Source organism: Capsicum annuum, chromosome 4 (assembly GCF_002878395.1).
Source record: "Capsicum annuum cultivar UCD-10X-F1 chromosome 4, UCD10Xv1.1, whole genome shotgun sequence".
Taxonomy (NCBI): Eukaryota; Viridiplantae; Streptophyta; class Magnoliopsida; order Solanales; family Solanaceae; genus Capsicum; species Capsicum annuum.
Window position 1 is genome coordinate 101,855,011 of NC_061114.1, and position 72,089 is coordinate 101,927,099.

Below are 72,089 nucleotides of genomic sequence, written 5' to 3' on the forward strand. Positions count from 1 at the left end.
TTTGAAGACGCTGCCATCTTCATTTTCAAGCTCGACTACCGTAGTTGAGTAGACTTGACTAACTTTAAACAGTCCTGAACACTTAGACTTGAGTTTACCTAGAAACAATTTAAGCCTGGAATTGAACAGAAGTACTAGATCACCTTTTCAGAAGTCTCTACTTTCAAATCTTCGGTCGTGATACTTTTTCATCTTCTTTTTGTAAAGGTTCGCTCTTTCATAAGCCCCGAGATAGAATTCATCCATCTCATTCAGTTGCCCTAATCTTAGCTCTGTTGCCTCTTTCCAATCCAGGTTTAACCTTTTTAGAGCCAAAAAGCCTTGTGTTCCAGCTCAACTGGTAAATGGCATGCTTTTCCATAGACTAGCTGATACAGTGACATGCAAATTAGAGTTTTAAAAGCAGTTCGATACGCCCACAGAGCGTCATCTAGCTTTCAAGCCCAATCTTGCCTGTTACCATTCACTATTTTGGCTAGGATGGTTTTGATCACCCGATTCGACACCTCCACTTGCCCACTAGTTTGTGGGTGATATGGAGTTGCTACTCTATGCTGTTTCACCCCATATTTCACTAAAGCTACCCGGAACACTTTGTTGCAAAAATGGGATCCTTCATTGCTTATAATATTTCGTGGAACTCCAAAGCAAGAGAAGATGTTCTTCTTAAGAAATGCAACAACTCTCTTTCCTTCATTATCAGACAAGGCAACAGCTTCAACCCATTTGGATACGTAATCCACAGCAACTAAAATGTACTTCATTCCATACGAGCTTACAAAATGGCCCATGAAATTGATGCCCCAGACGTCAAAAAATTCCACTTCAAGTATCCTGGTTAAAGGCATTTCATGCCTCTTGGAGATAGACCCCTGCTTCTGACATTGGTCATATTTCAGCACAAACTCGTGAGCGTCCTTGAATAATTATGGCCAATAGTAGCCACTCTACAATACCTTTCTCGCAGTTTGATCACCTTCATGGTGGCCCCCGACTGAGGAAGCATGACATGCTTCCAATATGCTTAATACATCCACCTCTGGAACACATCTCCTTATTATATTATCAGCACATTGCCAAAAAAGATATGGCTCATCCCAGAAGTAGTGTGTCACATCATGAAGAAATTTCTTTCTTTGATGAAAAGAAAGATTTTCTGGAATCATCTCGCTCACCACATTATTCACAAAATCAGAGTACCAAGGTAGTTTCTCCAGAGCAGCAGTTAATATTTCCTCATCCAGAAATGCATCATTGATCTCTATCTTATCTCTAACTCTCGCTCACCTTCCATCCTAGACAGATGATCTACCACTTGGTTTTCACAACCTTTTCTATCTTTGACTTCAAAGTCAAATTCTTGGAGTAGTAACACTCATCGAATCAACCTTGGTTTCGCATCTTTTTAGCCATCAAATATCTCAAGGCTTCATGGTCAGTGTGGACCACCACCTTGGTTCCAAGAAGATAAGCTCTAAATTTTTCAAAATCATACACTACAACAAGGAGTTCCTATTCGGTGACAGTGTAGTTCTTTTGAGCTCCATTCAGAACCTTGCTGGCATGATAGATTGGATGAAATAATTTGTTCCTTTTTTCCCCAAATCAACTCCAAGGGCAACACCTTTTGCATCATACATGATCTCAAACGGCTTGAACCAATCTGGTGCTACAATGATAGGAGCTTTCACCAGTTTCCATTTAAGGCATTTAAATGCTTTCAAGCAATCTTCATCAAAGGAAAACTTTGCTTCCTTCTCCAAAAGTTTGCAGAGTGGGTTTTCAATCTCTGAGAAGTCTTTAATAAACCTCCGATAAAAACTAGCATGGTCGAGAAAACTGCAAACCCCCTTCACAGAAACTGGAGGTGGCAATCTCTCAGAAACTTCAACCTTTGCTCGATCAACTTCAAATCCTTTTGCTGAAATTTTATGTCCAAGAACAATTCCCTCATTAACCATAAAGTGGCACTTCTCCCAATTAAGTACAAGATTTAACTCCACACATCATTGCAAGGCCATACTCAGGTTTGCCAAACACAACTCAAATGAATCTCCTACAACCGAAAATCATCCATAAATACCTCCAAGGTGTCTTCAACCATATTTGAGAAAATAGACATCATGCACCATTAGAAGGTGGCAGGTGCATTACATAACCCAAACGACATCCTCTTAAATGCAAAAGTGCCATACGGGCATGTAAAAGTGGTCTTCTCCTGATCTTTGGGAGCAATACAAATCTGGTTATATCCATAATAACCATCCAAAAAATAATACCATCCCTTTCCTGCCAATCGATCAAGCATTTGATCTATGAAGGGCATTGGAAAGTGATCCTTTAATGTCCACGAGTTGAGCTTTCGATAATCCATACACACCCTCTACCCAGTAATAGGCCTGAGTGGGATCAATTCGTTCTTCTCATTGGCTACCACTGTCATGCCCCCTTTCTTAGGCTCATATTGCATAGGACTCACCCACTTACTATCTGATATAGGATATACCACCCCTGCATCTAACTACTTGATGATTTCTTTCTTTACCACCTCTTGCATAGGTAGGTTTAAGCGACGCTGATGCTCAATAGTCGACACACAATCCTCTTCTAGCTGAATTTTGTGCATACATATTCCAAGAGGAATACCAATGATATCCGCAATAGTCAAACCAATAGCTCTCTTATATCTCTTAAGAACAGGGATGAGAGTTTTCACTTGGTGCTCACCCAAATCAGCAGCAATAATGCTGGGTAGTGAATTACCACTACCCAGGAACACGTACCTCAAATGATCTGGTAACTCTTTCAATTCCAACATTGGTGGCTCTTCGATAGATGGCTTTGTCGGTGGTATTGGTCAATTCTTAAGATCAAGATCGAGATTTTTTGGAGTATAAAAATATGATCTCATTCCTGTCAAAGCACAAATGGTCTCTTCATAATTCACAATATCTTCACGATCAAAATTCATAAGTACTGCAGCTAACGGCTCAACAGCAAGCTGCTTCTCTATTGGTACTTCCTGCTCATTCTCATAATATACATTAACAATTGAGAACACGCTCATCTTTTTATGTTGTTTCATTGATTTGCACATATCAAAATGCACCGCTTTATCATTCATCCTAAATAAGATTTCCTTAGCTCGCAAATCAATCAACATAATTTCAGTTGCGAGGAAAGGTCGACCCAAGATTATAGGCACCTCGAAGTCCACCTCGCAATCCAAAATTACGAAATCCGTAGGAAATATGAAGTTAGCCACCTTCACCAGCACATCATACAAAATACCAACACGTTATTTTACCAACCTATCCACCATCACAAGTCACATGTTGATGGGCGTGGGGTTTCCCAAACCCAACTTTTTATAAACAGCTAACGGCATCAGGGCAATGTTAGCTTCCAGATCACATAAGGCCTTAGCAAATTCCAAAGACCCTACCGTGTAAGGAATAGTGAATGCTTCTGGGTCTGCCTTCTTCTACACCAAGGACCTTGTAGAAAAAGCGCTACAATGATGGAGATTATCCACTGGTTCGTAGCTCTCCGCTCTTTTCTTTTTCAACAGGTTCTTCATAAATTTGGCATACCCTGGCATTTACTCAAGTGCCTCAACCAAAGGCATGTTTACCGTCAACTGCTTCAACATGGCCATGAATTTACTAAACTTCATATCCTCAGCCTTCTTCTTCAATCTTTGAGGAAAAGGAGGTGGTGGTTTTGGGAGAGTGTTCACCACTACTTTCTTTTCCTTGTCTTCCTCTCTTTTTAACTCATCAATCTGCTGACTGTTGGATGCAACATTATGAATAATCTCATCCGGTTTTTTAGACTCTACCGGATGATCAATATCCATTTCATCAACATTCTCTGCCATAATATCAACTACAAGTTTACCTACAGATGGGCTTGCTAGTACTTTACAACTCTTAGAGGTAATTTCTATGCACGAACCATCTTTTCTTGGATTTTGAACTGTGTCACTTGGTAGAGGGCTAGCCTTCCTCTATTAAATGTAGTAGAAAGTTGGTTCATTTGCTGCTCTAACTATTTTATTGAAGTAGAGTGCGATTCAACCAATTGATTCATCGAGGATTAATAATTTTTCATCTCTGCTACTCCAGTATTGCTTCTTCCACCCTCTTCAGTAATTTAGCCATCATATATTCTATGGACATCTTCCCAGAGCTAGTTGTAGTAGCCTCACAATTTCCAGGAGGCACATACAACCCACTCCTGTCATTCTTGTTTTTCCAATTTCCTTGGTCTCGGTCCTTGTATCCAAATTTATCATAGTAGTCTCGACCTTGATTTCCTTGGCCACTGCCTCAAAAACCCCCTGATTGTTCAAATAATTGGCTTCCTCCTCAGAATTAGAGTCAGCTCTTTCTTCTGATGCAACAACTTTAACCTTCTCTGTTTTTCCTGATAATAAATGCTTAGTAAGAAGGTCTATCTGTTTCTTCATATGAGCCATGTCTTGGTCACATTTCTCTTCCCTTTATCTCTGTTTTACAGTTATGCTAATAGATACAGTAGAGCTTGCTACCTCAGAATCCCTGGTATGCCAAGCTCTACTCTGCTTTGTCATACGATCCATCATCTTAGACGCCTTAGGAAAAGTGAGGTCCATGAATGACCCACTAGCAGCATTATCTACCACTGGCTTAGTCACCGAATTCAAGGCCCTATACAATATCTCCTTTAGGTGGATGTTGGTCATCTGATGATTTGGGCACTGTGTAAGCTTCTTTTTTAACCTATCCCAAGTTTCATGGAGAGCTTCAGTAGGAAGCTACGTAAAATTACTGATTTCATCTCTTAACTGTGCCATCTTGGACAGCAAAAAGAACCTTTTCTAAGAAAGCATCTTTCAATTGCCTCTAATTTGTAATAGAATCGGGGGCTAGCCCATTCAACCATAAAGTTACTTCTCCAGACAGAGACAACGAGAATAATCGCAGTCGAATAGCATTTTGTCCTACTCCTGGATTGTCAAATGATTTGCATGTTGAGATAAAGTTAATCAAATGCATATTCGAATCATCACCCGCAAGTCCATCGAATAGTCCCTTAAGATGTAATAACTGGATCATGGTACTCGTGATATTAAACTTAGCTCTGGGTGCTAAGGGCGGAGGAATAATAGCCCCTGTAGCACCAGCCCCATCCAGGTCATCATCATCATGGTCTAGAGCAAACTGGACAGCTCGACGTTTGGGTCTCATCCTAGCCTGGCAATTTCTGTTGATATTCCTGTTCACTGGTGCGGCTACATCATCTACACGCCTTGGGTTTAATAACTCATCATCGCCCAGGACCTCATCATCCAAGTTTACTTCCCGACCATTATTATTTGTATTATACTGGTTTACTTGCGTGGCTGGCAAGGCTGCTAATCTAGCCTGCTCCTGCTGAGTAGCTATTCTTTCTGGGTCCTATTGATCGTCCATCCTGCCAATGAGCTACGGTTCTAGATGAACAGGTAATAATGGTTGACCTAATCTCCACGTACTTGGCATACAAGACACTCAACCTGCATAAAACAAAAACAATAAATAAAAAATAAAATTTGAAAATCTTTGACCAAAGGGTCGATTAACAATCACAAACTTAGTTGATAACCGTATTCCCCGGCAATGGCGTCAAAATTTGATACGCCCAAATTACAACTCTCGTAAGAAGTGTAAGCGGTCGCTGTCAAATATAGAACCCAAGTAGGTCGGGTGTCGAATCCCATAGGGAATACTGTGCTTACTAAGTATTGTAATCGTTACAGGACTGTTGATCAGAGGTTCCTGAATATGGAGGGGTTTTGATTGGTAACTTATATAATAATTAATTATAACAAGAGTACTCCAATGAATGATTCTCTTTGCAATTAGTACTTTAATGAGATTAAACAAACCAGGGCTATGGTTACCAAAATGCTACCACAACTAGGGTTGTGAATCACTTAAGAGTTCCAATTAACAAATTCAATTGCAAGAAGGGTTGAAACCTATTCTTTATCCCTTAGTTTCTCAACCTAAAAGGATAGATTATCCTCTAATTCTCTCAAACTCAAAGGATACATTGTTCTTTCAACCATTTTCTCATGTAAGCTAATCCTGTTAAAGCATTTGCCATTAATCCAAAGGTTAAAGCCCTTAGAATTCATATAAACACTTTCTTTTCCCCAACAAACACTTTTCTTTCAGACAAGTGATGTTCTTGGGCTCACTTTTCAAGTTTGCAACCAAGAAAACTCATTAACTTGAACAAAGGTTTATATAATATCAGTTACTCAGGATGGATGCTTTTCACATTAAGGATCCCATAACCCTAGTTATGGGAACTTAGCCATAAAATTCCATAAATGAGGAAGAAATAATTCTTGTATTATTCATAAATAGATTTAGAATTCAATTACAAAAATCTCAAGAATCAGTTCTTGAATCTTCAATAAAATATTGAACAATTAACTTCCCCAAAGATCTGCTTCAATCCCCAAAGTACTAGGTTATAGAGATTTTCTCTAGATGTAAAACTTGTAAAAGATAAAAAAAACTCTTGTGCTAACCCTAAAATTTAGTATTTATATATTCCCAGGTAAAAAGGAATTTAAAATTTAAAATTAGAAAAACCGTGTCCAAGTCGATGGCCAAAGTGGTGGTCCGTTAAAAGTTTGACGGTCCACCATTTGGTTCGTCACTGATTCTTTCAGAAGAGTGGTTTCTGGATAAGGCCTGACGGTCCAACTGGTGGTCCGTCACAAGACTGACGGTCCACCATTTGATCCATCATTGAGTCCTTCAAAGTGTGGTATCTAGATAAGGCCTGACGGTCCAACTGGTGGTCCGTTGCAAGACTGACGTTCCACCATTTGGTCTATCACTGAGTCCTTCAGAAGAGTGCTTTTTGGATAAGGCCTGACGGTCCACCTAGTGGTCCGTCGCAAGACTGGCGGTCCACCATTTGGTCCGTCACTGAGTCCTTCAGAAGAGTGCTTTCTGGATAAAGCCTGACGGTCCACCTGGTGTTCCGTCACAAGACTAACGGTCTACCATTTTGACCATCAAATTCCCTTTCTTTTTACTTATTCCAAGTTTCTTCTGTGGTTCACTCCTTTCCCTGAAACACTAAAAAGACTCATTAAAAACCACTTTGGTTGCTTGTAAACATATAATTTTTCCAAGAAGATGATGCTAAATGTTCCATCAAAAGCTGAAACATCAACGTGATATCTAATCAAGGCTTGAGCATCAATCCAAGTAAAATTAGGGCCATCCAGCAGCGGCCTCCACCTAAAAATATCAAGGAACTACGTAGTTTCCTTGGCCTTGCAGGTTATTATCGCCACTTCATCCACCATTATACGTCAATAGCAGGTCCTCTAACTGATTTTCTATGAAAAGATTCATTTGTGTGGAATTCTATAACCCTCACTGCATTTGAGACATTGAAAGAAAAGCTTAGTTCTACCCCAGTACTTGCACTGCTAGATTTTTCTCTAGAATTTCAACTTGAAACTGATGCTTCTGGTCGAGGCATGGGAGCTGTTTTGTCTCAAAGAGGGCACCCAATAGCCTATTTTAGCCAAAAACTAAACAACCGGGTGCAAGGGGCCTCCACCTATTATAGAGAGATATTCGCCATCACTGAAGCAGTGAGTAAGTGGCATTAATATCTATTGGGATGCAGGTTTACTATTTATACGGATCATAATATCTGAAGAACTTACCCAATCAGACAATTCAAACTCCGGAGCAACAAAAATGGCTTAGTAAGTTGGTTGGCTATGATTTCCAGATCATATATCACGCAGGTAAAATGAACCAGGATACCGATACTTTTTCTCGCACTACTGAGGCGGTCTTACTGGCCTTTTCCACTAGGAGTTACGATTTGGAACATGAACTTAGAATACTCAATAAAACACAATTGGAGTTAGTTAACATTCAGCAGAAGTTGGAAGAACCGGTTGGTGTTAGCATTGGTTATGTTTTTCGTAACGGTTTACTGTTTTTAAAGGGAGATTGGTTGTCCCATCTAATTCTCCGCTTCGTCAACCTTGCTCCATGAATTTCATGACACTACCATTGGGGGACATGCAGGTGTGGTCAGAACTTATCATAGGTTGGCTTCTAATTTTTTTGGAAGCACGTGTGAAAATATGTCTAGATTTTTGTTGCATCCTGCCAAATCTGCCAGCAAATAAAAGATATGCACCACCACCCGATAGGCCTATTGCAACCGTTACCCATTCCAGATTTGGTGTTTGAGTATATAGCTATGGATTTCATCACTTGTTTACCTAGTTCAAAAGGCAAGTCTACCATAACTGTGGTAGATCGTTTGACGAAGTATAGCCATTTCATTCCCTTGTCTGCCTCTTTTTCCACTCGGATGGTTGCTGAAGCTTCTGTGATTGGAATTATTCGACTTCATGGTCCACCGAGAACTATTGTCACTGATCGTGACCCCAGGTTTCTGCATTCCTTTTGGCAGGAGGTCAACCATTTGCAAAAAACGTCTTTGGCTATGAGTACATCATATCACCCCTAGTTCGATGGCCAATCAGAAGCTCCTAATAAGTGTGTTGAACAGTAGCTTCGTTGTTATGTCGCTGATGCATCACATAAGTGGGTTATAATGTTGCCATGGGCTAAATATTGGTACAACACGGCGTACTAGACCTCTGCGGGCATGTCTCCATTTAAGGCCTTATATGGAAGAGAACCCCCCACCATAGCACGTTATGTGTTAGGCAGCAGCCCCAGTGAGCTAGTGGAGGAATATTTTGTAGATCGTTCTAAGGTTTTGGACCTTTTAAAGCTCAATATGCTTAAGGCACAAGCAAGGATAAAAAAGTTTGCTGACAATTATCGAAGTGAGCTAGAATTTAGTAAGGGGGATTGGGTGTTTGTCAAGCTTAAACCATATCGTCAGAACTCTGTTTGCTTGCAGCAGCTCTCCAAACTTGATCGGCGATACTTTGGCCCTTTCAAAATCCTTAAGTGTATTGGACAAGTGGATTACAGATTAGATTTACCTGAGGATGCCCGCATTAACTACATCTTCCATATTTCGATGCTCAAGCATTGTTTTGGGGATCCGATACTTCCAATTATTCTCTTACCATTGACTGATTATGCTGAGGCTTCCCAAAACCTTGTGGACAAAGTTCTTTCTCAGAAGGAAAGTATTGTTATGAGCACAACTACTGATATGGAGGACAACGTGGCAGCCACGGTGGACAAGAATATTTCTCAACCTAGAAGAAGCAAGCGCGTGACCATTTCCTCTAATAGATTTACTGATTTCATTGTGGGGCCCAGTAACAAAAACGTGAAGAGCAAGTTGGTGCAAGACAGTATGTAATGAGTGTAATTTTATCTTAAATAGCAATGAGTAGGCATAGCAAAAGCAGGCTATTTTGTGTGGAGTTTTCTATCTTCTCATTCCCTATCTTCCTCTGTATCTCATCCTCTTTTCTTCTCTGTTATCAATTCAGTTCAGTGACTATTTCCTTGTAATTCCAACTAGTGAGTTCAATATTACAACAACTTCCTTGGTTATTATTGAGATGTGTTTCAGACTTCACTTTAATATTTAATAAATTGATTAATTAGCAGAAAAGATCTTCAATGTAATAATCATTTACGTATTTTCCATATACCAATTAAAAAGTCAATATAACTGTGGCCAAGTTAATATGCTTGGAATGTAGCATTTAGGCCGTCGTCTCCAAAAACTAATGAGTTTTGGAGCAACTTTGTCCTAAGATAAAAATATTCTATTTAATTTTTAAAATAAAATTATAATTATACTCATTAGTAAATGTTCAAAAAAAAATTACACCTTCCGTTTCATATTAGTTGGCCCTAATGAACTTGGCATACCTATTAAGAAAATATTAATTAGGGGATTTATTTTACCAAATTAGCCTTATTAATTATGCTTTGAAAATATAAATTTAAGTAAATACACTTTATTTAGTCATTTAATATTAAGGGTAGTATTGAAAGAACATAATAGAATTCTCTTGATTTCATCAAAGGGACAACTAAATTAAAATAAATATTTTTAGTAAGAGGTCCAACTAAAACAAAACGGAGGGAGTATAATTTAAAAAGACAATTAATTTTTAATAAATATTTTGATCACTCAACATTGTTATTCATGTTTTTATAATATGAATTCCTTAATTAAAATTAACAAAAACCTGATTCACAATCATTAAAACCATAATCCTCATAGCTCCTAGACTCCACAATCTCAAATCCACACCCTCTATTCAGCGACATGTGCTTTAATAAGAATCTTTAACATTAAACCTCCATATAGGTCTCAAGCCTAAGCTTGTTTCAGCTTTAATGACATCAAGTACAGAAGAAAATTCCACTCTAGACTCTTGAAACCTTTAGTTATAACTGATCCCACTCATCTTCAAATCCCTAAATGGGCCTGGGCTAAAATATCGAAGAAACGAGAAATCTGATTGAACCGAGCTAATTCAATTTGGGTTTTACTTTTTCTAAAGCTTTGATACTTGATTCGGTTCTCGGTCAAAGAACCAAGTTCTTTGGTTTAACTAAACTTAGGGGTCGTTTGACTAAAAAGAGTTATTTTAGATAATTAATTTCGAAATTAGTTATTCAATCATGTATATAGAATAATTTATTTCATCATTATATTATAAATGGTGGGATAAATAATTTTCGTACTAGCTAATACCTCACACCAAATATGAAATAAAATAATCCTTCATTTTATCTCAAGACTATTTATCTTTATATCTCACACCAAATGATCAAAGGATCATTTGATTTGAAGGCAAGTTCTATTAGGATTAGTTATGCTGAGTTGAGTCGTGTTGGAATTAGTTTTGCAGGGATAATTTCTCATTGAGTGTTTGATTTGTCATATTCAAAATATTATGCATTGGATAATTTTTAAGAATAAGTTACTTGTTTATAAAAATATCCTCCACCATATTTTATTTTTCTTATATTTTCCTGCAACTTTATTTGTTCATTCTTAAAAATAAAATTTTCATCTTATTTATCTTAAATATTTTTGTGTGTATATTTTCATCATTGTATTATGTATTTTTAAAACTAAAACTTTCATCTTAAATTTGTTAAAGTAAAAATGATTTTATTATTTTTGTCACTTCATTTAAGCACATGTCACTCTTATATTGTAAAATATTAAAGTTATATTTATTTAATTGATATATAAAATTTAAATTTTTAAGTGGCAAAATACTATTTAATTAAAAATCTATAATTAACTAGTGGAGTCAACATTTTTATAAGAGAAATCAAATTATAAATAAACATAAGCATTAGGCAAACAAATTATTCATAAACAAAAATTATATTTATAGTGTAATTTTTTAATAAAAAAATATATTATCAAAATAATAATAAATAGTGAAGGAAATGGTATTAAAAATTATGAAAATATATATAGATGTGAAACAGTGATGTATAAAAGAGGATTTAAGGAGGGTATTTTTATTATTATACACATTTTATTCTAGTATAAGTTATCCTGGTATTATTATACCACCCAAGATATAGATAACTTATTCTAATACTAACTATTAATTCTAGGATAAATTAAACCACTCTTTTGTAACCAAACAAGGGATTAAGGAGTACGTACTAAAAAGTTATTCCAAAATTATATTATCTTATCCTTCACACCACCCTTTAGGGGTCGTTTGGTGTAAGGTACTAAAACAAATAATTTCGAGATAAAATAATAGTTCAGGGATAAAACTTTTAATGCATCGTTTGATTGGCAATACTCGAGATAACTTATTTAGGGACTAATAAGTAGTACCAAGATAAGTTATCTCACACCTTTGATGATATAATAATTTTACCCTAATTTATTCTTCGGATAAAATTAAAAAATGATAAAGCTAACCCTAAATTCTTTGATTTTTACTTTCATGCACACGCACACGCACACATACACGCACACGTGTACACACACGCACATATATATATATTCACAGTCAGATATTTATCTCGCTTCTGCAGGTCGCTGCATTTGATGGTATAATAATTTCACCCTAATTTATTCCACACATTTGATGGTATAACAATTTCACCCTAATTTATTCTTGGGATAAAATTACAAAATGACAAAGCTACCCCCAAATTCTTTGATTTTGACTTTCACATATATATATTTGCAGTCAGATATTTATCCCGCTTCTGCAGGTTGCTAATGCTGAGGCTTCCCTTCATTTATGAAATTTACATGGAAAAAAATATACAAGAATAATTGAAGATAATCTTTGTCATTAACCTTTTAGTCACTCATAAGGTTAAAATTTTTTTCAAAATGCATTTCTTTCTTTTCTGAAGGGGAGCCTTGGAGTAACTGGTAAAGTTGTTGTCATATGACCAGGAGGTCACGGGTTCAAGCCTTGGAAATAGCCTCCAGCAGAAATGCAAGGTAAGGCTGCATACGATACACCTTATGGTGGGGCCCTTCCCCGGACACCGCGCATAGCGGTAGCTTTAGTGCATCGGGCTGCCCATTTCTTTCTTTTCTTTTTCATCATTTATAAGTTCTCTAATATGTAAATAATTTGAATACACTCATCCTTTCTATAAAATAGCAAAAGTCAGAGTCAGAACTCTTTTGTAAATGTTATATTTTAGATTTTTAATAAATTTTACATAACATAGTAGAATGTTCTTCTTGACAATAGAGTGGGATTTTTTTGGTGCAGCACGAAAAGAAAAGAGAATTAGTTTTTTAACTTCTTTCCCGATCATTTAATGTCATCTCTCTTCTTTTTTTTCCTCTGTTGTAATGTCTCACTTTTGACTATCCAAAGTTTCATCTTTCTTAGTTTAGATTGTGCTTGTTTTGGGGCCATCAATCCGGACACGGCATTATGCCTGTTAGATGAAGCTTAACTAATAACTAGTTTGGAAAAATGACAGTCGTTTAAGAATTAATATGTATTGCTTAAAATATGTGCGATTGAGATGAAATTTGTGAAATATTATTAGCTATTTATGAAAGAGTAGTATGTGAAAATTATAATTGAGGATTTAATTTGTTATTTATTAGCCGTTCTCTCTTATTTTGATGATGAAAAAAAATTAGTTTTAGCCTCTTCCCAATACGTTTTAGAAAAGCTTATTCTCTTTATCTTCTTGATATTATAAAATTGTCCTCGTTGATTCTTTCTAACTGATAAACTAATTTTATTTTTGTATTAACTCTTTTCTTTTTTATTCTGAAAAATTTAAATTTTCTTATGGATCGTCAACTATAATCCGCTATTGAATGCTTTGTTGAGGAGATATTGTGACAAAAAAATTTTGTAATGTATTTTTTTCTTTTCATGGTTATTTATGGTCATTATATAAGAAGAAATAAGCGTATGATTAGGTACCATATGAGTAACCGAGTTTTTAAAATATCTCATTAAAATTGTATCATAGAAAATAATGATACTACATGTATTGATAAGTTAAGAATGGATAGAAATTCCTTTCACACTTTAGTTCTCTTAACTAGGGAAGTTGGAGGTTTGACTGATAGCAAATATATGTCAAGTAGTGAAAAGCTAGTAATGTTTCTAAATATTTTGGCTCATCATGAGAAGAATAGATCCATTAAGATTGATTATGTTAGATCGGATTGAAGCGTAAGCCAAGCTTTCAACGAATGCTTGAGAACTATTCTCAAGCTAGCTTTATTATTACTTGTTAATTTCAAATCGGTGCTTAAAGATGAGAGTGACGATCGATGGAGATGTTTTAAGAGGTATATGCACTTTCGATTGAATATCTATTAATTCAAGAAAAGTAAAAAAAAAACTATAATTTATAAAGAAATTTTAATAGTTTGAGATAATACTATAATTGATCTTATAGGGACGTTTAGGTGCATTGGATGGTACTTATATTCAAATTAGAGCTCCATATAAGGACAAGTCAAGATACAGGACAAAAAGGGAAGAAATAGCAACTAATGTACTGGAAGTTTGTGATACAAATCTCAATTTTACTTATGTATTACCTGATTGGGAAAGATCAGCTACCGATGATCGTGTATTATGAAATGCTATAACTCGAATGAATGGTTTGAAAATTCCTGAGGGTAATATCATTCACACGCTCACATTAAAATTATATTACAACAATAATGTCGGGAATGCTGACCTTGATGGTATGTTGCAACAATATATTTTATGTTGGGGAGTTTCATTGTTTAGGTGCTTTCTAATATGAGAGATTCTTCTTGCAGGCTGTCGAACCATTGGAGTCATCATAAAGGTCAGTGTGAAAGGAAATGATTTCATCCTTGTGTTGATTACATCTTTTCTCTGATAATTATTGTAAATTGATTGTTTCCAATGTTTTCATAATTGGAGATCATGGATAGGGGTATTGATGCTCGTAATGTTTTACTTGAAAAAGTGATTCCCCTTTGACTTGGTTATGTCAGTGTAGTGAATCGCAATTAGGAGGTAATAGATGCAGCTACCCCTCTAGTAGAGAATGTAGTTTCTCTTAAGTTTTTTGTTTTTGCTTGATTTTCACTCATTTGATTCATATGCATGTTTTGGAGTTGCATATGAGGTTACCATATTTCTTTTGAAACTTTTTATTCTTATTAGGCATGTTATGATGGATGTAGACCCAAACTAAAAAATTGTCCCCGTTCTTCATGAATATCTACAGTCTTTAGGTCTACGAGAGGCACTTGCACCAAGTTTTATTTTTCTGGGAGTGGTTTAATTTATCTAATTGCATATTTTTGACATTCTTACTAAATATATGATTTATGACCATTTTTCGTGGTCATCTTTTCACGAAAACAGCTTTACGCTGGTAATACTTATTTTTCAAATATTGTGTGTTAGATTGCATATTCACCTTCATGTATGAAGCATGGGATACATTTTAATCTTGTTTTTTTCTAATCACTTGGTTGCTAAATTGGTATTAGGTTGCTAGCTTTGTATTTTGTTGTGTGATTTTTTTTTTGGACACAAAGTAATCTTTATCGAATACTACAAGCCAACAACAACATACAGTATACCCATTGTATTCCCATAAAGTGAGGTCTATGAGGATAAAGTGTATGCAGTCCAAATCACTTCCTCAGATGAAGTAGAATTATTGAATACTACAAGCCAATGTCTTTTTTTGAATCGTTATATAATGCACTTTTAATAAAAGCCCTACTTTCTCAAATCTAAACTATACCTTGAACAATGTCTAGATCAGACTACTATAAAAAAACACACTAGGACCTTCTTCTCTTAGGGTGTAGCCTAACAGAACGAATCATCTAGTTTGAGATGCTAATACAAGTAAACCTGGATGTCATGTTTCCACTACTGGATTTGAAAATTCAGTTCTCACATATTGCATTTTCTCTCCATCTTTCAGTAGTTTCTGAGAATGAATATTTTTAGTTTTTTTACATATCATACTGTCTTAGACTTATAATGAAACTTTGAAATCATGGCTTCAATTTTGGATGGTCCAGCTTCTGTGAATCTAGATTATGTTTTGAGAGATTTTCTGAAAAATATCATGTTTCAATTGCTAAGATATTTAACAAGTTGTCTGCTATCTTAAAATGAGAACTTCTTCTTAGTCTCTGTATTGGTGTAAACGGCTCTTCATGTTTAGGCACAGTAATAGCGCTGAATCTATAAATAAAAGTCTGAACTTTATAAGTGTGAGACTTGAATTATTTAGAATTTGCATTCCTAACAGCATTTCATTCCAATGATGATCGTTAATTCGATAGACGGTGATGCCACTGACCTTATTGGTAAGAGTGATGCCAACTCAGTAGATAATGAAAATAGAGTAGATAATGAAGATGGTGGGAGTGAATATGATTCCTCTTCCTAGTCCTTCCGTCTCCTTAACGCACTGAGTAATCTTATATTGCTTCTGAAGGATATGTTGTTAAGTAGGACAATAAGGAAAGAGGTTTGCTGCATAACCTTAAAACTGTTATGTTAATATTTTTCGCTTCAGATTTTTCATAATCCTTTCTCATTGTTGATGATGTTGCTTAAACATTACTCTTCAGGTTTGTACCATATTTGGTCCGATCATAATAAGAAAGGTTCTTTATGTTTTTGTTCCAAATGAGTTTTTCCCTGATCCAATACATGAAGTTGTACTTGAAGCTCTTAACTCTGAGGTAATCTCATCTCATTTCTGAATTTGTTCATTGTGTGATGCTAGAGTTTCGACTAAAATTGATAAATTAAGCATTTTATTATTATTTGCTTTTGTAATTTTCTCTGGTTAGGATTATTTTGATGCTGAGGAAGATTCTGTCATGAGCTACCCATGCACAGCTGCTTCTATAGCTTATAAGCCACCTTCTGCTGCTTTAGTTGATGGTTTATTAGGCGATGTTATTCGCAATTCTCAGCGGAGATAAAGTGGATCTTCAGTGCTCAAGAAGTCATACACAAGCAATGATGAACTTGACCAACTAGATTTGAACTTTATCATTTCCGAGGGCATTGCAACTTTACCACGTGTAAAATCCAGTTGGAATCAGAAGCTAGCGGAAATGAAAATGAAAAAGAAAATGAAAATGATGTTAGGTATCAACTCCTTCCAGAGGTTTAGATAAACAGTGAATAATATGATTTTAATATGTAGATGTGTAAGCAAGAAGAATTCTGAATGAATGAGCTTAATAGTGTCAAAAAATATGTATAAAAGATCTGTTGTTTTTTCAAGTATTTTACAAATGCAGGTACTTGTATATATATTTTTTCTTCTTAATTTAATTTTCGAATACATGAGCTCAAGTTTTAGAAATAATAATCATCTTTTGGTTCAAAATTGAGATTTGCTTTTGACAAGAGAAATATCTGTCAGATGACATAAAATCATATTTTATTTTAAATATGGGTAAAATCATCTCCATCTCCAACATTAATACATACTATTTTCATATTCTATTCTTGCTTGATGAAATTATGTTCTGTGACAAGTAATAGATACTGCAATAAGTTCATGGAACCATTAAATATCAACATCAGGACAATATACTAAGTATTATTGAAGGGCAATGTACAGCTTTAACAACTAGTATTAGTTAGACAAATACGTATGAATCTTATATATTGGCACATAACTGAACACATAGAAAAATCATAAGAATAAAAATACAAAAACAATTAACTAATGTGAGGGGTATTTTTGTGAACAAACAATATATTTTTACAAACAATGCACTACATATTATTTTAGTAAACACAAATCAAATAACCACTAAAAAATAATACCAGGATAACTTATCCCAGGACAACTAATCCCAGCAGAACTAATCTAGGTATAACTTATGTTCAAACAAACGACACCTTACAGTATTACATAATCTAAAATAAATTGTATAGAGTTATTGATTTCTTGGTGGTTGTTGCTAGTGGTTCTCTTGTGCATTTAATTTCTACTTTTTACTTCTGTTCTTTGGGCTTCTTGTCTAAATCTTACTGACAAAGAAAATATGTTAGTCCTGGTGAAGTAGCTATTTAGCTAAAATTTACCGATACAACTATAATTCTGATAGAAACAAAATTTAAGCAGGTTGCTAGTGCACGAGTGGTGTTTGTTATATGGTAAATACTTCTTTGAAGAGAATTAGACAGATTTATAAGATCGTTTGGTAGAGTGTATTGAAAAAAATAATGCATGCATTAGTTAATGTGTATTACAAGTATCTTGTTTGGTACATTTTTTAGCTTGTGTTTAACTAATGCAAGCATTAGTTATACACTCTATTGTGTATTGAGGTGTGTATTAATAATACACACCATTTTTCATATATTGGTAATAAAAAGCATTTAACACATACATTAATTTATTAAATGATAAATTTACCCCTCAAAATACCTTCCGATTCTTTTTCCCACCATAATTACATTCCAATTTCTTTTTCCACCATTTTTTGTTGTAAAAAAGCTTCCTCTTTCTCTTCTCCTTGTACTACTTTCCATGAAAAAGAGAGACTTATTTGGAATGCTATCAAAGTCTTTTGCTAAGTTTAATTATTTAGCAACTAACTGCAAAAAACCAAAATCTTTCAAGTCAACAAATTGATGATGAAATTTAGGTGAGAACATCTATTTTTTAAGAACCTCTTGGTAATTCATTGTTTTCTAAGTACAACATCTTTATATCTTCAATATTCATGCATATATAAATCTGTAGATGCATTACAACCATCTATCTTATCATGAGCTTCATAAAGCTTGAGACCGTTCTCCGTCTTTATTTCGATCAAAATATTGTTGAATTTATTGCAAGGCTTTGGGGGGTTTTGAGAAAAGTAAAAAATCAAATTTCTGTTTCTACAGACAGTAGCTGTTGCTACTTGCTTCTGCCTTGAAAAGATTGGAATATATCATTTTTAATACATTAAATCAAACACTATATAAGAAATAATGTCTGCATAACTAATATCATCATTATTAATACTTAGTAATGACACTCTACCAAACGACCGCTTAGTCAAATGAGCTAGCGGTTGTAAATGTCTCACTTGGTTAAATGGTTTCTTTTTATTGTTTGACCCAAAAAAAAATTCTTATTTACTTTTAAATTTTAATTAATTGCCCAAAGGAAAAAAAATCATTAGTCCCAACATCAACATGATGTCCCTGAACCAAATGCAATAAAGAATTTTAAAGACATCTCAATCTCATCTTTGTATGTCCTCCAGATCCCCTCATTACAATCCCAATTAGTATACTGCTATAATTCTATTCCCGATTCCAACAAGGATAAAAGTTATGCTTCAATGATCTTTACCACTCTTTTCTATGTAATATCACCTGCAAGTGTATTCTGTCATATCATAAATACATGAGTTCTAGAAAGTGCATCCTTCAGAACTATTCCAACTAACAATCCCCTCAATAGTCACTTTTAACCTGTTCATGAATCAAACCTCTAGAAGCTGTGCAGCAACATGCTACAGCACAATAAGACATTAAAGGAAACAGACTATCATCCTCTATAGTTTTTCCAAGTCTGCCAAGTAAAGCTAACTCCTGCTTTTCAGTTATCCTCATAAGCAGAGCAAGAATTTGAACCTTCATGGATTCTAGATTCAAATATTTTCAAGTTATTGGGTTCTAAATTAATTATATATACATATTCAATGAACTTTTAAGACAAATACAAGGTTTTAACTAAAGCTACTGGCTCGGCCGAACACGCAACCAACACCCTAGCTCCCCCCCTGCTAGACCTTGGAGGCGGATGGAAATTTTGGGCAATAATTTAACTGAACCCAGTACCCTCAACACAACACATAAATATATACGAAGAAAGAACCACAAAAGTTCAACAAATATTAAATTCCAATCCCAATTTTAAAAGTACGAGTTTAATGCTAAATCACTAAAGATTGAAATCAAGTCTAAATCTTGGATCCACCACTGCTAGACATTCTACCTTGAGTGGGTTGGAGCTTGCTCAGAACAAGACTAACCGGTCAATTGTGTTTAAAAGACAATTGATTTCCAAGATGAAAAGGTAGAGCGCTGCACATGCATGAGCTGATGAACGTATCAGATCTTTTACCTAACCAGCCATTTAAGTTCCACTTCCGGAAAACTCGAGATCTTAAATCTTCTAAAAACTATGCTCCATGTTTTTCCATTCTTTTCTCCTCAATTGACTATGAACCAATACCCAGAACCTCGGTTCTAATCCGCAAACCATTTCTAGCTGGAGATTCTCTTCTCAAGGACCTCGGCGTTTCCTGAACCAGAAGCAGCCCTTCCGTTGATCAACAGGGATCATCCCACCTCCCTTTGACGTGTCAATCGTTTCCAACAAGGATACCACTTCGTCCATTTCTGGCCGTTTATCAGGGCTAGCATCCCAACACCGCCTCATTACATTTGCCAAAGAACTAGGGCAACAACGAGGTACTTCTGGCCTCAAATTCTGCATGTTCATAGCAGAGTTGTGAGTTTCAAAGATTTCTTGCTCTTGAACGAACAAAGATGTATATTCACTTTATTTCAATATATTTCTACCTGTCGGACAACAGCTGTTGTCACTTCTGAGAAGCTCAGATCTGGATATGGCATGTCACAGCAATATATCTCCCAGAGGCAAATGCCAAAGCTATATACATCACACTTTCGGTTATAGGGGTTGCCATTAAGAACCTGTCTTGTAGACCATGATCAAAATAGGCAAGTAGGGAAGTTAATGAGAGTAGGCAACATATATTTTAAGTATGAAGAATGTGAGTTTCATAAGTCAAGCACATACCTCAGGTGCCATGTAACCTAGGGTTCCAGTCTCACCAGTCATATCATTAGGATTTGAAGCTTCAACACGAGCAACCCCAAAATCAGCTATTTTTAGAGTACGATTCCGGTCAAGAAGCATATTCTCCGTCTTGACATCCCTATGGACAATCTTCTCAGAATGAAGATAACATAACCTAAGAATGGATTTTAACATGTTAAGTGTCAAACACATGCTGTTAACAAATTTGCAAAAAGAGGAGTAAGCATTATGAAATTTCACCCCCGTGCTAGATCCAGCGCCAGTTGGACCACAACTTTGAAGGCCAATTTCCTCCTATGGTTCTTGATGAGAAATGATTTGAGCGTACCCCCAGGAAGGTATTCAACCACCACACAACAAAGGTTCCGTGGAATGCCAATGAAACCATTCTCAGTCTGTATGTTAAGATCTGGTGTGCCCATTGCAGCTCCTATAAACTGCAGACGGATTAGCCATTAGAAATGTCTACTCATCCCAGATTTTTAATATTCCTGTAAGTTGAACACTTTATGCCCCAGAAAAAAGTTCTCAAAGCATCAAATTAAAGATCCCATTCCACTTCTACACATCCATGTCGAAATTAAACAGCTGGGTAGAGCATGACAAAAAATTATTCAGGTCAGAAAAAAAAAAAAAAAAAAGGCACTGAAGGCGCATTTGGACAAAATGAAGGTTTTTCAGGGAAATCCGAGTACGTTGAAGTACAGTAAGTTGAATTAAGTAGAGACTTCCAGTATTTCTCAAAATGCAGAAACAACACTCCAGAAATAAAACTGCTGATAAAATGGAACTTATGCAAATGCTAAGGAGAAAAATCGAAAATATTCATGGGTCAGCACCAAGGCTGGCAACGAAACCGGAAAATTCGGTGACATTCTGATACCGGTACCCAATGGTCCGGAATACGGTGTCGGTGTGAACCATCCAAAAATTCCGGTTCCGATCCGGCGACGTGAAGACCGTTAGATTTTCTGGCTATTTTTTTTATTTATTTTTTAATTGGGTTGGCAGCAATGGCTCTTTTGGCCGTTGCAATTAGCCATTGCATCCCCCCCCCCCCCCCCCTCCTAATTACCCCACACCACCCCCTTAAAATTTTCACTATAAATATCCTTCCTTTCAATTCTTTTTCCACACAACTATTCTCAATTCTCATACTCTCTCTTAACATTCTCTCTAAATATTTATAATTATTGTATTAGTTGGAGTTGAAGATTTTTTGAAGATATTACAAGCTTCAATTATCATCTTTTAATTCCGACATTTGGTATACGTCTACTTTTACGCAAACGTTCGGTATATTCGTTCCAACTTTAATCTCTCTTTATTTACTTTAATATCTATATTTTTGTTTTTTAGTAGCTACATTTGTTTACTTACATTAATTTTTTAATTTATAATATTTGTATTGCTTGTTTTAATTCTTGAGCCGGGGGGTCTATCGGAAACAGTCTTGCTACTTCTTCGAAAGTAGTGGTATGGACTGCGTACATCTTACCCTCCAGACCCCACTATGTGGGAATACACTGGGTTTGTTGTTGTTGTATTGCTTGTTTTAATATTTTAATTTTATTTAATTTTAATTCAGGATTCCGAAAATAATAGTAGTGGTAAAAAACCAATCTTTGGTAAGGTTTTTCGTAGAAATAAAAAAAGTAAGGTTACTACTAGTTCATTACCGCCTAGACTTAATGAAACTTCTTTATCACAGTCTAATGGTTTCGATGTTGGTATCGGTATGGAATTAGATCATGAGACCCAAAGTAGGCTTTATGATAATTTTGAGGAAGACTTACCTTTAGAAGATGATATAAAAGAACAAGAGTTAGGTGATACCCCTACCCCTACTAGTCCGGTTACGGAATTACTAGAACACGGTGAAGAACTTCCCCCTTTACCGGAATTTACTAGGGCCAAAGGTACCGAATGTACTAAAAGGTCTATAGTTTGGAAATTTATGGAGCATGATAGGGTAAAACGTACTGCTACTTGTAATAAATGCAAGAATGTTTTTAAACATTTGACCGGGGGAAAAAATGGCGGGACAGGGTTGCTAACTTCGCATTTGATGAAATGTAATAAAGAATTTATTCGTCTAAAAAATGAGGCTAAGGCAAAAAAAGATGGTATACCATTTGTGCATGAATCTGTAGGAGGTAATATGGTTCAAACGCGTTTAGATATGTTTAACCCGGCTGGCCCAAGTTCATCATTGATATATAGTGAAGATGTAGATAGAGAAAAACTAGCGAAAATGGTTGTTGTTATGGGTTTGCCTTTTAGTTTTCCTTCGCATCCCGATTTTATTCATTATACTCAACGAGTATATAATCCCTCTTTTAAAGTTTTTTCACGAAATACAATTAAAAATAACATTTTTAAATTTCAAGCTGAACATTGCCATATTCTTCGTTGCTTATTTGATAAATTTGATGGTAGAATATCTGTTAATTTTGATATGGGTTGTGGTGTTGTCGATAATGATTATTTTACTCTCACGGCTCATTGGATTGATCACGATTGGAACATGCAAAAAAGAATTATTGTTTATAAATATGTTGACAAATTAAAACCAATATGTATATAGCTAATACAATAACGGAGAGCATGAAATATTTTAGATTTATTGGTAAACCTATGGCATGCACATTAGATAATGTTTCTAATAATTTGAAAGCTATTGAAGAGTTAAAAATTAGATTATGTCCTATGGATGAAGATCATTTTCATGTTAGATGTACGACACATTATTTAAAATTGATAGTACATGATGGTGTTCATTTGTTTGGAAATGGTTGTTATAAAGTTCGAATTGCTTGTAGTTATATTTTTAAAAATAAAAGAAAGGATGTAATGGATGATTTTAAATATAAATGTAAACAATGTGACCTTACATATAGAAAAGTTCCAAAAGAAATTCCTACTAGATGGAATTCTTTGTTTCAAATGCTTGAAGTTGCTTTTATATATCGTAAACCTATACAATTAGTTTATAATGCTTATAATAAGGATGTTAATTAATTCTAGATGAAGATGATTGGATTGAAGTAGAAGAACTTTGTAAATTTTTGAAAACTTTTTATCAAGCTTCGACACAGTATCTGCTCAATATACTCCAACTATTTCTTCTGTTTTAGTAACTATTACTGCTATTTCTAAAGTACTTGCTGGATATAAAAAAAATGCCCTTATGAAGAGGCAATTGAAGCTATGGTTGATAAATTTAAAAAATATTATTTTCCTATTCCACAAATTTATTTGACAACTACTTTATTCAACCCATTTTATAAAGAACATGGTGCAATGATGTTGGTTAAACAATTATACAACAATTTAGAAATTGGACCTCATGAAAAGCTATCAGTTGACACTTGTTGTGCTAGCATAGTATCTAAAGCTACAAGTTTATATAACTTGTATCAAGTTATGGAACAAAATATTATGCCGATCGAACCTCCTACTTCTAGACATAGATATGATGATTTAGATGACGAGATGGGTAAAGAACTTGGTCTTCAATGTTGTAGGAGTAATGATTTTGATTCGTATCTTTCGCAGGATCGGAAAAATATTAGAGATGAAACTGGAAAACAACTTTTACATGGTGGAAGACCCGTATCAAACCATTTCCAAAACTTTCAAGGATGGTTCGAGATGTGCTATCAACTCAAGCTTCTTCAGTTGCTTCGGAGCAAGCTTTTAGTGCAGGAAGATTTGTAATTGGAGATCATCGATATTCGTTAGCAAAGGATAGTTTGGAGATTTCGATATTATTTAGAGATTGGATCAATGCCGAACGAAGAAATTTTGGGATTCCAAAATTACCGCCTCATGTTGAAGACGAAATAGATGAAATGTTTTAGGAAAATAGTGATGATGGAATGGAAGCAATGGAGGAACAAGGAAAAAGACCAATTCCGGAAGATTTATCCGCCGAAGAAATAGAAAAGTTACGCCAAAAATATTATAGACAATTTAGATATTAATAAGATTCTACAATAGAAATCTAATTCAAACAGAACCCTTCCTAAAAGGTGGCTATGTATATTAGATTTTCTTTTAATATCTTTGTAATAAATGTACAACGTATGAAATTTGAATAAATATAACGACTATTCGCCTAATTTTATTTTAAAATTTGTCTTTTGTTTGTTGCAATTATGGGAAAAAAAGTTCAATACAAAACTTTATAAAGTTAGAAAATTTTTTAACTTTACAACTTAAAATTATATAAATATAATTTAACTTCTTAAAATTATTAAAAATATTACTCCCTCCGTTTCAAAAAGAATAACCTACTTTAAGTTGGCACAAAGTTTAAGAAAATAAAGAAGACTTTTGAATCTTGTGGCCTTAAATTAAGGTTGTGTCAAATGTACCAAAATGCTCTTTAATCTTGTAGTCCTAAACATGTCATATGGAAAGTTGAAATTAAAGTATTGCCAAAAAAGGAAAGGGGTCATTCTTTTTTAAACGAACTAAAAAGAAAAGTAGGTCATTCTTTTTTAAACGGAAGAAGTATATTAACTTAAACTTAAGGATTTATTTTTAAGATATATTAAAAACATGTTATATTTATTAACTTAAACTTAAAATATATTTTTTAAGTTAAAATTTTAAACTTTTTAAGATATATTAAACTTAACTTATTAAAAAAAAGTTAATAAAAAAATGTTATATTAATACATATATAAAAAAAAAAAAAAAGTTAAAAAAGTTAATAAAAATGTTAATAAAGTATAGGTTATATAAATTATAGAAGTTAATATATATATAATTTAAATTGGGTCAAATCATTTTCCCTCCCCAATTTTGTCTTAAAAATCAAACAATAATCATACTTCCCCCTTTATCCTAATTGACTTTTTAAAATTCCTATTTTACTCTTTATCATCAATTTTTTTAATTCTTTTTTTTTCAACTTCTTTAAAATCATCATATTTTCATTTTAAAAAAAAATCATATAACAAAATTTTCATAAAAACATAAACATTATTCATATAACAAAATTTTTATAAAAACATAAACATTATCTTCTAGGAAAAAAAGTAAGAAATACTAATTAAGTATATAAGTTAATGATGATCTTTATGAAGTAAATTAGCATAATAAGAAAATTAGTTTTATTAATAATAATCAAAACTATAATATTTATTTTACAAGTGAAAACAATAAGTAATACTAATTTTATAAGCATATTTCAATGCAGAAAATACAAACAATAAATGAAAGAAATAAGCCTCTAGTACCACCCCAAATTATGGTCAAAGTTGTTACGACACACTCCAACTTCACAGGGGTCCTATTATCCCCTGAACTCAAATTTAACGTATTTTTATCATTTTTTGTGCTAATGTAGCACCTTTATTACATAAAATGGAGCTCACATAAAAGGTGTCACACCATCTAAAATGATTGACAAAAGGTATCACGTTAGCTAAAAAGATTGACAAAAATATGCTAAAATTTAGTTTAAGGGGTAATAGGACCCCCGCGAAGTTGACGTGTCTCGTAGCAAATTTGGTCATAGATTGGGGAACTAGATGTTTTTCTTGAATAAAAATAAGGTCAAATTTAAAGATTATATTTATTTATATAAATTATAAATATGTAATACTCTATTAATGACATTCACAACTTATTTACTGATATAGACAGTAGATAATATCGTTTCTTATTACTTGATCCTCATACTAAAAATAAATGTTTTAATTTATCTGCTCAATTTGTGAAATCAAGAGAATTGTATTATGTTTTTTTTCTACTCTTTAGTGTTAAATAACTATATAAAGTAACAGTATAGACAAATTTAAAGTTTTAAATTATCATTAATAAGGTTAATTTAGCAAAATATACCTCTAAGTAAAATTTTCTTAAGGATTGTGTTGTATCAACAAAAAGTTAAGTAATACGAAACGAATTTAGTAAGAGAGTGATAAAACACGAAAATATACGAAAATGCATGTACATACATATGTATATATACACACTTAGGGGTGGGTTGTTTGGAAACAAGTTATTGCGGGATTAGTTATTACAAAATAAGTTGTACTAACATGTATATGTGATAACTTATCTCATCACTGTGGTATAAATGGTGCGACAAATAATTTTGAGACTACCTAATACATCTAATTAAACGCAAGATAAATAATCATGAACTTTATCTCTGAATTATTATAATTATACCTCACACCAAACGACTCTTTAATACATATAATACTAAAATAACGATCTTAAAAAATAACATTAAATTTTGTGATAAATTTATAAAAAGTATTAATTTGCTTATAAAGTTAATAAACTTAAATAAAATGGTGCTACAAATATCCATGTTAAAAAAATATTCATTACATATAATATAAAAAGATATTATATAAATATAAGATTAAAATTACAACGACAAAATGGACATTGCATGGGATAAAGGGGGGAGTATGATTATTGTTCAATGTTGAGGGGGAGTTTGATTTTTTAATCAAAGTTGGGTGGGGGGTGGGGGGTGGGTGGGTGAAAATCAATTAAAAAGAAGAAAAACTGTACGTAGTACGTTAAGGCCATTTCCGGCTTCTCTACCGGTATAGCTCCGGTGTCGTTCCGGTCCGACCCGGTTTCACACCGGTAACCAACAGATCGGTGCGAACCAGGCTAAAATTCCGGTATTCCGATTCCGGTAATACCGGTTCTGGCGACAAATTCGGTAAGGAAGTTCCGGTTCTGGTCAAACCGGTCCGGCGGTACCGGTTCCGGTCCGTTGCCAGCCTTAGTCCGCACTAGCAGCATGTCAATGTGACCAGTAATACTCCAGCCTTTAGCTTGATCTCGTGCCTTTGATTTGCTGTGAATCTTATACTTCATGTAACAGTAGCTCAATGTAATAGTAATGGTCAGCACAAGCAGCATGTCAATGTGACCGGTAATACTCCAGCCTTCAACTTGATCTCATGCCTTTGATTTGCTGTGAATCTTGTACTTCATGTAACAGTAGCTCAATGTAACGGTAATGCAAGAAAAGGAAAATAAGAGAGAAATTAAAAAGAAAACATTCATTGATAACCAACAGCTATTACAATTATGGTTTTGGATTTTTATAAGGCAACAGCCTCTCAAGATATACTAACGCGTGCCCCTCTTCTAGAAACTACTAAATTCTGAATTAAAAACCTAGATAAGTATAATGCATTTGATGGGCTATGTTTTCTGCACTATCCAGGCCCAATCACTTATCTTCACCAAAGCCCACCTTCTTTAAATGATTCAAAAAACCAATAAATATAACCAATTGCCTTATATTCTATCTTCCTTAAAGAACCTTGATACACTCAAGGCTTAAATGTCGGAAACTGTGATTTCAAGAACCCATAGTCCTCCCAAGTTGCTTCTTCCGACGATAGATTGGTCCATTGAACGAGCACCAATACCGCCGACCATTTTCCTTTCTTAATCATGCGCCTATCGAGAATTGCCAGCGTTTCCATTCTACTTTGTCCATCATTTGTGCAAAAAGGAGGATCTTGAGTCACAAATGTCCTCTCCCTGACCTTCTTCAACTGTGACACATGAAATACCGGGTGAATCTTTGAATTTGAGGGCACACGAAGCTCATATGCAACCTGGACAATTTTTGTATCACTTCATAGGGCCCGTAGAACTTAGCCGATAATTTCACAGTTTTGCAGACTGCTACACTGATTGATGGTATGGCTGCAATTTCAGAAAAAACCAATCACCTACCTCAAAGGTGCATTCACTCCTCTTTGCATCTGCGTACATCTTCATCCTGTTTTGTGGCTAGATGAAGTTATCTTTAAAGACCTTGTTCATCAATTGTCTTTCCTTCAACATTTGATCCACGATATGTAATTTACTTTGTGTGACGAGCTCAAAAGTAGGCTTAGGGGGATCGTATCCATATAGAACTTTAAATGCTGTCATACCAATAGAGATCTAAAAATTTGAATTATTCGGCATGTGCAAGCCATTTGCCTCACTGTGAGGACTTGTGACTTGTCATACAACAGAGAATGTCTGTAAGCACCAATCGAGCCTCTCTAATTGTCCATCAGTTTGGGGATGATACACAGAACTTGGCTTTAGCTATACCTGTAGCCTTTTGAATAACTACCTCAAGAAGCTGATAACAAAAATAGGGTCCCTGTCTGATACAATAGAGCTAGACAGGCCATGGAAATTGCATATATTGTCAAGGAAGATTTGTGAAACTTGATAGGCATCGTACGGGTGAGTACTAGCAAAGAAGTGAGCATACTTTGAATACTTTTTAATTAATCCAAAAATAGAATCTTTTCCTTTGGATTTGGGGAGACCGCCAATGGAAATCCATAACTAAGTGCTATATCTTGTTTTGATGATGAGCAGCTGACAACAAGGGACCGGGTCCCTGGGATTTCATGGAAACATACAACTGTCACATGACTTGCACAGTTTTGTTTTCTAGTGTAACAAATTGCGTAGGTGAGATGTGTACTTTTTAGGACACTTGGCCCAATCAGATTTCTACCCTAATCATTACTCCATTATTAAAGGAAAAGAATGCTTCTCAACTTGGTGAGTTTTCACAATCCAGATTATCAAAAAGAGTGAAAAGGTGAAAACTCAATCCAGCTCATTGCTCAAGTATTGCTCAAGTTCTTGATTTCTTTATGTACTAAAAGAGTGAGTGTTCTTGAGTTGAGTCATGATTTGTAATTGAATTACTCATGCTATAAGAGTAATGTTTTCTTGCTTTCTTGAGAGTGCTTAGGTAGAGTTGTCAAAGTTCAATATTGGTTAGAGTTGATCAATATTGGAGTGAGTACTTGGCAGAGTTGTCAAGGTAGGCTTGTAGTAGAGGTATTACAAGTAAGTGGAACCTAGAGTTAGGTTCATTTGGAGTCTGTAATCAAGAGTTTGATTATAGTGAATTGTTAGGTGCTTGTGAGGGCAAGCAGTGGTTTTTTCTGCCTTGAGCAAGGAGGTTTCCACGTTAAAATTTTTGTGTTTCTACTTTCCTGCAAAGTTTTTAGTTTTCTTGAGTTCTATTGTTTGATTGTGTTGGTTTTTGGCTTTGAAATTAGAGAAATAACAGAGAAAGAGTTGGAGAGAAGAAAATACTGCAAGTGTTGTCAAATGGAATTTTTTATTAATAACTCAAAACATGCATTTATAGCTAAAGTTCTAACTACACTCCAATTTAAATTAGGATAACTAATTCCTATTCAAATAATAAAGGGACTACTAATTCCTAAGTCACATAGGACTCTAATAATTAAAAACTACTAAAATTATCTACTCCTACTTTATTTCTAAGACATATCTTCAACACTCCTCCTTGGATCAGAAATTGTAGATTGTAGTCTCAGCTACGGATCCAAAATTGTAGATTGTAGTCTCAGCTTTGGCTGAATGTCCTTGAATAAATCTTCTAATTCATCTTTGTTCTCCAAGGCTTGTGTGTATCTCATATCAACTGAAATTGTTTTGATTGCAACATTCCCTTTTCCTTCTACAGGAGTATAGTCACCATTACCAATTCTGATTTTCTTATTGTTCAAAGGCAAAAACTTTGTAAAAAGAGTTTTGTCATATGTCATGTGGTTTGTACAACCACTATCAATCATCCAAAAATCAGATTTCTTGGTTAAAGAATATGTTGCAACAAATAAGTGATCTTCTTCTTCTTCTTTGGTGACTTGGGTTTCTACTTCATATTTTTAACATTTGTTTTTCCAAATCACAGCTTCATGACCAAGTTGATTACAAATCATGCATTGTGCATCTGGTCTCTTCCAATATTTAAATGAAGGATGACCTATTTTGTCACAGTGCTGACAAGGTGGGTAATTTTTTCTTGAATTATTACCCTTGCTTTGAGTCTTGTGGTTGGCTGCCAAAACTCCTTCAACCATATCATCCTGTCTCATAAACTTCCTTTGCTCTTGTGCGTGCAATGTATTTAACAATTCTGCCAAGGTAATCTTGGACAGGTCTTTTGTGTTTTCCAAAGTAGTTATTGATACTTCATATCTTTCAGGCACAGTAACAAGAATTTTTTCAACAATTCTTGAATCTTTAAATTTTGTGTCAAACAATCTTACCTTGTTAACAACGCTAAGAAGTCGGTCTAAGTACTCTTTGACGGTCTCAGATTCCTTCATCGTTTGCAATTTGAATTCCCTTATTAGATTCAATACCTTTATGCCTCGTATTCTTTCATCTTCTTTATATTCTTCCTTCAGATAATCCCAAATTTCTTTTGGTGATTTAAAAGGCCATAATTCTTATGAAAATTATTGGAGATAGACTAGCAAACAAAGTTGCTTTTGCCTTTGATTTTCTGATTTTCTGATTTTCTTTGCTTTTTGGCTTTTGATCTGGCTTACCGTGGGATTATCGGGCAGCGGAAGAACCTCATAATCCTCGTCCACAGCCTCCCAGAGATCTAAGGCCTCAAGATAAAGTCTCCATTCTTACAGCCCAAAGATGGTAATTCTCACCATCAAAGACAGGAGAAGCTATTTGGGAAAAGTTGTTTTCAGAATTCATCTCTCACAGATCCCTCAAGAAATTGACTTTGATACCAATTGTTGGTTTTTGGCTTTGAAATTAGAGAAATAACAGAGAAAGAGTTGGAAAGAAGAAAATACTGTAATAGTATTGTCAAAGAGAATTTTTAATTAATAACTCAAAACATGCATTTATAGCTAAATTTCTAACTACACTCCAATTTAAATTGGGATAACTAATTCTTATTCAAACAATAAAGGCACAACTAATTCCTAAGTCACATAGGACTCTAAATCTTGGGAAAGCAAAGTGGATGCTATCACTGAGGCAAGGAACCTAAAAACTCTCAATATGGATGAGCTTATTGGTAATTTAATGACACATAAACTCAAGAAGTTGCAAGGACAAGAGAAGAAGGAAGCAAAAAGGAAAAAATCTATGGCACTGAAGGCTTCTGACTCTAAAGAAGAAGACACTGATGTTGCTTATTTGGCAAAAAAAATTGTTAGAGTTATGAAGAAAAGTGGTCAGTTTCAAAAAAAAAGCAGCAAAAGAGAAAGATCATGGAGGTCTGTCACAAATGTGGAAGTCCTGAACATTTCATTAAGGATTGTCCAAATGCACAAAATGGATTATCAAGAATATCTCAAGACTGGAAGTGACAAAGGAAAGAACAAGGACCAGGTCCCTGTAAAGTCAAGAAGACAAGCTCCAGCTGATTTTGCAGTTACGCAGGCTTTAGCTGTCTGGGAGATTCATCCAGTGAATCTTCTAACGAAGCTGAGAAGGTTGAAAATGTATCCATACTAGCAGTGGAGGATGAGAAAGTGACTTTTGATTCTTTGTTTGCTCTTATAGCAAACACTGAAAATGAAGAAGAAAAGAGGTAACTCTCTCTAACCTTGAGAAAAATTTAGATAAATACTCTGCTAGAAAGATAAAGAAGCTAGCAAATGTGTTGATTGACTCAATATGTGAACTAACTACTGAGAAAATTGCCCTAGAAGAGAAAGTAGAGAATCAGGAGCTTGAATTAACTGTTTTAACTCTCAAGATTTCTGAAATAAAAGTACAGTTTGCTAAGTTGAAAGCTGATAATTTGTGTTTATTGAGTCAACTGGAGAAAGTAAATGACTTTAATAATAAAGGGAAAGAAAAAACATCAAAGATTCATATTGAGCTTAAAGATAAATTGAGGGATTCTCAAAAACGCCTTATGACTGCACTCCAGAAGAATGAAGAGTTAGAAAGGGACCTGGTCCATCTGAAGGAAGAGCTTAAAAAATCCCTAAAATAGACCACATCCTCACAAATTCTTTCTAACTTAATGGTCAAGGAGTTAATAATGGTAAAGGCCTTGTGTATCAGTACAAAACTCAATCACATGGGTCTTAAGGCCTTTCAAGATGTCAGAAACAAAGTCTATATACCCTTGTGCACTCATTATGGAAGAAATGGTCACATAAAAGAAAACTGTCAAAGATGGATGAAAGCTAGAATGAAGAGTGTTAGCGATATTCAGGAAGGGAATGCCTATCCTAAAGGTTCCAGACTTTTAAAAAATATGAAGAAGCTTTCATTACCAAAATGGACCAAGAAGGATTTGATTACACCCTTGTCCTCCTACTGAGAACTCAAACTCAAATGGGTTCCCAAATTTAACAAATGATTTTGATTGCAATTGGAAGAAAGGGATTACAGTCAGAACTTACTTTTTGATAAGTAACTGTTCAAAGAGTATGATTGAAAGGTCTGATTGTATTCTCACTCTCAAGACACTTCAAGGTAGAGGTGTCTCGTACGGAAATAGTAAACAAGATCAAAAATTGTGTAGCTGATGGGATGTGACTTACTTTGGTATTCAACACAAAGATGCTAATTCATGGGGCATACAAGTTCCTTTGCTCAAATAGTTGATTTCAAGGGTGATGTAGCACAAGTTTAGAGGAACTCTCTAATGTGCTAAATAAAGTAAATCACACAATTTGTTGAAGGAACAACTTCAACGTGTTGTAAGATAATGCTTCAAAGACAATCCGAATCCACGGATAACAAGAGCTTAATTCAAAGCCCTTAAAATACAAGATCTAATCCAAGATCTTAAAAGAAAACACAAAGTTTCATTAATAGAAGAGTTGAACTAAAAACTACATAGCTAGAGTTCATTGCCTACATTTATAGGCTTCAAAAGCCTTTGTACAACTCATTGACAACTCATACACAACTTATTTTCTTAATAGCTAAGTATTCTAGAAATATGTAAAAGATAAACTTGACAACTAGTAGCAAAATTCAAATTGACTTTCTCTTTCTATAAGTAGCAAAATTGATTTTTGATTCAGGTCTTCATTGCTTTATAAACAGAATGCAGCTCTTACTGGTAAGTACTCCACTTTTGTCTTGCTTCATTTAGCTTCTCACTGAAGAAAGCAACAGGTTTCATTTCTGTGATAAAATAGCCCCAATGCCTACTCCACTAGCATCACATTCCAACTCAAAGGTCTTGTTGAAATCTGATAACACTAATACAGGAGCTTGTGACAGCTTTTCCTTAATCTCCATAAAACTAGCTTCAGCTTTTTCATCCCATTTGAACTTCCCTTTCTTTAAACATTCAGTGATTGGTGCCATGATAGTACAAAAGTTCTTCATAAATCTTCTATAGAAAATGGCTAAACCATGGAAGCTCCTCACTTCAAAGATAGTTTTTGGAGTTAGTCATCCCTTTATTGCATTTATTTTAGACTCATCAACTTGAATCCCCTCACTTGAGATAATAAAGCCTAAGAAAACTAGTTTTGTTTCAAGGAATACACACTTCTTCAAGTTAACATAGAGCTCATTCTCCTTCAATGCATCCATCACCTTTTTGACATGTTCAAAATATTCCTCCATATTTTTGCTATAGATCAATATGTCGTCAAAATAGACAACTACAAATTGTGACAAGAATGGACGAAGAACCTGATTCATTAGGCGCATGAAAGTCCTAGGAGCATTAAAAAGTCCAAATGGCATAACTAGCCATTCATACAACCCTTCTTTTGTCTTGAATGCAATCTTCCATTCATCACCGGGTCTAATCGTATTTGGTGATATCTGCTTCTTAGATCAAGCTTCAAAAACACCTTTGCTCCACTAAGTTGGTCGAGCATGTTATCCATTCGTGGGATAGGAAATTTGTACCTTGTAGTGATTTTATTGATAGCCCTAATATCTACGCACATCCGCCAAGATCCATCTTTCTTTGGCGTGAGTAGTGTTGGTACAGCGCATGAACTTATGCTTTCTCTAACATGTCCCTTACACAATAACTCTTCTACTTTCTCCCTTAGAATTGCATGCTCTTTTGGGCTCATCTTATAGTGTGGTAGGTTGGGAAGACTAGCACCTAGAACAAAATCTATTTGATGTTGAATATTCCTCATAGGAGGTAGAAGTTGAGGCTCTCCAAGTATGCTTTGGTATTCAGATAACAGACTTTGCATCTCCACTAAAATTTCTTTTGTTGGTTGCTCATCTCCTTTGACAACTAATGCGGCACATAATTTTGATTTCGTCAAGTCTTGAGCAAATTCTTTTGGATTTTGAGTGATGGTTAACATACTCTTCTCCTTTACTTCAGAGGCATTATTAGTAGTCTTGTTTGGAAGTATAATGATTTTTCATTTGTTCCAAATGAAAGAATACCAATTGTCTCTTCCTTTATGTGTGGTGTTCACATCATATTGCCAGGCTCTTCCAAGAAGAACATGACATGCATCCATATCAACCACATTGCACAGAACATAGAACAATTGATCGATAATACTTACCCAAAGAAAGAGGTAACCAACATTGTTTGGTGATCCTGATCTTCACTCCTTTCTTGAGCCATCCGATAGAATATGGATTCTGATGATCATGTGTCTCAAGATTTAAGTGTTTAACCATATTTTCCGAAACTAAATTCTCACAGCTACAACTATCAATTACCAACTTGAATACCTTTCCATGCATGTGCTTTCGAATATCCTCTTTTGTTGTGTCTCTTCAGGTTGCATGGTTAAGCATAGAAGGCGTTTGACCACACATACTATTTCTTCTCCCTCTTCTTCACATAGTTCGGGTTCACCTTCACTTTCATAGTTGTCCACCTCTTCATCAATTTCATCACGACGAGTGGTGTTGACAAACTTCCTTCTTGGACAGTTGCTTGATGTGTGTCCCTCTTCGCGGCACTTGTAACACTTGATCGTATTAGATGGTTGCTTATCATTATTTTTGCTAGAAGATGGTGCCTTTTCATCTTTCTTTGCTTTAGATGGAATAAACTTCCCCTCCTCCTGGCATGGAGAACTTTTTGATATACTTTCTGGGCGAGAATAAGACGTGGCTTTATAAGACTTCTTGGTCTTTATATATCTCTCATCTTTCAAGGCAAGAGTTTGAGCTTGATCTATTGACCAAATTTGTTGTATGCCAAGACATTCTTGGATAGAATCATTGAGACCATTGATATACCTTGCGACTTGTTAGTCTTCATTTTCAGAAAGATTGTACCTTACTTGTAATCTTAAGAACTCCTCTGTATAATCAAAAACAGATTTATTACCTTGAACACAGTTATGGAACTGTAAGTACAAGAGTTGTTCATAATCTGCAGGTAAGAACCTAGACTTTAGAAGTGCTTTCATTTGTGGCCAATATCTTACACGATTTTCACCCCTCAAACGAAGCTCTTCTTGATGACAATTCCACCAAGCTCCAGCACCTCCTTTCAATTTATATGCCACCAATGGTACTCAACGATCGAGAGGGACGTTCATAATCTCAAAGAATGTCTCCACCTCATAAATCCAACCAAGAAACCCTTCAATGTTTACATTACCATTGAAAGTTGGGATTTTAGCCTTAATCTTGTACATATCTCCACCATTTGCATGACCTCTGCTTGGTTGTGCATAAAGATCATGTTCCTCTACATCACCATCCTCTTCCATATATTGAGCTCGATGTTGTCTCCGATTTCTAGCAACACCTCCTTGATTGTTTCTCACTAATACAACAAATTCTTCAAACCTCCTAGTGAGTCCTTCACGAAGAGTAGCGATTTGTTGATCCAATATTTCTTCTAGGTTATTCACCCTCGTTGTAAGATCCTCCATTACTCTGATACCAAACTGATATAGCACAAGTTTAGAGGAACTCTCTAATGTGCTAAATAAAGTAAACCACACAATTTGTTGAAGGAACAACTTCAACGTGTTGTAAGATAACGCTTCAAAGACAATCCGAATCCACGAATAACAAGAGCTTAATCCAAAACCCTTAAAATACAAAATCTGATCCAAGATCTTAAAGGAAAACACAAAGTTTCATTAATAGAAAAGTTGAACTAAAAACTACATAGCTAGAGGTCATTACCTCTATTTATAGGCTTCAAAAGCCTTTGTACAACTCATTGACAACTCATACACAACTCATTGACAACTTATACACAACTTATTTTCTTAATAGCTAAGTATTCTAGAATTATGTAAAAGATAAACTTAGCAACTAGTAGCAAAATTCAAATTGACTTTCTCTTTCTATAAGTAGCAAAATTGATTTTTGATTCATGAATGTTCTGGACTAGGTTTAGAATTTTAATATTCCTCATCAAAGGGACCTGGTCCGTGACATACCAAAGCTGATGAATCCAATCAAAAGTTGTAGATAAGGCTGAGGAAAAAGATGGTGATCCAAGATCTGAGCCAGACCCCAACTCCCGTAGAAGTTCAACAAGGAGGGTCTAGTCAAAATTCACAGGGACCACAGAGACCTGGACCCTGTAAAACTTACCTCAGAAGGCCAAACTGAAGAGACAGACTGATGATTTCGCTCTCTTGATGTTCTGACAACATAATTTAGAAACGGAGTGCAAACTAGAGCTCAAGTCAGATGTTCCATGGATTTCTAAGCATGCTTGTCCAAATGTAAGCCCATAAATGTGAATGTTCTGAAAGATATTGATTGGTTCAATGCAATGCAGAAGGAAGCTTAGCAATTTAAAGGATGCTAAGTATGATACCTGATCCTAAGACCTATGTTCAGAAGAATTTCTGGAATGAAATAGTATATTAAAACAAACAAACCAAAGATGGGATTGATCAATTTAACATACTAAATGAATCAGTCATTCATCCTAAATTTGGCTACGATAAGATGACAGGTATCCTTGGTAAGGTAGGTGCACAATGGTCTAACTCAGTACTATACCTTTGCAGGTATACACCCCTGGGAACGGCTTTGGAAGAGGCAGTTGTGACTTGCATAAATGGAGAATTCACTCAAGAAAGAGAGGGACCTCGTCCCATCTCTCAAGGTTAGTGCGAAAACAATGCTTTAATAATCATGAAACTCTATCTAAAAGGCCACGCGTCTTGTCTTATCAGAGCAAAAGCCAACTCACAAGAAATGTGAAAGTCACCCAATTAAAGACAGATGCGTCATTTCAAAAGGTCACATTTTTAATGACAACGTTCACTTCTCTTAAATCTTCAAACCAAATTTACACTCTTCTATCCTCTTTCAAAAATTAAATCAATTTCTCTTACAATTGTCCTTCATCCTTGAGTTAAATTGGTCTTTTACTCTTTCACTCACAAAATCTTGATTCCTCCGTTCTCAACCCCTGTAAAAGTTCCTGAAGTTGATAAAGCTCCAAAAAGGCAATTAGAACAATCCCAAATTGAGTCTTCTAATCCCTTATCACCCAAATACATAGAAGATTTCTCATTAAGTCCTCAGCGAGAACCTATGTCAACTCTTCCTACTGAGCCTTCTCCAATTAATCCTCAACCTTTAACTGGGCCTGTCCATGTTGAAACATCCTCAACATCGAAACTTTTGTTGAATCAGCATCAATGAAGGATCCAAGTCGGTGGTTTGGTTCACCGATTGAACAAAAAACATCTCAATCTTGAATTCCTTCTTTCCTAGAAAAATCTAAATTACCAGTAAACACTCAAATCCCTATTTCTCTTAAAGAATCAAAAAATACTAAATTCCCAGAAATCCCTCAAGCACCTGGTTCCTCTACTCCCTCCGAGTCAACCACTATTTTTGCTCAATTGTGTGATGAAGAAATACCTGTGAAGAGGTCTGATCTTTCAACCAATGTAGACTGGGTAGCTGAGAATTTGCTTTTGCTTGAGTATGATCCCAAGGAGAGCTCAGTTAGCACTGGCGAGCAAACAGTTGGTGGGAAGGATGATATGACTGTGCTACCTCCAAATAAGGAGGATGAGAAGGATAAGGATGAACTTCCTCTGAGGTGGTCCACGAAGAAACAACGGGGAAGCAACCGGAAAGAAAAAATAGTTGATACAGGTGTAAAGGTGACTAGATCATATTTAACTAGGGGTTAGAACAGAAGTTGGTGGATGCAATGAAGGCAAGTAAGTCTTCGACCACTACGAGAAGAAAACTTAAGAAAACTGCTATCGTTGAGGAGGTGGAGAATGTTGAAGTTATGGAAGTTGGAGAAGATGAGGACATTGATTGAATGTTGCCTTTGCTGCAACTGAGAAAATAGGAAAAGATATGCATGTTGCTGGAAGGACCAGATCCTCCAAAGTCTGGTAGCCCTGTTGGGATGAGACAAACATATTGCAGCGAAAAGAAAAAAGGTCTCTAAGGGACCTGGTCCCAAAAGGAAAAAAGTTATTGAAAAGGAGGAGTCAAGTAGTGATACAAAAAGAAGAAAAGAAGGATGTGTCGAGAGAGAAAAGGAATAAGATTTTAAAAACACAGAAAGCATTGTCCGGGAGAATGTTTAATCCTAGAATTTATGAGAAGCCAAGCATGGTTGAATTGGTGAAGTATGTGAGACATCAAGGTTGGTTGCACCTGTTAGAGGAACCAACTCCCATGGTTTTTGAGGGTGAGGTGAGAGAATTCTATTACACTAGAGAATTCTCAGATGATGGTTTCAGTCTGACTACACAAGTGCAAGGAAAGGAAATTGGAAATTAAACTGGATGAAGAAACATTAGGCAAAATCCTAGATGTGCCAACAATAGGAGTAAGGACTATTGTGAAGCAACAACCCTCTACTGAATTCATGATTGGTGCTTCCAAGGTGGGAGGAACATCAATAGCAGGTGTGAGAAAGAAATTTCTCACAAGTGAGTTTTAGTTGGTATTTGAATTCGTGAACAAGGTCCTTTTGCCCAGATCAGAGAAAAGGACCATTGCTTCTGTTGTCGACTTGTTCCTGATTGAGTGCTTGAGCAAATTTGATCTGATAAGTCTCCCGGCTCTTATGATAGAGCACATGAACAAGTGGTTGTTGAGAAAGAAGGAAGACATGGGATGCCATATAGATACTTCTTGAACAGAGCTTTTGACTACTTTGGAGTTATTGGAACAAAAGGGACTCCTGGAACAATCAAACAAAAGTTCAGTCTGACAACATTGGTTGAGAATGAATGCATTGAAGGAAAGGTGGGAACTGTGTCCCAAGTGTCAGAACTTTTGGCTGCTTAGGAGAAATTAAGCAAAGAAATGGAGGAGATAAGGGTCTAGTTGGCTGCAAAGGACGCTGAGATAGTACTTTTAAAGATGCAGAATCAAAAGATGTCCTTAGAGGGACCTACAGAAGAACTTGCAGCTGAAAATGCTAAGCTCCAGATTAAGGTTGTAGAACTCACTCAGGAGGTTCATGGCCTGAATGATGAAGTTGAAGACCTCACTAAACAATTGCTAAATACCCATGCTGCAGAGAGTTCTCGAATGGAGTTGTTGCTGAAATCTTTCTCCCCTAAGCCCCCTCCTACTTAAGTCCTGTCAAACCTATGTCTCTTTGTCATCCATATGTGCCAGTTTCTAGTCCTTATTACCAGTGTGGCTTGTGATGGATCAGAATTTCATGTTTATTTCAGTTTGATGTAATGGTACTGACTTCTCTTAACAATGAATGAATTCCTGTTTGTGTGTTTCATCTGTCCCTTCTTTATATTTAAAGTTGCTCCTTATGTTAGTGTTGCCGCAGTGGCCATGAGTTAACTATCTTGTGCTTACTTTATCTTTGGTTTACTGTTGTTACATTTCAATGATGTCAAAAGGGGGAATATTGGTATTACTGAAAGCATAAGGTAGGGACCAAGTACCAAGCAGGTGCATATGACAAGTTATATGTGAAGGATGAAGGCAGATTAACAGGGGAAGAATGGTCAAATGCATATTGATGAGTGTAAGCATATTGACAGTGGAACATTGAAATTGTGTTGATCTTTTTATGTTATTTGACAACAAAAGACCAGGTCCTCTATGCAGAGGGAGAAGCTTGATGCATGATGATGGGGGAAATATTCACTGACAATAGTGGTAATCACTCCAATTGTATAGGGTGAATGAGGTTAATGCTCAAAAGTTATGTGGTCAAGTTCTGTCGTTTGTTCATCATCAAAAAGAGGAAAAATTACTATATCTTGTTTTGATGATAAGCAGCTGACAACGAGGGCAGGTCCTTGGGTCTTCATAGAAACATACAGCTGTCACATAACCTGCACAGTTTTATCTTCTATTGTAACAATCAGCGCACGTGAGATGTGTACCTTTTAGGACATTTGGCCCAATCAGATTTCTACCATAATCATTACTCCACTATAAAGGGGAAAAAATGCTTCTCAAATTGGTGAGTTTTCACAATCCAGATTATCAAAAAGAGTGAAAGAGGCGCAAACTCAATCCAGCTCATTGCTCAAGTTATTGATTTCTTTATGTACTAAAAGAGTGAGTGTTCTTGAGTTGAGTTGTGACTTGTAATTGAATATCTCATGCTATAAGAGTAATGTTTTCTTGCTTTCTTGAGAGTGCTTAGGTAGAGTTGACTAAGTTCAATATTGATTAGAGCTGGTCAATATTGGAGTGAGTACTTGGCAGAGTTGTCAAGGTAGGCTTGTAGTAGAGGATTACAAGCAGGTGGACCTAGAGTTAGGTTCATTTGGAGCCTGTAATCAAGAGTTTGATTACAGTGAATTGTTGGGTGCTTGTTAGGGCACGCTGTGGTTTTTCCTGCCTTACGCGAGGAGGTTCCACGTTAAAATCTTTGTGTTTCTACTTTCCTGCAAAGTTCTTAGTTTTCCAGTGTTCCCAAGCTCAAGAGGAAATGGATAGAGGTTAAGGAAGCTCAGGGTAAGCTATGCTTTCGTCTTTGTTTCTTTGGCAGATCTCACAATTTTTAACTTTTCTTGAACACCCTGTAATAAATTAGGCCAGCAAAATATTACCTTAATCCGCTGATGCGTGGTTGTGACACCTGAATGTCCACCCGAAGCAGTAGCGTGAAATTGTAAGAACAATTTTTGTCTTAACTGCTGAAAATATCCACTCAAACTCTTCCTTGGTGTCTCAAGACCCCTTATTGGAGCTTTGCTTGAGTAACAACTCCCGGATCAATGCTGAGTTGGGTGATCAAGTCTTGCACTTGTGTATCCCCTACATAACTCTCCAATACATCAGAAATCCATTTGGGTTGTACAACTAAAATACCCAAGCATTCAGCCTCTTAATCAAACCTACCTTCTTGACAGGGCATACGCAGCTACATTTTCCACCCTTTACGAAAATGGATTTCATAGCTAAGACCCAACAACTTGGTTACTTCTTTGTGTCGCAATGATGTTGTAATTCTTTAATCCTTCAAAAACTTAAGGCTGGAGTGGTTAGTTCGGGTTATAAAATGACTCGATTGTAAGTAATGTCGCCATTTTTCAACTGCATACAACAAGGCAATTAACTATTTTTCATAAGTTTACAGTCCCAAATGCTTTTGACTAAGAGTCTGCCAGATAAAAGCAATTGGGCAACCTCCTTTCATAAGCACAGCCTCTATCCCCTTCCTGCTAGCATCCATCTCCACCACAAAAGGAACAGAGAAATTAGGTAATGCTAGCATTAGGGCTTTGACCATAGCTTGCTTGAGTTATTCAAAGGCTTGTGTAGCTTCAACAGTCCACAAGAAACTACCCTTCTTCAACAGATTTGTCAGGGTTTGCTAATGATACAAAATCCTTAATAAACCTACAGTAATATCCTATCAAGCCTTAAAAAAACTTCAACTCTATGATTGACTTGGGTTGAGTCCAATTTAACATAACCATTATCTTGGCATCATCAGTACTAACACCTTGTCCAGAGATGATATGGCCTAGATATTCAACTTTAATCTGAGCAAAGCTGCAGTTAGATTTCTTTGCAAAAAGTTGGTTGTCCAACAATACCTTAAACATAACTTGTAAATTAATCACATGGTCTGATAAATTGGTGTTATAGACTAAAATATCATTGAAAAGAACAAGCACAAATTTTGGAGATAAGGAGCAAACATCTCATGCATCACGCCTAAAATGTAGTCGGGGCATTTGTAAGCCCAAAAGGCATGACACGAAATTCCCACAGCCCTTGATGGGTTTTGGACGCGATTTAGGCGCATCTCTTTATTTAATGATAACCCAAACGAAGATCTAATTTGCAAAAAAAAATTGAGCCCACAAAGCCCATCTAACAAATCTTCCACCATCGGTATGTGATATTTGTTTTTAACTGTAATGTCATTTAATTTGCGATCATCCACGCATCCTCCAGCTTGCGTCTTTCATTTTAACCAGCAAAACTGGAGAAGCAAAAGGCGATACACTTGGAGTCACTGTTCGGGCCTTTAGCATTTCAGAAATAATTTCCTCAATTGTGTTCTTTTGCTCAAATAGCAATAAGGACGCAAGTTAACTGGATTGGATCCACGAAGCAATTCAATCGCATGATCACATTTTCTTCGTGGGGAAGTCCCTTTGATATTTGCAATATGGTGTCGTATTGGTCTACCAATTGAGTAACTTCAGCAGGGATCTGATCAACTGACCCATTTGAGACCAACATCAGTCATTGGGTCACATAACTGCATTACCCCTTGTATACCATCCTTGTGATATTCTTGGACCATGCTAGGGTCAATGGATTTGCCTTCGAATGTCCAAGCAATTGAATCCATTGGCCCTCTTTAATGAATGAAATTCCCAAGGGTCTCGCGGAGAGTACTATAGGTGCTACTATATTAATCAAATCCGTGCCCAATACAATATCACAACCCCCTATTTTGACCAATCCGAAGTCAAAAACAAATTCTTCCTCTTGCATTTTCCAACTAAAATGCCAAGACATTTCAATGCAAAAGACTCATTGTCCATTAGCCACCTTAACAGAAATGAGATGTTTCATTACTTCCACATGGGCTACATAATTTTTGCAACGAATGGATCCACAAAACTATGAGTAAACCAATTATCAATCAAAATCAAAAGCCTTTGTTTCTTGGCCCAACCCACTATTCGAATAGTCGATAGGGCTTTGCCATAGCCCAAGATTGCATTCATACTTCAGCCTATTGGGCTTCTTGATCCTCCTCTACTTCTGGATCTGCTAGTTTATCATCATCACCACAAAATTCTTCACTCTCCATGGTGTTTAGTCCCTTAGGCTTGCATTTATGACTTGAAAAAAATTTATTGACATTTAAAACAAAGGTTTTGCTCCCTCATTTCGTCTATAATCAAGTTCTTTCCCACTGGTGCTTGGTGGCATTTGTGGATGGGTATTTGGTGGTGCTTGGTTTGGAGGCTGAAAGGAGATTTCAGGCCAAAGTTGTGTGTTGTTTCTTATATTGAAAGAGATAAACGTTGTTCATGCAATTTCCCGCAAGTATAAGCCTCCAGTAGAGACTTAGGATTTGCAAACTGGACTAAGGGCATAATATCACGCTTAAGGCCACCAATAAAACAAGTAATAAGATAAGGCTCGTGGAAAGCTAGATTTATTGACCATAAGGCAATGCAACTCTTCAAATTGACATTAATAAGTTTTTATATCTTTCATTGATCCAGTCATTTAAATTCTCACACGATGTTACTAAGCATGTTATCACCAAATCTTTGGCACACATCCAAGCAAAACAAAGCCCACAAAACTTTTCCCCCGTGGACCAACATATAACTGCCAAACCAATTATCAACATGGTCCTTTAGATGTATGGCAACACAATGCATTTTTGCTCTATCTAGGACTTGATGGAGTTCAAAAAACTTATCACAACGCCTAAGTCAACCCTGAGAGTTATTTTCATCAAATTCAAGAAATGAGAACTTGGCTTTAGGAAACCAAGAACTCATTCAAATCGGAACCATTAGGTGCGAGAGTCCAACTAACTTACACGGGGTTAAACGAGCCAAAAGGAAAGGGTGGATTTGGAAACATGGTTTGTGGAACTGTAATGGGTGGAGCATAAGAGTGTGAATCTGAAAATTAGATACTGGAAGGGTGGAAGGGCGAGACACTAGGGCAGTGGGTCTAAAAGTAGATGCAAATAGGTTGAATGGGCTGAGTGGTGGAAAAGGGTTATGCTCAGTGGATGTGTATGGGTTCATGTTTTGGGATAGATTTGGTCGTAATGGAACTCCATATCCAATGACAGAACTAGGAGTAAGTGGAGGTGTATTAAACTTTGAGTTACCTCCTACAGACAATTGCCCCAATTCAAACAGATTTCCAACGTGTGAGACAATGAGTTGAGGTCGCCTCATCAGCGTTATGGACTGCTGTCTACCGGAGCTCATTAAATAAAGCACCTCTTCCACCCTTTTTGAAGATGCTGCAAATTCCCCCATTTTTTATTCGATGCTCTGGCGTCTTTCATCCAATCTCTTGTTGGTTTCTTCAGCAAAAACCTAAAGTTGTGATTCCAGTTTCTTTACAATATTCTCCCCTGTTTGGGTTTTTGTTTTTGTCCACCATTGTTGCCAGAATCGGAGCTCTTGATACCAAATGTAATAGTAACTCAATGTAACAGTAATGGAAGAAAAGGAAAATAAGACAAAATGGAAATTCAACAAAAACATTCATTGATAATCAACCGTTATTACATTTATGTTTTTGGATATTTATGAGGCAGCACTCTCTCAAGATATACTAACACGTGCCCCTCTTCTAGAAACTACTAAATAAAATGTTGAACTAAAAATATACAATGCATTAAATGGGCTAAGTTTTCTACACTATCCAGGCCCAATCACTTATCTTCACCAAAGCCCACTTCTTTAACTGATTCAAAAAACCAACAGATATAACTAATTTCCTTACACTTCAACTCTATAATGTTGCGACCAAGTTAAGAATCAATAGACCTCCTTTGTGAAAGGTATGAGACACTATTGAGCTTGAAGCTTTTTTGTTTTATTTGCTTTATTTTATTATATTTTAATTTTGGTAATAGGTAGGACTTAAAGCAATGTCTGCATACATCATGCTATCATTTCCAGAAATTTGCATCCATTTTCTATTTGTGGCTGCAGGATGACAAAAGTTGATACTCTGATGTGGTATATATTACCAGCAAGAAAAAGGAAAATGCAAAGTGAGCAAATTGACATTGTATTGGTGAAACAAGTATCTTACTTTTGTGACATTAGGATGATCAAGCCTGTGCCATACGGAAACTTCTTGTGTAAAAGCTGCTCTGACCGAAGAAACCTCAGCCTGAGACCTCTGGCCTTCTTCTCCCCAATCAAGAAGCTTTACTGAGGTAAGGCAAGAGAAAAGTTGTTGATTAGCTAAACAAGAAGCTATGATGCTTCTCCTGAGTTTTGCACTTTAAAATAAAACATGAAAACGGATCATGGATACTCAGGCATGACTTGTCAAATTGCCCGTTTGAAAGTTGTCTCGAATAGGTTCAAATTGACATCTTAAACTATAGAAAGTTTGTGTTGTACGGTTAAAATTTTAGATTTCAACTTCTGATTTTGATTCAAGTTTCCTTCTTTCGCCACTAGGCTAAATCACAGTAAATAATAATTAATGATCAACAACTTATTGCAAATAAAGATACTCAAGATCAATATGTCATTCATTCAAAACAATCGGCGACCAATGTTCGTGCATCAGTTCCAAGAATAAGCCTGCAAAATTGAGCATAGCAGATAGCTTTAAATTGACTCAAACCTCAAGACTGTTAGCCCACTCATTTGCTAACACCTTATCCGCAAGGAAATTAAGGGTGATGCGGCGTGACAATATACTACACATACAATGCTGCCAACTACAATAGCATTATGGTATGCACATCAAACAAGTTCTTTCTAGTTTTTAAATAAGGTAAAGTTCTACTAATATTAGTAAAATGTTGGTACTGCAGCCATTACAAATAGAAACAAGATCCCCTTTCATCCAATAGCACAAAAATTGTATACATCTATACTTGATAACATAAAGCATTTCCTTTCTGTGTTCAAGCATTTTCTTTTTCTTTCAGACCATTGTACGTGAGACAAGCTAATACCAAATAGATTCCATGTGTCAAAATACTTGGGGAAAAAGATCCAAATTTACGTTATACTAGAATTATCCAGTATTTTAAAGTTGGAACGAAAAAAACCAGATGATTTTTTTAACACAAGTGTATGAAAGTAGAATAAGTATTCAATCCGAAGAAAGCTAAGATCGGGTTCATTTTACCTGCTACATCTTGGCCATCATAGATGCCACGATGAACGGTACCGAAGGTGCCACGAGCAATGACAGTTTTGATGATGAGCTTAGAAGGGTCAATTTCCCAAGCATGTTTAATAGGGATCTCTCTGTCCTTGTCTGATTCTCCTCCTTTGTTGCTCTTTTGCTTCTCCATAGTCCATGCTCGGCTTAGATGCCTCTGTAGCTGCTCGTCTAAGCTCTTCAGATCTATACGATCTGCTCTCACAAAACCCGCTTCACCACTTCCCTCCATCACTTGATTTCTCGAATTTCAGACAGAAATTTTTATCTTTCCTTATTTCCCTCTTTAACCACAACCCTAAAAATCCATTGTCCTTGTATGCATATAAATCAAAAAACGCAGAGAAAAATGACTCTGGTGCTAGTAGCAGTCGTTGGAATTTGTGGCAACAGCCATGTCCGGGAGTACAACTGTCACAATTGCTGCAGATTTACAAGCAGGAAGACTACTATTTATGTTAGTATTTCTTTTCTTTTTAGAATTTAGAATATCTGATTCCTTTTCTTTTTCCTTTTTTCATAAAATAATGTTAACCAGATGTTTTTTGTTTTTTCTTTTCCATTATATGGCAACAAATACAATGAGTACGCTGATAACGCAGTAAATAAAATAGACTGAAATTTATACTTAAAAAAGCTAGATGTCGATACGGGCCTAATATATGCTATTTTTTATTTTAATTTAAATTAAAATAATTTATATTTTTAATTACTGTAATTTATAATATTTTTTTCTACAGTTTTAATTTAAATGATGCTGGTATAATTTTGAGAGTCAGTCAAATATATTATATTTTTTAAATTTCTTAAGTTGTTAATTATGCAATTTACAATGTCTTTTACATTATTAATAATATATGAATATTCTCCCTGTCTTAATTTATGTGGCACAAGTAAAAATTTTGATAAATCAATTTTTTTTACATATATACTTTTATATAAAGTTCTTAATTATTGTGATTTATAATACTTTTTATTTTATTTTCAAATAATATACGTTACTTTATGTCTTACTCTGTTTCATCCCAATTTATGTGCAATAATATAATTTCGATAGTCAATCAAACTTTTTATATTGACAAATCATTTTATGTCTCTCTTAGCCTTTTTATGAAATATTATCAATTTTTCAATACTCAGACGATCATAATAATTAATTAGGGGTGATATAGTAAAATCACGATGAAAGCATGAAGCACACATGTCTTAAGTGACTTGTAATAACTAATTAGAAGCGACATAGCAAAATTACTATAAAAATACTTGTATAATAATTAATTAACAATGGTATAGTAGAATTACGATTGAAAAAGTCATAAATGTCTATTTTATTTTTTTTTTATTAAATATTATTAATTTTTTAATATGTAAATGACTTATAATATTTAATTAAGGATATAATAATTAATTAGGGATGAGATAATAAAATTATGATTGAAATAACCGAAGCAGACATGTCATAAATGTCTATTTTAATTTTTTTTATTAAATATTATTAATTTTTTAATACATAAATAACTTATAATAATTAATTAGAGGTGATATAATAAAATTAAAGTTGAAGTAGCTGAAGCAAGCATGTAGGCCTCGTGCTTGCTTTGCGATAAAACTACGGTTGAACCAGCTGAAATGGTCATAAATATCTATTTTATCTTTTTTCTAATTAAATGTTATTAATTTTGTAATATATAAATGGCTTACAATATTTAATTAGGGATACAATAATTAATTAGGGGTGATATAGTAAATTACAATTGAAGTAGTTGAAGCAGATATGTCATAAATATTTATTTTAATTTTTTATTAAATATTATTAATTTTATAATACATAAATGACTTATAATAATTAATTAGGGGTGATATAGTAAAATTACAGTTGAAGCAACTGAAACAAACATGTCGACCTCCTGCCTGCTTCAGCTACTCAATCCCCTCTTATAAATAAGAGAATGTAAAAGAAAATGTTCTAATCTATATATAGTTAATTACGAGACAGTTGTGCTGATCACCAACCCAACACTACAGTTTACATACTCGAGCTCGAACTAAGAGTGAGCATGATATGGTATACATCGAATTATCATACCAAACTGAAATTTTTGATACCATAGTCTTGGTATTATGGTATTTGGTATGGTATGATATACACTTTAAATTTTTTTGGTATATGGTACGATATTCATTATTTATAAATGACGTATCAAAATATCAAATATCACACCGAAGTATATAGTTACATAAATAACTTTTATATATATATATATATATATATATATATATATAAATTTTATATATATAATATAATATACAACTTATATATATATATAATATAATATAAAACTTAGTATTAGTATAAAAATGTTAAGACATTGGAACTTTAGCTACGTTACTTAATTGTAATATCTTTTTTTTGTGTAATTGACTAACAAAAGGAGTTATTTGTACTTCCTTTAGAATATTTGTACAGATGTAATGTGTAATTACAATATAATTGAGACGTGTTTTTGAAAAGTCAAAGTACTATTACTCTATTATGCGAGTATTTATTGTCGAAATTAAACAAACTATAGTTACTGATTATGATATCGCAAAATATTGAAATCGAATATCAAAATACTAAACCATACCGAATTAATATGGTATGGTAATGGTACAGTGTTTTTAAAAATCGAACACCAAAATTACCATACCGAATTTTCAAATATAGTATCATATCATACCATGCCCACCCCTAGCTCAAACCCAACACTACAATTTATATATTTGAGCTTAGATTAGCTATACAAGTATTTAAAGAGAAATAATTTTAAATATAATAGTGGGAGCAAATGAGAAGCAAAAGAAAATAAAAGTAAGCGATAACATAATTTAACCAAAACATTTATTATTTAAGTGAATTAGCCTCATCTAGTTCTTTTAAGTTTTTGTCGAGAGAAGAAAATAAAAGTAAGTGATAACATAATTTAACCAAAAAATTTATTGTTTCCCTGAATTGGCCTCACGTGTTTTCTTACATTCGACTTCTCTTAAGCTTTTGTTGATTGATTCTTGAAATGAACACATATGCTTCTCTGCGGATTCAAGTTCAGTGAAACATTCTTTCAAACATGTTTCAGTCAAATGCAAGTGTTGTTCGAAACTTTTCACTTAACATCAATGTCAAAACCCTCAATGGAGGTCACCTTTTTTGCATTCAATCTCTTTCATATCATCTGAAGTCTTCTTCAACAAATTTATTTGTACTTGCAAACTTTTTTTAAAAAATTACAATAGAACAATTATTTATTAGTGTCAAATTTTTCCCTGTTACTATTGATAGCAATTTTCATCATTTTGGGAATTGAAGATTTTAAAACATAGTGAAGAAGTATAGTGCACTTTAATTAGTTGTTAACCAATGGAAAGCATGTAATTAGGGTTGGGTAATAGGCTGACTGTTAAGGAGTGAAATTCACTTGACTAATTGAAAAGGAAATATTAAAAAGGGACATTTTCCTATACCAAGTGACACCAAAGTACTTTAAGTGGATTCGAAAGCAACAGATTGCATCGACACAAGGTTTACTCTTCACCTAGTCTCCCACATTCCAAAAAGAATGGAAAAAATGATCATAGACTAGACTATTTTGCCCTTGCTATTGTTAAAGTAGCATTCTTTGACATAATTCTTGGGGTGCCATCTTCATTACAAATGGTGAAAATGCGAATTTTTTGACAATTTCATATAATAGAGTCTTAGTTGTCACGCCTCAATCCTATTGGGGCGGACAGACACCCGTAGCCATAAAGGCCCGAGAGAACTAATTCAAAACCTTGTACTTCCCATGCATGTAACTATGACAACCAAATGTTCTGACAAATATGATAATGTATCGATGTAAATAATTACACATGCAAGCACAAACTGATATATACAACACTTGGCCGTTGGGGCCGCCATGTCTAAAAACAAGACACTACATAACTTTACATTAGTCTACAAAGCCTCTAAAAGATACATAGACTTAGTTAGGGTTGGGACAAACCCCTCCGCCCTACTCTTAACCTATTGCACAATACCAAAACATATGGAACAGACTCGAAAAGCCCCGAATCAACCTGGAGCTCACCAATATGCACGGAATAGCCTGCGCTTCTACGGGTGGGGTGTATGAGCTGAAGTACCTTTGCCTGTAGTATGAAGTGTAGGTCCCCGTGAGGGACGTTAGTACGAAAATATGTACTGAATATGTAAGACTGGAGGTAACAACACACTATACAAGAGCTCAATAGAAATCAGATACAAATGCATAATTAGTACTAGTAGACCACCTTTGTATATATATTTGTGGGACTACATACATTATGTTCCTTTCTTCATTTTTACATTTCTTACTTCATAATCTTTGTAAGCCATATGTAATGCAAATGACTAGCTGATCAGTGGTAAATAGATAAATTAGGATCGGCCCATGCTAGGCTTATACCCCTGAGTTTCCACCCACATATCAAGGTATCGAGATCGACCCATGCTAGGCTTATGCCCCTGAGCTGCCACTCCATTTACAGATTTACGTTACTTAGTTTATTTAGCCTTTGAGATTGTTACTTTGGTGGTCATAACATTATGGTACCTTGAAATAATAACCTGCCACTAAGAGACATGTAAATAGGCACTTAATGCAACATAAATGAAGTAGAGAGCTGTTGGCACACTAACAAAGTGTTTAGGAGCTTAAAATAACACATGGGTCTTAATTGAGTAAATGGAGAACTTCTAAAATTTTCAAATAAAGATAGATGTGCAGGTTTAATAATAAACATGTATTGAAGTGTTTTGATATGTTAAAGAGTGGGAACAAGGTTGTCGGCTTCTTGGTTTATAATACGCTGCTATTATGTGCCACTTGTTACAAGACAACCTTGGAAACTTATTTGGTGGAACAAATGTTCGATTTCATGCCAAAGAGTATAAAATGGAGTATGCCTTACATACCTGGTTATATAGCTCCGAAACTAACCCGACTTGACTTCTCGCCTTTTATATTACTTATCTACAATAATATATATGGTAAACTAGTATTAGCAACCAACCAACACATTTAGGCTACTTAACTACACCAAAATAGTAATCGGGTAGTAAACACATAATCTATCTATCAAGGGAGTTATCTTAACTCTTTTCTCCTCCCATTACACCCACATACCATACATGTCCTTATAAGATCACCGGAACCACCTCAGCTTTATTAAACCCTCCAAACAATACACAAAAACACATTGGGCAGTAAGCAAGGGCAACAATTAGTTCGGCGGTGTACCACCACATCTTTTTTCTATATTTCATTACAAACTAATCACACCCTTCTCCAATATCAACATGGCAGCCCATAACATGAACATACAAAACAGTCCACAAAACAGTCCCAAATCACTCTTATTGTAGCAATCCATTATTGAACTCATCATCTCTTAAGTTCTCAATAACAACACATCCATAATTCTCTTTCAAATTCATATACAAGGAGAACAAAATAGAGCAGTCACCCTACCTCAATTCTGCAACTTATTCCTTTAATTGAACTCTTCAAGAACTTGAACTTTCCTTCACACTTTAAACTAAAGAAGAAAAGAGAAGTTCTTTAATACCAAAGAAAAGTGAGCAGATTGCTTGTTCTATATTCTACCATATATTTATAATCAAGCACTTATAACATCTTTTCATAATCTTCCATGAGATAATTAAACAAAAACTAAAAGGTTTTCACTTACCTTGGGCTGCAAAAGTGAGGGTTTCTTCAAGAACCCTAAAAGAAGTTTTAGGGCTGTTGTTCTTAACCTTTGTTAAGAAAGAGAGAAAACTGAAGTTTTAAAGGGTGAAATTGTGTTTAAAATGAATAGAATTGCCAGCAATATTAAGCTTATATTGGGCCCTCTAGAACCTTTCTTGTTGACCTCATTTTCAGCCACAAATTAGCCCAAGTAGGTGATGCACCTACTTAAGGGTCCAAGCTGCTGAAACTTCAAAGTAGGTGATGCACCTACTTGCTTAATTTCTTGTTGGGCTCAATTATATTTGGGCCTTGACAGATTGTGTGTGTCGGGCCATATACCCATTTTATTTCTCTTCTATTCAATTTGAGCCCAAATAAGTACATTACATTAGTATAGGCCCAAATCTGATCCATAGCCATATGTCCATTAATTTGGTCTAGATAATTCAAATAGGTGACTCACCTACTAGCTTAATTAAGTCAAGCAAGCACCTCAATATTTTGTTCCATTTTCAGCTCCTAATCCCTTTAATCTAACCTCAAACTTATACACACTTGGTCACTTTAAACTTTCGATTCAAATACTAGCTTACAATCCCAAGTTTAAATAGTTGTATCGACGTTAACTTGGTCGCATCACATAAAAACTGCACGGGCAGCATATATAATTCTATCTATGCCATTAATACTTGCATAACAAACCTCACCTGTCACCTATCCCATGAGACCATACCAGGTTTTATATAATTAGAATAAGTACAAGCAAAATACGGGATGTTATATCCTTTCCCCCTTAGAAACATTCGTCCTCGAATGTTAGCATAACTGTCCAACCAAAACAAGTTCAAGCCTAAGTTTAATATCCCTAGTACCACATAGTACCTATATATTTTACACTTACTTGTTATTGCTCCAATTCAGCATCTTGGACTTTTTCTTCGTATTTGAACAAATGGGGGTACTTGGATTTCATCGCTTCTTCAGCTTCCCTTGTGATCTCTTCTACTTGCTAATTCCTCCAAAGCATTTTTACTGAAGCTATTTCCTTATTCTTCAACTTCTTAACCTGTCAATCTAGAATAGCATTAGGTATTTCTTCATAGGTGAGATCTTCTGTAATTTGTACATCTTCAGTAGGGGTAATATGGGATGGATCTCCAATGCACTTTTGAAGCATTGAGGCGTGAAATACTGGATGAACTATTGAAAGCTCTTGGGGTAGCTCTAATTCATAAGCAACTTGCCCAAACCTTCGAGTAATCTGGTATGGGCCTATATAACGTGGACTTAATTTTCCTTTCTTACCAAATCTCATAACCCCCTTCATTGGTGATATCTTCAAGAATACTCAATCATCTATAGAAAACTCCAGCCCTCTTCTTCTAACATCTGCATATGACTTATGTCGACTTTGGGCTATTTTTAGCCATCGTTGGATCACTTTAACCTTTTCCATAGCTTGATGAATAAGATCTGGCCCGAAAAAGGTAGTGTCACCCGCTTCAAACTATCCAATTGGTGATCTACACTTTCTTCCATATAAAACTTTATATGGTGCCATTTTGATACTTAAATGATAGCTATTGTTGTAGGCGAACTCGGTGAGAGGTAGATGATCATCCCAACTACCTTTAAAGTCTAATACACAAGCTCGTAGCATATCTTCGAGTGTTTGAATGGTACGTTCTGCTTGTCCATCTGTTTGAGGTGAAAAGTTGTACTTAGATTCACTTGTGTTCCCAAATTTCTCTGGAAAGACTTCTAAAAATTTGCAGTAAATTGAGCTCCTCAATCTAATATAATAGAGATTGGAACTCCAGCAGTTGAACTATCTTCTTATATATAATTTGGTATATTCTTCAACTGTGTAAGTAGTCCTAACCGGTAGAAAGTGCGCTGATTTAGTAAGACTATCAACAATCACCCACATGGAATCAAACCTTTGAGATGTATGAGGCAAACCAGTGATGAAATCCATGTTGATCATGTCCCACTTCCAGATTAGAAGATCGATACATTGCATATAACCCCCAGGCTTTTGGTGCTCTACTTTATCTCTTTGACAATTTAGACATTCAGCTACAAATTTTGCAATGTTCTTCTTCATGTCACCCCACCAATATATTCCTTTTAAATTATGGTATATTTTTCTTGTCCCTAGATGGATAGAATACCTTGAATGATGTGCTTCTGTCATAATCCTCTTTCTTAGTCCATCTATATTCGGCACATACAATCTGTTTTGGCACCGAAGTACTCCTTCTTGCGTAAGCTCAAATGCTTTCTTCATACCACATTGCATATTTTCCTTAAGCTTTAATTGAATGGGATCTACATATTGCTTCTCTTTTACTTCAGCTACTAGGGAAGATTCTACAGCATTATAAACAATAAGTCCTTCATCTGGAGTTTCAAGAAGGTGAACTCCTAAATTGGCTAGTTGGTACAACTCTTTAGTCATCCCTTGTATTTCTATAGATGGTGCCATAGTCTTTCGACTTAATGCATCTGCCACCACATTTGCTTTCCCCGAATGATACAAGATATCAATATCATAGTCTTTTAATAATTCAAGCCATCTTCGATGCCTCAAATTTAGGTCCTTTTGGTTAAAAATATACTGCAAACTCTTGTGGTCAGTATATATATCAACATGAATCCCATACAGGTAGTGACGTCATATCTTTAAGGCAAATATAATCGCTGCTAGCTCCAGATCATGTGTCTCGTGTGGCCGTAATTATTTTGAGGCATATGTATGACTTTACCGTGCTGTATCAATACACACCCTAAGCTAATTCTTGAAGCATCACAATACACTGCATACCCCTCTGTGCCTTCTGGAAGCACAATACGGGTGTAGAAGTCAACTTATTCTTCAGATGTTGGAAACTTCTTTTGCATGTATCATTCCATTGGAACTTGGATGCTTCGTGTGTTAGCTTTGTTAAAGATGCAGAAATTGAGGAAAATCCTTCAACAAACCTTTTATAATAACCTGCCAACCCAAGGAAACTACGAACCTCCATTGGCATTATAGGTCTTGGCCAATTCTTCACGGCTTCTATCTTTTGAGTATCAACCTTTATTCCTTCATCATATACAATATGACCCAAGAATGCTATAAATTTTGACCAAAACTCACTTTAGAGAACTTTGTAAATAACTTACGATCACAAAAAATCTGCAACACCTATCGTAAGTAATTGGCATGGTCCTCATTTGATCTTGAATAAACCAGAATATCGACTATAAAAACTATCACAAACACATCCAAGAAGGGCTTGAACACCCTATTTATCAAATCCATAAAAGTTGCAGGTGTATTAGTTAGCCCAAAGGACATAACTAGGAGCTCGTAATGACCATACTGTGTTCGAAAAACTGTCTTGGGTATGTCTCTTTGACCCTCATTTGGTGGTACCCAGACCTTAAATCAATCTTCAAAAACCACTTGGCGCCTTGCAACTGATCAAATAAGTCATCAATTCTCGGAAGAGGATATTTGTTCTTAATAGTCACCTTGTTCAGTTGTCTATAATCAATACACATTCTTAACGAGTCATCCTTCTTACGCACGAATAACACTGGTGCACCCCAAGGGGACACACTAGGCCTTATGAATCCTTTTTTTAGCAAGTCTTTCAATTTCTCTTTTAACTCCCGTAATTCTGCCGGGGCCATTCTATATGGAGGAATTAAGATTGGTTGAGTACCTGGAATCACATCGGTACCAAACTCCACTTCTCGTTCTGGAGGCAAACCCGGAGGATCTTCAGGAAATACATCAAGAAATTCATTTACCACTGGAATAGTTTGAAGAGTTGGTGTCTCCGCATTTATATCCTTCACTCTAACCAGATGACATATATAACCCTTGGAAATCATCTTTTTTGCCTTAAAATAAGAAATAAATTTACCTCTTGGCACACCAGTATTACCTCTCCATTTTAGGACTGCCTCCCTTGGGAAATAGAAACACACCCTCTTAGTTTGGCAATTTACTATGGCATAACAAGAAGCCAATCAATCCATACCCATTATAGCATCAAAATCTACCATTTCTAACTCAACCAGGTCGGCCATTGTATCACGATCGCAAATAGTTATTATACAATTTCGATACACTCTCTTAGCTATAACAGATTCACCAATCGGCGTAGATACTTCAAGTGGCTTAACTAGCAATTCTGGTGTTTTTTTTGAACTTTTCAGCAACCAATGGAGTGACATATGATAATGTAGAACCCAGATCAACTAATGCATATACATAATGTGAAAAGATGGACAATGTACCTGTAACCACATCTGGAGAAGCCTTTGAATTTTGTCGATCCGCTAAAGCATATGTACGATTCTGAACTTCACTAGAGCTAACTCCTCTTTTAGCACCTCTACCATGACCCATAGGCTATACACTTCTACCTGAATAAGGCACTAATGATGATGATACAACGACTGATCCAGTAGGTCGTGCCATACCACCTATGCCCCTTTGAGGGCATTCCCTCATCATATGTCCGACGTACTATACCAAAAGCATGCATTTATTCCAAATCGACATGTACCTAAATTAAGCTTTCCACATTGCTTACTTGGCTGTTGAGGAAGCCTTAATTGGCTCATACTCTCTTGCTCTTAATACTCCACTATTCGCGAACTCTGACCCTCATTTCTTTAACCAAACTGGTTACCTTTAGACCCTGAAACTGTGGTGGAGCACTAGCTATAGAATAAGAAGATAATGGCCTAGGTGGTCTATAAAAAAATCGAGGCCTAAACACTCCTTGGGATACCGTGAACTGCCCCATAGATTTGGCCCTCTTGGAATATCCTCTTTCCAATTCTTGTGCTCTTCTCCTTTGCCTCTGATCCTCCATTTTTGTGCAAAAGTTTGTATCCTTGCTATTTCCATGTCTTTGTTCAAAACAACAATAGTACAATCTCTAACCAGATATGGATCCAACCTATCCACATATCGATGAATTCTATCATCCATAGTAGCTACAACATTAGGAGCATACCTAGATAAGGTGTTAAATCGGAGGTTGTACTCCCTCACGCTCATATTTTCTTGGCGAAGATTTAGGAACTGATTCGCACGGGCTTCTCAAATCTCAAATGGAAGGTAATGATCAAGAAATACCTCTTTAAACTCCTTCCAAGTAGCTGAAGGTGCATCGATACCCTTAGATCGTTTCCAATCTTCATACCAAAATATAGCCTCCCCTTTGAATCTATATGTTGCTTGCTCAACTGTCTCTTTACCTGACACATGTATGATATCTAAAGCCCTTTGGATTTGATCAATAAAGTCCTGTGGGTCTTTATTAAGATCTGATCTGGTGAACGTGGGAGGATTCAATTTAAGAAAATCCTGCATTCGTAGGCTAGCTTCCCTATGTGCACCACGAGAACCTATAGTTGGAATGGCTTGTCCTTAAGCTTGTCTAGCAACTATACGAGCCAACAATTGTACTGCATTTCTTAGATCTTGGTCTGTAGCATTGGTAGGTAGTTCTGAGGATGCGGTTCTTCTCCTTCTTAGCTCTTCTGGAGATGGAGGAGTAGAAGAAGTTTGGGACATAAACTTAGCTTGAGCCTCACTTGGATTAGCTCGTCTAGGTAGTGATTTGCTGGTCCCTTCCCCGGCAGCCTCGTCTATCTGCCTACCTGTATTCTTATTCCTTTTTGTAACCGTCATTTTTAGTATAATAAGAGGAAAAAAATAGGTTCAATGGTTAAATATAACTTTACCTACAACATGGGCTCTATTGTACGATCTAAGATATGAAGAAAAAGAGATAACTCCTAAATGTCCTATAGCCTCCTGTTTATAAATGTGGTGCACAACATGCCCATAAACAAGACTCTATATAGACACGGCTTTGTAGAAACCCTAGGACGACCGCTCTGATACCACTTTTGTCATACCTCAATCCTATTGGGGCGGATAGGCACCCGTAGCATAAAGGCTCGAGAGAAACACTTCATAACCTTGTACTTCCCATGTGTGTAACTATGACAACCAAATGTTCTGACAAACATGATAATATATCGATGTAAATAATTACGCATGCAAGCACAAACTGATATTTACAACACTTGGCCGTTGGGGCCACCATGTCTAAAACAAGACACTACCATAACTTTACATTAGTCTCCAAAGCCTCTAAAAGATACATGGACTTAGTTAGGGTCGGGACAACCCCCCCGCCCTACTCTTATCCTACTGGACAATTCCAAAATATATGGAACAGACTCGAAAAGTCCCGAATCAACCTGGAGCTCACCAATATGCACGGAATAGCCTGCGCTCCTACGAGTGGAGTATATGAGCTGAAGTACCTGTGCCTGCAGCATGAAATGCAGGTCCCCGTTATGAAAATATGTACTTAATATGTAAGGTTGAAGTGAACAACACACGATACAAGAGCTCAATAGAAATCAGATACAAGTGCATAAGTAGTACTAGTAGACCACCTTTGTATGTATATTTGTGGGACTACATATATTACGTTCCTTTCTTCATTTTTACCTTTCTTACTTCACAATCTTTGTAAGCCATATGTAATGCAAATACCAGCTGATCAGTGGTAAATAGATAAATTAGGATCACCCCATGCTAGGCTTATGCCTCTGAGCTGCTACCTACATATAAAGATTAGGATCAGCCCATGCTAGGCTTATGCCCCTGAGCTGCCACCCATATATCAAGGTATCGAGATCGGACCATGCTAGGCTTATGCCCCTGAGTGCCACTCCTTTTATAGATTTATGTTAGTTTATTTAGCCTTTGAGATTGTTACTTTGGTGGTCATAACATTATGGTACCTTGAAATAATAACCTGCCACTAAGAGACATGTAAATAGGCACTTAATGCAACATAAATGAAGTAAAGAGCTGTTGGCACACCAACGAAGTGTTGAGGAGCTTAAAATAACACATGGGTCTTAATTGAGTAAATGGAGAACTTCTGAAATTTTCTAATGCAAATAGATGTGTAGGTTTAATAATAAACACGTATTGAAGTGTTTTGATATGTTAAAGAGTGTGAACAAGGTCGTTGGCTTCTTGGTTTATAATATGCTGCTATTATGTGCCACTTGTTACAGGACAACCTTGGAAACTTATTTGGTGGAACAAATATTCGATTTCATGCTAAAGAGTTCAAAATAGAGTATGCCTTACATACCTAGTTATATAGCTCCGAAACTAACCCGACTTGACTTCTCGCCTTTTATATTACTTATCTACTATAGAATATATGGTAAACTAGTATTAGCAACCAACCAACACATTTAGGCTACTTAACTTTACCAAAATAGTAACCGGGCAGTAAACACGTAATATGTCCATCAAGGGCATTATCTTAACCCTTTTCTTCTCCCATTACACCCACATACCATACATGTCCTTATAAGATCACCAGAACCACCTCAGTTTCATTACACCTCCAAACAACACCCAAAAACAGATTGGGCAGTAAGTGAGGGAAACAATTAGTTAGGTGGTGTACCACCACATCTTTCTTATATATTTCATTACAAACTAATCACACCCTTCTCCAACATCAACATGGCAGCCCATAACATGAACAAACAAAGCAGTCCACAAAACAGTCCCAAATCACTCTTATTATAGCAATCCATTATTGAACTCATCATCTCTTGAGTTCTCAATAACAACGCATCCATAACTCTCTTTCAAATTCATATACAAGGAGAACAAAATAGAGCAGTCACCTTACCTCAATTCTGCAACTTATTCCTTTAATTGAACTCTTCAAGAACTTGAACTTTCCTTCACACTTTAAACCAAAGAAGAAACGAGAAGTTCTTTAATACCAAAGAAAAGTGAGCAGATTGCTTGTTCTACATTCTGCCATATATTTATAATCAAGCACTTATAATATCTTTTCATAATCTTCCATGAGATAATTAAACAAAAATTAAAGGGTTTTCACTTACCTTGGGCTGCAAAAGTGAGGGTTTCTTCAAGAACCCTAAAAGTAGTTTTAGGGCTGCTATTCTTAACCTTTGTTAAGAAAGAGAGAAAACTGAAGTTTAAAAGGGTGAAATTATGTTTAAAATAAATAGAATTGCCAGCAATATTGAGCTTATATTGGGCCCTCTAGAACCTTTCTTATTGACCTCATTTTAAGCCACAAATTAGCCCAAGTAGGTGATGCACCTACTTAAGGGTCCAAGCTGCTGAAATTTCAAAGTAGGTGATTCACCTACTTGCTTAATTTCTTGTTGGGCTCAATTATATTTGGGCCTTGGCAGATTGTGTGTGTTGGTCCATATACCCATTTTATTTCTCTTCTATTCAATTTGAGCCCAAATGAGTACATTACATTAGTATAGGCCCAAATCTGGTCCATATCCATATGTCCATTAATTTGGTCCAAATAGTTCAAGTAGGTGACTCACCTACTAGCTTAATTAAGTCAAGCAAGCACCTCAATATTTTGTTCCATTTTCAGCTCCTAATCCATTTAATCTAACCTTAAACTTATACACACTTGGTCACTTTAAACTTCCGATTCAAATACTAGCTTACAATCCCAAGTTTAAATAGTTGTATCGACGTTAACTTGGTTGTATCACATAAAACTGCACGGGCAGCATATATAATTCTATCTATGCCATTAATACTTGCATAACAAACCTCACCAGTTACCTATCCTATGAGACCATACCAGGTTCCATATAAATAAAATAAGTACAAGCAAAATACGGGATGTTACATTAGTGAAGATTAGAAGCAAGATGCTTGTGGTTGGTACTTGCGAAGTACTATGTTCAATATCTTTTTTGAGTTTGTTAATTATTAGAATATTGTATCTTTTTACAATCGATTAACAATACCAAGAGGAGTTTAAAATTTAAATTTAAAGTGATTTGGAGTAAATTTAAGTTAGATTTGGATTAAATTTCAGAAGGCGTGCAGGAAAAAGAGTAAAACATTTTATTGTATAATAGTGCATAATATTGTATCTGGATTTTGGTAACACTTCAAATACATCCTAAAAATGAATGTATGCGGTCACTAGCAATATATATATCCAACTTAGAGTATGTGTCGAGTCCACGAGGAATACTGTGATCAAGAAAATAAGGAATAAAAGTAACTCACAAATTCAGACAAGGATACAATTGTTTTAGGGGTTTTAAATATATAAAACTGTAACACGGATAGAATCAATTAAATACGAATAAGATGATCAATGGCTTTCACAATGATGTAAGACAAGGAATAATACTATTGGAAATCAATTCTATTAACGATCTAAAGTATTCAAATCAAATACTCATGATTAACTACGAGTTAGCAAGTAAACTTGTGTCACGATCCAATTTACAAGTCATGATGATACCTACTTTATTCTGCCAGTAGGTAAGCCGAACCTATCCCGGAGCTACACAGAATGGGCTAACTTGTTGGAAAATGGTCCAAAAGCCAAAAATTAACATTTAAAGAGTTTAAATAGCAATAAAGCAATCAAAACAATCTTACAGATAGATAAAGGGTCAACAACCATCCCAAAACTCAATAATGTCAGTACAAGAGCTACTACAAATAAACCATGAGTACTAAATAATCAAATAGATTCTGTCTAAAAAATAAAATACTAGACATGGATAAATAGAAGGAAAAAGGGCAACTCCTACTTCGAAAGCTTACCTTATCTCCAAAATTAACTCAGCATGATCGTGAATTAGCAGCGATTACTAGTACTCAAATCTGCACAAAAAAGGTACATAAGTGTAGTATGAGTACCAAAACTAGGGATACTCAGTATTCATCATCAGCTGACTAAGCTAAATCATAATATAAATACGATAAGATACAAGATAAAGTAAACTAAGTCAAGGTAAAAGGACAAACCTGGAAATAAACTCCAACACCGCTGTACATGAATAAATAAATACATTCAAAATAATAACGTAAGGATCACAAAGCTATAACTACAAGATTAGTTCCCATAAGCCAACAAGTGCAAGAAAGTAAATAACTCAATGTAGGCCCCCATAATCCTGGAGGGTACAATCAAGGAAGGTAATTAACCCCAATAACCATAATTTATCAATTACCATGCCAAAACCAAGAATCCATCCGAACTACATTATTTCATAAATAACTTCCAAAATGCTGGACTTGACCCGAAACTCAATAGTCTCATTATCATTACCATCATTTGTCGGAGTTGAATTGGAATTCATATTATGAATACCATCATCAAATGCCGGACTCGAATCGGGGCTCATATATGTATCATTATATCAATAGCTAGACTCAAATCAAAATTCATATATATATGTCATCAACATCATCTATTACCAGACTCAAATCGAAACTCATATATCATTAGACCATATCAATAGACCATGTAAATATATCATAATCATACGTAATATCACCAAAACACAATAATTCTCCACCGAAACTTATCCAAAATTAGCACTAACTCTCAACTACCAAACTAGTGTAATCAATAAGCACCTAATATCTTCAAGGTCCACAATAAGCATTGATAAGGGCATATAATATGTAATTAAGTCCACAAAATCTAAAATAAGTCTTGGCCTAAGATGAGCCAGAGGAGCCCACTTCTAATTTCTGAAATTTATTTTTTAGGCAAATTCTATCCTTGACTAGGTTAAGATATCTAAATTCATTTCTAGATGCTAAATAAGCCCCAACTTGCCCAAAGGTAAATTTTTTTTAAAAAATATGAACAACTAAGTCAATTACGCCTAAATTACGATTTCAAGATAGCCTAAACAGTCCAACTAACCCAAATATTCTCAATCATACCTCTAACACCTAAATCCCATCCAATATCTAGCATATTACTCAATCTATGAAGAGGATAAACCTAGATTACCTGGACATCGAAGAAAAGTCTAACGAATCCGCCAAATCGATGATTTTTCTTTTTGAGAAGCTTTTGCAAGATGCCATGCTATCAAAATTACAACATACTCGTCAAAATAAGAACAATGATACCCATATTGCACTATTGTGCTTTAGATCTAAAATTATGTAAAAATCTCATATGGGGTCCATTTGCGGAATCACACTTTCAAACCCAACACAATGTCCCTCTTTACTCAAGGAATATTTATCCTAAAAAAATAGGTGAATTTTGATCTCTTATGGTGCTATAATAAATCCACCAATAGTTTAGGGATTTTAGAAAAAAGATAGAGAAATTAGCCATGAAAAATGAAAGGTTACCACAAATTCAAAGAAGAAATGCATAAAGTAATTATACCAAAACTATCACCCACAATTGATTCTCCTAAGAATTCCCACTTTTATGGTTCAATATTCTACAAAATGGTGAACTCGGGCTAAGTGGGATATTTATACCCTTTCCAGGTACATGAATGCCGTTTAAAAAGACACTGCACTGCTTTAGCGGTAGGCGCTAAAGCCCCACCTGACCGCTAAAGTGGTACCTTGCTGACATAGTAGGTGTAATACCGCAAAAATTCAAACCAATGTTAGCGTCATGTTTCAAACTCATGCATAGTGCATCATGGTTCTTTGGTAGACTTATAAGTTAGTTTGATGTATATTAAGGTATCAAACAACTCCCAGCTATTAGATAAATCAAAATAATCTTTGCCGATTGAAAGGTTGATAAGAATGTTGCTTTAGTCAACTTCAAATGAGCATTCTGAATTTTCTAGCTGAAGACCTACCAAACTGTAGGAAATTGAATTACTTTTCTAACGATACCAATTTTACCCAAATCCGATACTCAGGTGAGAAGTTATGGCACATTTAGTGAAAGTAGTAGCTCAATACGAGCAGCACCGCATCGCGGTGACCCTAAAAATGGCATTCGTCCTTTTCTAGTGTGTCATCGCGATAAGTGTTGCGTCACGCCTATGGGCCATTTCATAATTATTTTTTTCCAGTGTGTCACCGTAATTGCCATCGTGTCGCACCAAGGGACATTTCGCATTTGTCATTTTTCAGTGAAGCACCACAATTGTGCTATGTCACGTCAAAGTTCTAGTTCGCAATGGTCAGTTTTCCAGTGGCCCGCCGTATGTCAAAATTGGGACTTCCAGTTTCCAGTTTCAAGTTTTAATTTTCCCAAGGGCTTTTAAGTCTTTTTCCTTCACCTTATTTAGTCCAAACACGAGATTTAAGTCCCTAAATACCACTTTTACATCACTTTTAACAATTTTTCTCAAATTGAAATCACTTTATCTTAAAAGAATAAACCCTAGCCTCTACAATTCAAGAACATATTTCAAGAATTCACTGTCTATTCTCACAAAATCATTAATCCAAGTATGTTAAGTGTTCATCCATGGGTTCCTTCCACACATGGAGTCCAAGTATCCTCTTTTAAAATTAAAGTCATGATCTTTACAAGTTATTGTGATTTTAACCATGAATCTTCATGAATCTTGATTTTATGCTTACATAAAATTGTTGTTGTTATCAAATCCCACATGTTTTAATGTTGTTATTCGCTGAATTAAATCTTGATTAAGTGTTATTGATGTTGAAATCATGTTATTACTCCAAGTTTTTAAACTATTCCCATGCTTAGCTTAAACTATGCATTACAAGTATTTGATGAAATGCCTACAAGAATGGATTTTTTGATAAATGCTTTCATATTATGTCCTCCAATATTAGTACTACTTTACTATTATTATTATCGAGTGTTGGAGGTTATGAATACTCAAAAACTTAGCTGTTTACTTAGTCTCAGTATCTTTAGAATAGTCTCAAAATATGTTATAAACATTACCAGTTCAGTCAGTCATCATAATCAGTTAAACTCAAAATAGTCCAGTATTCTGAGTCAGTCCAGTTGGGAGTAGGATTTAACACCAAGCATATCTAGGGATGGGGGCTCTTCTGTCAGTCGAGGGTATGACCTTTAGTAGCAGTCCCGACATTCCAGAACTACGTAGCCAACGTAGGTTGAGATGTTAACCTGCCAGTTGAGGGTTGATCTCATTAGGGCCCTGCCAGTTGAAGGTGACCTTTAGTCCTTTGGGATAACACTTTAGTGGATCTACACAGCCAACATTAGTACCTGTAGCATGATACTGATACCTTTCCAACTGGGGTTACAGGTTGGACCCCAATCAGCTCAAAGCGAGGCATGTCAGTTTGATAATGCCTCCCACAATCTCAATCCAGTAATCAGTTTAGAAATTCAGATTCAGTTGCTTGACTATAGCATACAAATATCAGTGATTCAGTTATTAGATTTTAGTATTTCAGAATTTACAGATGTTATTCAGAACATGTTATATGCTTGGTCATGCATCCTCAAATTTACATATTTTATGCATCTTTAGTATTTACAGATTTTATGCATCCTCAGTATTTACAGATTTCATGCATCCTCAGTATCTAAAGATTTTATGCACTCTATTTAGTACTTTTATATATATATATATATATATATATATATATATATATATATATATATATATTCAGACAATTATTATTTATGTTCATGAAAACATACATATCAGCCTACCTTATTTAGCATACCAGTACATTCAAAGTAATGATCGATACTCTTTTCTTGCGCTATGATGTATCATATCATAGGTTCAAACGCCCAGTTCTCGGATCACGCATAGACTTTCCAGACCATCAACCGTAGTAGTGGTGAGTCCTCACGTTTTGAGGATAAACTATTTTATTTTCATATTTTCAGTTCAGTAGTTAGATGAAGTTAGTTGGGGCCTGTCCCATCAACTCCCATTCAATCAGTTTAGAGGCTTTCAGATATTTCAGACAGTTAGTCAGTTTTTTTCAGATTTCAGTTGTCACTATCAATATTAGCAGTTTTGTCTTACAGATTTATCAAATTTATGACTTAAAACCTTATGGATTATCAATTGTTCTTCCACATATGTTATTATATTATTTATTGCTCATAACAGGTACCAACTCATAGGTTAGCTTGTGGTCCCTCGAGACTATAAGCACCATGTGCATTACAGTAGGCCGCTAAGGCAGTCGATTAGCACTAAAGTAACTAGCGCTTTAGCGACCAACTAGATGCTAAAGCAATATTTTCCGAATTAGTTAAGACCACTAAAGAGCCCTCTGCCAAAGTGTCTCTTTAGCAATTACACCCTATTTTCTTGAATCAGCTGGAGACTTGGAATATTTTTTGATCTTCGCTAATCCTTCAGGATTTATTTGGAATCCCGTATATGCAAATAAACTGTGCTATCTATCAAATAACATTCCAAACTCGATGATGCAGTCAAAATTTTCATTCTAGGCTATTTTGATAAAAAATGGGTCCCACACCTATAGGCATTTCTCCTAACTTTCGGTCAATGGCCCGAAATGAGTCTGGAAGTCTCGATACTGATGTCTTATAGAAATATAACACTTTTAAAGCTTAAAATATGGAAAAAATGCAAGTTCTTGAAGGTTATGTAGTTAGATATAATGCTTTTTGGGTATGTTTTGCAGAAAATCATGTTTTGGATGATAAGTTCGTGAAAAAGGTGAAAATAGGTGTTTTGGCTACTTTTTGGAGCAATTATGGATGTTTGAGATGTTTTTCATCTTGTTCGTGATTAAATCATGTTTGAGAATCGAAAAAGAGCTAAAAATATGACTCCCGGCACCTAATAAGTCAACCTACGGAGCGCATGTAGGACCTACGAACCACAGGTAGGAAAAGAAAGTATCAGAAGTCCAAAATTTCGAAAGCTGAACTTGCGGGAATTTTTATTTGATACCTGCGATTTGTACTTGGGCCCAGTGCCAGAATCGCAGGTACTACCTGCGCCCAGTGCCAGACCGTGAGTGCAGACCACATGTGGCCACCAACCCAGTTTCTCCTATTTCATTTGAATTTTGGTTTTAGGGTTTCTACACGTACTATAAATACCCTTTATGTATTTTTTAGTAGGAGTTACGCACTTTTGATATTTGATTCCAAGATTCAATTTTGATCTTGGAATTTTCTTGTATTGACTTGGTTCATTATTTCAGTTATGGTTGTGGGTTTTATTACTTCTTATCATTATGATTTCATTTATGCTTTCGAATATGAATGTTATTGATTTCTTTACAAGCATGACCAGCTAAAACCCATAGCTAGGGTTTTAGAAACCCTAGCAAATTGACGAAGTAAGGAAAGTGCTTTTGTTGTTATAAATCGATACCCATGCATTTATACTTTATCTTTGTTATGATAGTTTTCTTAATGGGTCCACACATTAGGATCTCGCCTAGATATTGTTGTTTACTCCAAAAGAGGAGTAGTGACTAAGAAAAGATAAAGATAATAGTAATTTGGAGTTTTACTATCGATCCATGCTTCTAGGTTCTATCTTAGTAAGATGGTTAGATTTTATCTAATAACTAAAGACCTAAAAGGTAAAGTTAACTGGTATCAAGATAAAGGTTGGTAAGGAGACATCGTGAGACTTAAAAGGTAAAAGGTGAAGTTTGTCCACTCATCTAAAAGACTATTGAAGGTACATAACTTATCTATTCTGCATGCGAAGTATCGGGTTGGTTCAACAAAGCACGATAAGCTTACGGAGTTGAGAATCCAAGGGGAACACAATCCTAGTGTTCTCTAACATTTATTACAATCGAAGTTAATATAGTTACTTTCTCAAGATTACTACATCAAAACCCCTCATTTACTTTTCTTGTTTTGCCTATGGACTACAATTGTTGAGATCTACAAAACCACGTGCTTCCTTGGGACCCAAACCTTTATTGGGTTACTATATTTTAACAAAGACCTTATCATCATCTGATGGGAGGTGTTGTTTGGACATCATTAAAATTTTGGCGTCGTTACTAGGGAACACGATATTGATTTATGATTTGAAGTTGTTGCAGGTTTCAAGTTTTTATTTTTGTTCTTAGTTGGGCGTACGCCAGTGTATGCCTAGAACATAGAGTAGAGGCAATCTGTTACTCTCACTAAATCCTAATCCAAAGAGGATCTTACAAACACCTGGTAGGATGTCTGAACATAAAAGAGATGAACCTCCTCAATGAGTTCGTGATGTTATACCTCCTTCTCCTCTCAATGAAGTACATAATATCATTGATCATTAGACTGGTGAGCTATTAACTCAAGATAAAGCTGAGAGAAGGGTGACAGAATAAGCTCAATGGGTAGATAGGGAGGCAGAGCTAGCTACGTAAAGATAGACAACAGACCGCCGAGCAGCACTCGGTGGAAACTAAAATAGAGCTAAAGGTGCCTATTTTCGAGTGATCCCAACATATCAGTATGTGCAACCATATATAGATGACGATGAAAACTTGGGATACATTGAACCGACAAAGATTGAAGCCATAGTTCCTCCTATTTTTCCCCAGACATTAAGCTTGATATCACGAGTGCAATGATCTAAATCTTAAATCTAAAGGGTGTGTTTGTAGGTCTGCCTATAGATGATGCAAACTTGTACCTTGCCAATTTTCTTGAGATCTGCAGTTTGTATACAAATCCAGGGGTGAATCAAAAAGCACTTAGACTGAGGATATTCTCTTTTTCACTTACCGAAGAAACATCTTTATAGTTAGGGAAACTGCCAAGAGGCTCTATCACTACATGGAACAAGTTGCATAAGCAATTCTTGAATAGGTTCTTTCCTTTATTCAGGATGTTGTAGCTCAAGGATGAGATTTATAACTTCAGGCAGTTGCAGTCAGATTCTATGTATGAGGCATGGTTTAGGTTCAAGAAAAAGCTGAGTATGGTGCCCAATCATCGGTTGTCAGGGACAAACTTATTAGAGATATTCTACAGAGCCCTAACCATTAGCTCCAGAGCTATGGCAAAAACCATATATGGAGGAGATTTTGTGAGACTACGCTGGAAGGCAGGTTCGAAGATGTTAGATCAGATCTCGCTCACTAACCAAGAGTGGCAAACTTAGGAGGCTAAGAGAGGATCTGACACTTATGCTATTGGTGCGTCCTATGACCAAAAAGTAGCTGATGACACAGTAGCGCAAGAAATTGGTTGCTAAGGACTGATCTTGGGGTACTAGCGAAGCAGCTTACATCAATGACTTTCAAGAAAGTGAATACAGTAACAGCATAGGGGTTAACTTTCAAAGCATATGAGTTAGAACTAGAAGAGAAAAAGAATTATTTGGATCATCAGATGGTGAGTTTCCGAGCCGAAGGGCAAGAAAACTAAGGTCAGAACTATTATGACAGATGCATACTGTAGAAAAGAGTGAGATGGTGACTGGAGAAAGAAAGATGACTATAGAGAGAAGGGAGATAGATATATTCTACTTGGAAGATGAGATGTAAATACAGAATAGAAGAGATACTGGCTAAGCTGGTGAAGGGTCAGAAAAATTAAGAGATCAGGCTTAAGGAGATTAAGACTGATATTTCAGGATTAACTCAGAAAGTTGAGTCATATGCCATTGCTATCAAGCAGTTGGAGAAATAGTTTGGTCAGATGTCAGCAACTTTAAATCAGAGGCAGCCAGGTACCTTTTCAAGCAACATGATGCAAAATCTTAAAAATGATGGACACATACTTGTTATTACCACAAGGAGTGGTTTAATACTATGGATCCCCCACGACCTACTGCAGAAGCTATTAATAATGAGACACCTTTTGTTGAGTCTAAGAAGGTAACATATGATAATAGTAAAGCTGCTGAAGATAAAGGTAAGGGTTCGGTCACTAAGCCAGAAATCAGATAGGTTCTGAAACCGCCCCACCTTACCCTCAGAGATTAAGGCAGAAGAAAAAGAAAGGTAAGTTCAAGCAATTCATTAATATGCTGAAAGAATTGAGCTTGAACATACCTCTTCTAGAGGTGTTGGAGCAGATGCTTGGATACGCTAGGTTCAGGAAAAAGTTGGTCACAAGGAATATAGAAGCGATATTTAAGGATATTGATGGTATGCACCACTGTAGTGCAGTCACAACTAAGTCTTTGGCCAGAAAAAGACTGACCTCGGTGCATTCACTATACCATGTACTATTGGGTAATCCCAATTTACTAAAGCCTTATGTGAGCATTAATTTGATGTCGTTGGCTGTATTCAAGCAATTGGACTTGAACCCTCCGGAACTGACTTTGATGTGGCGATTGATGGCTGAATGCACATGAAAAGGCCTGTGGGAATCTTTTTTGATATGATTGTGAGGGTGGATAACTTCATCTTTCCAGCTGGCTATATCATCCTGGACTATGAGGTTGACACCGAATGCCTATTATATTGGAAAGACCGTTTATGGCCATAGGTAGAGCTATGGTTGACATGGAAAAAGGTGTGCTAAAATTCAGAGTCAACGGTGAGGAGGGTACATTCAGCATACAAAAGTCAATGAAGTAACCAACCGACGTGAGGGTACTGTCAGTGATTGATTGTATTGATGACCCTGGAGGATATTACTATAGATATTTTGATGAAGTCTTAATAGTCAAGATACCCGAGTTATGTCACAATGTTAAATCAAACGCTGCATAGGAGAAAACCTATGAGCTTATTGGTGAAGTCTGAGTAACTAACATAGCCATATCGTGCCGCAATATTAAATCAAGCACTGAGTGGGAGGCAACCTACTATTTTTAGTATTCATATTTTTGTTGTTTTTCTTTTTATAGGTCTTTAGCTCATGGACTTACCAGAATATGGTAAAAAATTTCTACATTCATCGATTTCCAGGTAAGAGGGCTATGTGATCAATCCATCATGGTCACAAGTACCACACGGCAAGTTAAGTAATAAGCCGAAAAGTTGAAATTTTAAGGATGAATAAAATGTGTAAGGTTGTGGACTTTGGCATCTAATTTTTCTTTTGTTACGGGACATAGGTAGCTGAAAAAATATCAAAACACTAAGTTTGGACTGCAGGAAAATAGGCCAATATTTTTGGCCCATCACATGCTCCCACAGCCTGACCGCAGGTAGCTGCCGCGGGTTGGCCAATTGTGGTCCTGATTTTTAATTTAAATTTTGGGCCCACCAATACTTATATATGACCTAAAACAACTCCCCACCTATATTACAACAACCTTAACCTCATTCTAATCCTCAAAACTTCACTTTTCTCTTTAAATTCAAACTTCCCTCTTAAAACACCAACTAACCCCACACTTAAGTAAAGGCTAAATTATCACTTGTTTGAGATACCAATTTCTTCCAACAAGCTAAAAACACGTTCCAACTTTGGTTTGCTTGACTTTTTCATTATTCTCTTCTGGTTCTTTATATAAAAGGTAACTTTCTCGGCTTCTAATGTTTATGTATTGATCTATCTATTAGTTAAACAAGTTGATATATGTATTCCATTACAAAATATATAGAAACTATCATGATTGTATATAGGAGTCTTGAAGTAGCCTAAAAATACTTAATGTTGGGTCTTGTTTCAAAGAAAAATCTAAAGTTAAGCCCTAACCAGAAGTTAAACTTGAATGAATTAAAGTAATACCAATAGTTGAGCATGTTTGTTTGCTTTGGAAGCTATGATTTATGATAAGTGTGTGTACATTGGTTTTTGGATTTTCAAATAGGTTATAGGGGTGTTAAAATTTAGGAAAAATTCAAACTTTTCAAATTTTGAGTTTTTTCTTCAACTTTTGCTATCCCTCACTTTTGTTGGATACTAATAACTGGTTTTGCAGATACATATAGCACCTAAGGCTATGATGAAGATGAAGGCCTGTACTTTATGGAAATGAGTAGTTTCTTCCGAGCCTAGTGGTTTAGTGGAGGAGTACCTGAGGCAGCGACGTAGAGACGTTGTAGTTGAGGTGACATACAGAGTCACGAGAGGACAGACTTATTGGGCTACTCAATTAGCTGCTGCCCAGTAAGGATGAAGTCAACCAGGATATCATCACTGCACACTCCTCTACCTGATGATAATAAAGATGAGGAGAAGACAGAGTTTGAGTTTACTCC

At 35.6% G+C, this 72,089-nt stretch overlaps 1 protein-coding gene across 1 annotated transcript; it reads right to left on the reverse strand.

Moving 5' to 3' along the window:
- Positions 1-19,320: 19,320 nt before the first annotated feature.
- Positions 19,321-46,978, reverse strand: LOC107867942 (serine/threonine-protein kinase STY13). Its single transcript, XM_016714445.2, has 6 exons — positions 46,365-46,978; positions 45,306-45,427; positions 20,568-20,764; positions 20,307-20,481; positions 20,066-20,200; positions 19,321-19,973 (listed from the first exon to the last, which is right to left on the reverse strand). The coding sequence occupies exons 1-6, from the start codon at positions 46,630-46,632 to the stop codon at positions 19,767-19,769; spliced, it is 1,104 nt and encodes a 367-aa protein (XP_016569931.1). The 5' UTR covers positions 46,633-46,978; the 3' UTR covers positions 19,321-19,766.
- Positions 46,979-72,089: the final 25,111 nt, after the last annotated feature.

What these genes read in the sequence shown, in the direction of transcription:
- LOC107867942 (XM_016714445.2), bottom strand. Translation starts at nt 46,632, where the DNA reads ATGGAGGGAAGTGGTGAAGCGGGTTTTGTGAGAGCAGATCGTATAGAT. An exon ending in TAGGTTACATGGCACCTGAG is followed by an intron (nt 20,201 to 20,306) that starts GTATGTGCTTGA and finishes TCTACAAGACAG; the next exon opens with GTTCTTAATGGCAACCCCTA. An exon ending in CAACAGCTGTTGTCCGACAG is followed by an intron (nt 19,974 to 20,065) that starts GTAGAAATATAT and finishes ATGAACATGCAG; the next exon opens with AATTTGAGGCCAGAAGTACC.